Below are 72,089 nucleotides of genomic sequence, written 5' to 3'. Positions count from 1 at the left end.
GCCTTTCCCCCGCGCTTGAGAAGCGAATGGAGCTGTCTAACTGGCTCAGGTGGGATTAAGCCGCCAGCCTGACCGGGGAAGCAGCGGTGCTCAGGCGCCGGCATCTCGCCGCGGCGAAGTCCAGGCTGGGATGCCGGTCGGCGGGCTGCCCGGGGGCCCCGAGCGCCACGCAACCGCTCGCGTTTCAGGGGCTGAGAGGGAATACGCGCGCGAGGCGGCGTGTCTGGCCGTGCGCGCGCGGAAGAGCACGGCCGTCAGGAGAAAAGTTTCGGGCAGCTGCTGCGGAACGCCCTTTGCCGGCGCTTCCTCGGCTCCCGCGCGAATCGGCCGAGGTCGTTCCTCGCAGCTATACCAGCCACCGCGGCTCCTTTGAGCCCTGTAGTCACTCCCGTTAGGAGGGAAGCCGCCAGTCGAGCACCGGCTGGTCCTGTCCCCCCACCCCCGGTGCGTGGGAGAAGCGGACGATTCCAGCGGCTCGTCGGGGAGGTGTTGCAAGAGGCCAGCGGCAGCGTGCGAAGAGCCGGGCTGCTGCCGGGCGAACCCGAAGCGGAGCCACCTTCCACATCTGGCAACGAAATTAAAGTTCTCCTGGGAGCAGCTCCCCACCCAGTCGGGTCACGTGGCAGCGGGCGAGCAGCCGCGGGAGGTGGGCGCGCGAGAGACCAGGAGGCCCCGGGCGGGCGGGCGAACCGGGCGAGGTCCGAGGAAGGACGCGCTGCCGCCGGGCTGCCCGAGCAGCTGCCCGCCCTCCTCCTACCTTTTCGCCAAGTCAGCCCAGCCCAGCCGGTGCCAAGAGTTGCAGCACAACCAGGAAAAGCAGCCGCGGCGCCGCTGGCGGGCCAAGGGCGTTCGACGCTCCTCCAGCGCGCCTGTGATTGGAAAACCCCGAGGGCGAGTGCTGCGCTCATTGGACGCCTGGCGGAGAGGAGCAACTTCTCGGAGGTTGATCGCTCGAGAAGGCCCGCGTGGAAATGCGGCGGGGCGGAAGGAGGGCTTCGTTGCTCCGCTTGCAGGGAGAAGAAGTACCTGGGCACCCGGGTGCATTCAGACGAACGGGAAATTACGTTCCGCGAAAGCGGTTTATATTGAGAGTTATAGAGCAGAGCAAGGCTCAACCCCAGCGAGCCTACCCACCTAACCGCCACCGACCCTCCCTCGTTGGTCAGTGTGTATCTCTGCTTTGCCCAAGTTTCCTTTGAGGAATTATTTGGTTAAAGCTGGCGGAGAGTTGTAGAAGTTGGCTAAGCAGAGCCCAGATCCTGATGCTTCCAAATCACAGTCCTGTCATAAAACTTCCGAAAACATTTCATATGTGGGTTTCATTACCAGGGCACTTTTTTTTAATCGGTTCAATCGTGTCCCATTCTCAGACTGCCTGGACAAGTCCCTGCAGTTTTCTTGGCAAGATTTTCCAGAAGTGGTTTGCCCTTGCCTCCTTCCTAGGGCTGAGAGAGTGACTGGCCCAAGGTAGACTAGAACTCCCGGTTTCTAGCCTGGTGCCTTAACCACTACACCAAACTGACTCTCCACCAAAGCATTATCAGACTGTATTAATTATCCATTAGCATAATTTAATGCAAATGTAGTGAAATACAAACAAAGACAAACACACCAGTGTTTGCAGAGGCAACATTTCAGTCACCAGGGTTCCTTCTGCTGTTCTGTCTAGTCTGCCAGCCTGTATTGGGCAAATGCATCTGTCAGCTGGTGACTCCATGCTATTTTCTACCCTGTGAGTGTTTGTCTTCAAGTAAGATACTGGGTTCCAGCATCAGGCCTGAAACAAGTTTGGCTGTATTCCCAGGTTTTCTGGGTTCAAATGATACATTTGAACCAGGATCCAGTGGGTCTTGCGAATCCAGTCTCTGGGTTGTATTTTCTGTAAGTGAAAGAGGCTGAGACTATTGCAACTAAAAGTAAAGTACTTAAGACCTAAACAGATCTGTTGAAGAAAATCTTCAGAAGAAGCTGCACTTCCACAATCAGTCAATGTGAGAATAAATCCCAGATGACTCCATCTTCCTTGCTTTAGAGCAGACTGGAGTTCAATTGCACTATACGTTTTTCTGAACCCAGTCAAAATTACTGCCAAGTCATATATGGATATATTCTTATGGCCCACATTGTAGCCTGATGTGTTCAACTAGCCAGTTTGGTTCATTTTTACTTTGGGGTGTCCAGAGGTCCCAGAAAAATCAGGGGGCATAAACCACGCTTGGCTAAGCTTTTGCACCAACACAACCATTGTTTGGGATCCAACAGCAAAATGGCAATTTCAAGGGTAAAGACTGAGGCATTGTAACATGAAAATATCAAATTAAACATAACTTCTCCAAAATTAAGTGAGATAAGGACCTCAATCCAAAGACTGCTTTCTAAAGGCAAGAATATAATTAAGAGCTTAGATCAAGAAATTTAAAAAAGTTAAAATAGAATATCAATTTAAATAAAGCATTAAAAATGCAAACCTCAGGCTGACTATGCTGCTAATATTGCAGGCTAAATTACAGATTTTCTTTCACAGCTTCCTTTAATTATCTCCCTCTTCAAAGTGAACAAAATTAAAAGACAGATTGCTTCACACACTCTCATGTCAATACTTTCAGATCATATTTTTGTCCAATTGCTTTGCTCTGTGATCTGTGATAATGTCCATTTCTGGTTAGGCAAGAATCAAGATGGTTGTAGGCCAAATCTATGGTGAACAATGTGTGGTAAGGATGTGAAGTAACATCATGATGAAACTGACTTTTCTTGGAAGTAAATTGTTTCATAGATTTCAAAGATGCACTTTTAAGTGAGGTATTCTTTAAATCTGTTATTGACTGAGCATTCTTTTTGGTTCCAGTTTGTCAGAAGAAAATTACTTGTATCCCACATTCAGAATTTGGAGTTTGGCTCCCTTGGAAACAGTGAGAAAATAATCCGCGCGGAGAGGCTGGATGAGTACCAGCAGTTTGGTGAAAGTGAGGCTGCATACTGAATAAGTAGAAAGGCCATCTGTGGTGGCCAAAGGAGTTGAGATGTGTCTCCTTGCCTTCCCAAATGGGTGAAGCTTCCGCTTCTACTGGATGGGTCCGCTGTATTTTGACGGCTGGGTTTGACATTTTTGCGTGGCCAAAGCCAAGCCCTCTACCCTAGAGCTCAAGCAACCTTCCTGGGCTGCGCTCAGAGTGAGCTCATCAAAGAACTGGAAGAAAGGATGTACCAGAAGGGAACCACCAGTGGATGTTGTTCACCTTCAGGACATAAGAGGTTGAGCATCATGTGGCAAGACACTGCAATAGCAACCATAATGGCAACAGTGCACCTAGACAAAGTTCAGTGGAAGAGGCCAAGTACGCAGGCGCCTGGAAGGTCCCAGGCTGCTGAACAGTTTCAAAACTACCAACAACTACTGTGGGAGCTTGAAGATCTTCCGCCTAATGAGCTTTCAAGGGCCCTGTGTATTACTCTAGATGCGAAGCACACAGCTAACTTGGGAAGGAAGGAAGGATTGTTTGCTGGGGCCAGGGTATGGGTTATATTGCAGAATCATTGGCTTCTTGCCTCTCCGGTAATTGGAGGGCACTCTGGTTTGCCAGGCCTCATGCTCTGCTCCAGCCCTCAGCCCCCATTTTTTTGCCCCTGTAGTGCCCTCTCCCACGGATGGATTTTTCCTTAGGATGGGGGTGATGGCACCCAGCCATTTGCCTGGCTACTGCGGCAGGAGTGGGAGGGCAGTCAGCGCTGGCCTTGGTTGTCTGGCAAGTGGAGCAGTGAATTTGTCAGATCTCCGGTATGAGAGGCCGTTTTATGAAGAGGCCAGTGATTACCGACCTGCCTTGCCGGGTGACCCCTGACCCTGCTGCACGGAAATGCATGCTAACTCCGCCATTGATCTAGATGGGACAGAAAATCTTAGCTGCTTTCTGCCTGCGGTCCAAAGCGTCTGGCAGGTTGATCACTGGCTGCAGCCCCAGGAGGAAGAGGACAGCCAGGGACGATGATGGAGAAGTGACAAAGTGCAACCCTCTCCAGGTCTATGCAGCAGGAAGTCCTATGTTGAGCCTAATGCGCCCAGACTAAACCCTTGCGCTCTTCGGTTTTAAAGAGGAGTCGCCTGCCTAAGGCTCACTCGGTGAGAAAATAATCCGCGCGGAGAGGCTGGATGAGTACCAGCAGTTGGGCGAAAGTGAGCGAACTCAGCCCTGTGGCTAGTAAACGATTCAGTCCGCCCTAAGAACTCCAACAGTTGGGTGGAGTAAGCCGTGGCTGCGTTTCCCGAGGAAAAGAGCGTCAGCCGAGGACGAAAAGGAAACGTGGATATGACATACTTTCGGCTTCTAATTTGGATGTTGCAAACACAAGAACGCAGACTAATCGATCCGTCCATCTGAAATACCTCTCCGATTAGCACCCGCACCCAGCGGTCCCCTTACGAGTCCCACCGACTTTGCGTCCAGAGGCTTTTCTTTGCAACCCTTCCTCCCCAAAAGGCCGGGGACTGAATCCGAGGCTTTTCACGTGCAAAATAGGGCTTCCCCCTTCAAGGCATTTTGCTTGAGATAGAAAAAGGTGTGGGCGAGGGAGGGCGCCGGAAGGTCGACGCCTTTAGATAAACAGACCTGGAAAATAAGTGGAGAGGCGGCCGTGGCTTTGGTTCTCCGAAGTATTACTTCAGGTTTACTCGCTGGCTACTCGGAATCACCAAAAAGCCGTCAGCGAAGTAAGCGCTACTGATTTCAAGGAGGCTTGCACTCGGGTGAGTAGGACTAGGGCTCTAAACTGATACAGCGGATTCCGCGGAGTAGGAGTAGGATTCCTGCCTTCGTGTCTTGCGCGATAGCTGTGGATCGCTAAATGGGCACATTGCTTTTTCCTTCGGAAAAAGCTTTGCGCCTGAAGTAACGATCCAGTAAAAGCTTTTTAACTCTGGTGTTGGACCTCGAGGGGTGTTTCTCATGCTTCAGGCCGAACCTCTATGAGTAAACATCGTGGTTAACGAACTCAAGGCATACGGTTGTGGGAAAAGAGCTTCAGGTGAGAAATTCTACACAGCAACCAGGTCACCACAAGCCTGCCTTACGCCAGAGGACCAAGATGTTCCCGGGGCTGCGTGGGAGAGGAATTCTGTCTTTTAAGTCCTTCCAGTTGCGGACTGGAGAAATGTTGTCACTGTTCACCTTTGAAGTACTCATTTGGGAACTGTGGCTCTGAAATTAAGAGCCGCGGTGCCAAATGTTCCAATGAGGGCTCCTGTATCTGGATCTTCTCATGGCTCATAAAAAACTCCCTGCTGGTGCTCCCCACGCCCCCGTGCAAGGCACAGAAGCTCCAGGGAGAGCCACTTCCGTTCTCCGCACAGCGCTGCGCCCTCCGTTGAAGCGCCCTTGGAACGCGACCGAGGGGATCCAAGCTGGGGTCGCATTTGGATCTTACTCTGGAAGTGGTGGCTTATTGGTCCTCAGGAGTTGTTATCGGTGATGAGGATGAAGTCAACTCGCCTTGCAGGCGGAAGTATTGCTGGAGGCTATGGTGTGGCTTATGCTTTCAACTTGCTGCAGAGGCAGGAGAAAAAACAATAGGCATAGCTGGTGGTAACTTTCCCGCGCTTTCCCCCGAGCTTGCACAAAAGGTTATTGGCGTTTTCGTCCGTCCATTTCCTTCTCTGATCCTCCCTGGCAGGATAGGAAATACCTCCAGGCGATTCTCTTCCTTCGAATTTAGCCACTCAGTATAAAGGGTCCTGAACCTTCTTCCCTACGATAACCGCCAGTGCAAGGAACGTGAGTCTCACCCTAATAAAAACCTACTGCCACTTTTCCTGAGCACATCTGAGATACGTTCACCCGGCACTCTGATTTTATACTTATCTGTTAGGGTAATTTTTAAAGACACAAGATTCGAATGACCTACCATGTCCCTTTCTGAGTCCCACCCGTGGTGCCTGTCCTACAAGGTGGGAGCTATTGCCCCTTACCACTATTAGGCTGTTGTTCCTTTTCTGCCCACCGCTAGTGATAAAATCTCACATCCCAAAAGTTTTTGTCCAACGACAGATAAATTCACCCAGGCAGCTTCTGTGAACTTTTATTTACAACTCAGTTGCATGAATATTGCACAAATACATCATGTAGAATGCATTTGAAGATATCCTTCTTGTGATTACGTAACTCATTGTCAGGCGAAAACGTTTGGGCAGGTACAAAAGGAACCAGAACTGACTATTGTGGGAAATCTCCAAGATGCCCTTAACAAGCATGTTTGGGTTTCAAAAGGCCTGTAGGGCTATCTCAGTGATTTATTTTTTAGATTACATTTATATCCTATCTTTTGTGCAGGAGTTCAAGGTAGTGTACATGATGTTCCCTCCTCTTAGTTTTCCCCAAAGCAACAACCCTGCGAGGTAAGTTGGGCTGAGAGAGGGTGACAAGCCAAAAGGTTTCCTGGCTGATGATGTACTAGAACTTGCATCGTCCTCTCCCAGTCCAATACACCACACTGGACAGATAGATCAGTGTTTCTTTCCTATCTTAAGTCCCACCAATCATTTTATCAAAAAGTGCCGCCAATACAGAACCAAGGGCTCACATTTCCCGAGAAGGAAATGTTTGTTTGTTTGTTTGCAGGCATTTTGTTGTACATATCAGTTATGCTTGGCTTTTAAGAGAGAAAATGAAAATAATACTCTTGATGATACTGTTGTAATTGTAAATTAATGCATAAGAGCTGTTGTTGTTTATTTGTTCAGTCGCTTCCAATTCTTTGTGACTTCATGGACCAGCCCACGCCAGAGCTCCCTGTTGGTCATCACCACCCCCAGCTCCCCCAGGGACGAGTCCGTCACCTCTAGAATATCATCCATCCATCTTGCCCTTGGTCGGCCCCTCTTCCTTTTGCCTTCCACTCTCCCTAGCATCATCTTCTACAGGGTATCCTGTCTTCTCATTATGTGGCCAAAGTATTTCAGTTTTGCCTTTAATATCATTCCCTCAAGTGAGCAGTCTGGCTTTATGGCTTTATTTCCTGGGGTATGCATAATAGCTATCTGGAGTTAAATCCATGTTTACCACTTCCCCAAAGACCAAACAATCAACTCTCTGGTGTTATCTGGACTTAACTAGTGTGCAAAACATTATTTTATTGTGGCTCCTAAGCCCAAACCTCTTAGAGGCGGCTCTGGCCCCAAATTGCAGTAAATGCTCTGCTGATCTTCAATTCCTTTGCTCTGAAGACTCAGCAGACATTAGGTTGCTCTGTCTGTCTTCTCTGCTTTCCTCTCTTTCTTTCAGGGGCTCTTTCCTAATATGAGGAGGAAGTCATGTCCCATCTAAACTACTTCCATGTACCAAAAGGGCTATTGAGCAATACTGGTTTAGGCATGCTGACATAACTCTGCACTTTGGCATCTATCAAAGAACCAAATACTTTTATTTCAACAAGTCTTTATCATCTAGATGTGTTGGATTTTTATAATTTTATTTAAACTGTTTATTAATTTTATAATGGTGATTTCAGTGTCTCTCCTTAGGTATTTTTAAAAATCTTACATAATGGGTATCTCTCTGTGCATGTGTTAATTATAGGAAAGCAAGATAAAAACAAAGCAGCTTTCAATTCAGAAATACACATTCTGAACGGTAATACAAGTAACATGAAAGATGTTCAAATACTGCTTTTGATGAAACAGGAGTTCAGCGTCTATGGAAAACCCAATCCATAACCCACTTAAAACCTTGTATATAACTGAAGCTGTAAGGTTGGAGCTCCCAAACAGCACAATGAAGAATAACTTCATTAATGTACCATTTAATGGAATAATTCCAACCTGCAAATCAAGGGCTGCAATCAAGAATCTCCATAAATCCCTAGATATATTTGGAGCTCAAAGATTTACAACCCAAATGTGTAAGCCACTTTTCACTGCTGAACAGTTGCGGTAATAATGAGGTATATAGGTAAAAACTTAATTTAGATGCTAGACAGATTTAAAAAACAAACATATTTGTTTCAAAGAAATATAAGCATCCAGAAAATCAAAAAGAAATTCTACTCTTTGGAGAAAAAGGAAATGAAAGAATAATTTATGTAAGTAAATACAGAAGTATGTGCACTAGCTGTCTATGCAGTCACAAGAGAATATGTCTTAACAATGGGCTGCAGGGAAGACAAGTGTTTCTTTCCTTTTTTTTGAAGTGGGTATTGTAAAAGCGCCCAGGAGCGTTGCTCTAATTAAAGGGTCTGTCAACATTTTTATAATAAACAGATTTTTAAAGGTTTTGTTTTTTTTTACACTTCAATATTTCCGAATTGTCTGTGGAGATTTTGCTTCAGGCAGATGGCATAGAATGTAGAGAAATTTTTTTTTGGTTATCAAAGCAGAATAGAGTTTCAGCCAGACCTGCAGCCCAGTTTAACTAGTTTATTTCCATTGTGTTCATGTGTCATATTCAAGCTCTTCATCTTAAATTGTTTGGCCATTAGATTTTGTAAGAAGGAACATACCATATACTCAATAAGTTGAGAAATATTCAGTGCCTCTATAATACCGCTTCTACAGAAACCAGAAACAACACTTTGAGAGCAATTTGATTTCTTTTTAAAAATGGAATAGTTAGAAAGTTGAATTGAAGAAAGTGGTGATTTCTTGTAATTTTTCTCTGGCTAAAAAGAATAATTGTTTGTTGTTGTTTATTTGTTTAGTCGCTTCCGACTCTTCGTGAATTCATGGACCAGCCCATGCCAGAGCTTCCTGTCGGTCGTCAACACCCCCAGCTCCCCCAGGGACGAGTCCGTCACCTCTAGAATATCATCCATCCACCTTGCCCTTGGTTGGCCCCTCTTCCTTTTGCCCTCCACTCTCCCTAGCATCAGCATCTTCTCCAGGGTGTCCTGTCTTCTCATTATGTGGCCAAAGTATTTCAGTTTTGCCTTTAATACCATTCCCTCAAGTGAGCAGTCTGGCTTTATTTCCTGGAGGATGGACTGGTTTGATCTTCTTGCAGTCCAAGGCACTCTCAGAATTTTCCTCCAACACCACAGTTCAAAAGCATCGATCTTCCTTCTCTCAGCCTTCCTTATGGTCCAGCTCTCGCAGCCATATCTTACTACGGGGAACACCATTGCTTTAACTATGCGGACCTTTGTTGTCAGTGTGATGTCTCTGCTCTTAACTATTTTATCGAGATTTCTCATTGCTCTTCTCCCAAGGATTAAGCGTCTTCTGATTTCCTGACTGCAGTCAGCATCTGCAGTAATCTTCGCACCTAGGAATACAAAGTCTTTCACTGCCTCTACATTTTCTCCCTCAATTTGCCAGTTATCAATCAAGCTGGTTGCCATAATCTTGGTTTTTTTGAGGTTTGGCTGCAGGCCAGCTTTTGCACTTTCTTCTTTCACCTTCATCATAAGGCTCCTCAGTTCCTTTTCACTTTCAGCCATCAAAGTGGTATCATCTGCATATCTGAGACTGTTAATGTTTCTTCCAGCGATTTTAACTCCAGCCTTGGATTCCTCAAGCACAGCTTGTCGCATGATGTGTTCTGCATACAAGTTGAATAGGTAGGGTGAGAGTATACAACCCTGCCATACTCCTTTCCCAATCTTAAACCAATCCGTTGTTCCGTGGTCTGTTCTTACCGTTGCTATTTGGTCGTTATACAGATTCCTCAGGAGGCAGACAAGATGACTTGGTATCCCCATACCACTAAGAACTTGCCACAATTTGTTATGGTCCACACAGTCAAAGGCTTTAGAATAGTCAATAAAACAGAAATAGATGTTTTTCTGAAACTCCCTGGCTTTTCCATTATCCAGCAGATATTGGCAATTTGGTCCCTAGTTCCTCTGCCTTTTCTAAACCCAGCTTGTACATCTGGCAATTCTCACTCCATGAATTGCTGAAGTCTCCCTTGCAGGATCTTGAGCATTACCTTACTGGCATGTGAAATGAGTGCCACTGTTCGATAGTTTGAACATTCTTTAGTGTTTCCCTTTTTTGGTATGGGGATATAAGTTGATTTTTTCCAACCTGATGGCCATTCTTGTGTTTTCCAAATTTGCTGGCATATAGCATGCATTACCTTTACAGTATCATCTCGCAAGATTTTGAACAATTCAGCTGGGATACCGTCGTCTCCTGCTGCCTTGTTATTAGCAATGCTTCTTAAGGCCCATTCAACCTCACTCTTCAGGATGTCTGGCTCTAGCTCACTGACCACACCATCAAAGCTATCCCCGATATTGTTATCCTTCCTATACAGGTCTTCTGTATATTCTTGCCACCTTTTCTTGATCTCTTCTTCTTCTGTTAGGTCCTTGCCATCTTTGTTTTTGATCATACCCATTTTTGCCTGGAATTTACCTCCAATGTTTCTAATTTTCTGGAAGAGGTCTCTTGTCCTTCCAATTCTATTGTCTTCTTCCACTTCCGCGCATTGCTTGTTTAAAGATAATTCCTTATCTCTTCTGGCTAACCTCTGGAATTTTGCATTGAATTGGGCATATCTCCCCCTATCACTGTTGCCTTTTGCTTTCCTTCTTTCTTGGGCTACTTCTAGTGTCTCAGCAGACAGCCATTTTGCCTTCTTGGTTTTCTCTTTCTTTGGGATGTATTTTGTTGCCGCCTCCTGAACAATGTTGCGAACTTCTGTCCAGAGTTCTTCCAGGACCCTATCTACTAAGTCCAGTCCCTTAAATCGATTCTTCACCTCCACTGCATATTCCTTAGGAATATTAGTGAGTTCATATGTAGCTGATCTGTGGGTCTTCCCTAATCTCTTTAGTCTGATCCTAAATTGTGCAATAAGAAGTTTGTGATCTGAACTACAGTCAGCTCCAGGTCTTGTTTTTACCGACTGTATAGATGTCCGCCACCTTTGGCTGCAAAGGATGTAGTCAATCTGATTTTGGTGTTGTCCATCTGGTGAAGTCCATGTATAAAGCCGTCTCTTAGGTTGTTGGAAGAGAGTGTTTGTTATGCAGAGTGAGTTGTCTTGGCAAGATACTATCAGCCTATGTCCTGCTTCGTTTTGTTCTCCCAGGCCATGCTTACCTGTAATTCCAGGTGTCATCTGACTGCCCACCTTAGCATTCCAGTCTCCTGTGATGAAAATAACATCTCTTTTAGGCATGTTGTCCAGTAGGTGCTGCAGATCCTCATAGAACTGCTCTACTTCAGCTTCTTCAGCATCTGTGGTTGGGGCATATATTTGGATCACTGTGATGTTAGATGGCTTGCCCTGAATTCAAATTGAGATCATTCTATCATTTTTTGGATTGTATCCAAGCACTGCTTTAGCCACTTTACTATTAATTATGATGGGGAAATATTTTATTGATTAGATTTTTAGAATGTAATTTATACTAGAAACTAAACCATTACAATATTTGGGTTAAAAGGTTTTTGATTATACAGGTATTTGTTCCATATATATTTTTGGTAAAACTATTATCTCTAGAATCTAACCTTGAGAAAGAAACAGGAACATGCCACAAAAGATTATAACTTTTCAGTAGTTATGACTCCAGTGATTCCTCTGTTCAGCACAGCTTTGTTTTCGTGAATAATCAGAGCCGCATATTTAGTTTCCCTTCAAACAGCCATAGCTACAAACTTGTTCTTCAAAGAAAGAGTTTAATTTAATTTGCTCACTTTAAGTGTGGTGGACTGCAGCTGGAATTTGATAGAATAGGTTTGTACATATGCCTAGTTGGCAGGTTTGAAGTTTTAAAAACTCTGTTATAAATTGAATATTCCCTAACCCTAGAAGTAGAAGCAGCATTAATTACAATTCAGTTCTTGCTCTGTATTGTATTTAGAAACTGAACTTAGTTGATTTCCTGATATTAAAAATGAAAATAAACATTATAAATATAAATATTTTATAGCTATACTTGTTTAGGAATATTATTCTTGTGTAAACATATTAATTGTTTAAAAGCAGAATAATTTCCATCTACTTACATAATAGATCTATATATCCAATTCACTTGCATTCAGCCCAACTAAGTAGCAATTTTTAAAGAATTTTCATATTTTGATAGTGCTATGTCCAGTTTAGAGAGCCAGTTTGCCGTAGTGCTTAAGGCATCAGGCCAGAAACTGGGAGACCGTGAGTTCTAGTCCCGCCTTAGGCATGAAGCCAGCTGGGTAACCTTGGGTCAGTCTCTCTCTCTCAGCCCCAGGAAACAGGCAAGGGCAAACCACTTCTGAAAAACCTTGCTAAGAAAACTGCAGGGATTTGTCCAGGCAGTCTACAAGAATCAGACACGATTGAACAGATTTTTAAAACAAAATCCACTTTAATTCTTATAGTTAACTTTCAGTTAAATTCTTTTATTTATGCAGTTCCCATGTTGGGAAGAATGGGACTGTTTTCTATAGATGTATTAATTTTATTTTGGCATATAAGATAAACTATTTATCAGTTGATTTTTATTAGTGTTGATTGAAAATTTGGAAATGCCCATTAATGAGCATACTAGTTTCTGGCACTTTCCTCAGAAATAAATCAAAATTTTCAAAGAGTTCAAATTTTAAGTAAACACAGACAGAAAAATGACACTTTAAATTCATGTAATATGCCGGTACTGCATCGCTTTATGGTGCAGAAGTTATAATAGCAAAAGTGTTCCACGATAACACAAATGTTTCTTACTATTTAAGACCCACAGTATAGCTGTGGTTTGATGAGCCAGGCTAAAGGAACAATGCTAGTTTCCAGAAAATACACAGAGGCTGTTGGGGGAGACTCCATCCTTAATTTTCAAAGGACATGTAAGAAAAATGTAAGACGTCATAAGCAAAAACAACTCAGAATTATAAAACTTGGTGTTGTATGATTAGTGACCTATGATCTTAGTTTGGCATCCTCTAGGTATAAGCTGGGAGTTGATGGGGATCATGGGAACTATAATGTATTTAAAAGTTACTATGTTGAACAAGGCTGTATTTTTCAGAATGCTTAATCTGGATTCCAAAATAGAGCTCAGCTATAGTAGAATAATAATCTAGTTCAAGACCTACAGTATTTGTTTATTAAGTTATCTTATCTAAGATATCTTTCTATTGCTTTGTTATCTTTCAGTTACCCTTTGCTTCTGTTTTTTTCAAATTTCCGTATTACCCATTTTAGATGACTGAATACCTTGAAACCCTGCACTTTTTCTTCAGTTGCTTTCAAAATCAACATGGGTCACTGGGGATAAAAAAATCCCTCTATTTGGTGAATATTTCCTCTGTTGGGTGACTTAATACCCTAATACCTTAATCTAAAATTTGCCTAATTTCATTTTTTTGAAGACAGAAACATCTAAAGGGGTATAAATAGTTCTGCAATTCAGGCACAAGTGCTATTTTAAACAGTAGAGAGTTAAAAATATTGTTGGCTACGAACTGACTGCTGGTCAATTTGTTCAAGTTTTGAAGAAGTTAATGTTTTATGATTAGATATTCTGCCAAGATTAGACACTTCAGCTCTGCAAACATTTTTGTTGAAATCGTTTGTAAAATTTCCAAATGAATGTATTTAGTATGCGTAATTTTTTTCTGAAGCATATCTGTATAGAAGTGTATTTTATGAATTGAATTGGGCTTGCTGTGGGAGAATTTTTGCTAACTTTAGCAGAGATCCATGGCATTTTTAGTGGTTTTGTTTTGTTTGTTTGGGGATTTAATCCTTTTATCAGAAAAGCAAAGTCAATTTTTCACTAAATTTCTAGCTTTTAAGGAAATATAGTTAAAATGAATAGTCTGTAGTTGCAATGTCTTCAAACCTCTGGATTGTAGGAATCTTTGATTTCAGGATTTGGCTTTTACAGTATTTATATTTCTATCCAACACTGTTCCCTACTTCAGCTAGCTTCCTATCTGGTTAGTAGGTTTTTTATTTTTGGTGGGGAAGGGGGTAAATTGAACCAGCACATATTTTTTCAAAGTACCTGGTCAACACAGTATAAATCACTATTTAGGATTATAGGCTATAATGAATTAAATCAACACTAGAAATCTAATTACTCATAAAGTTGAAATATAGACTCTACTTTATGCCTTGTTATGCCTTGTTTCCAACTGTTACCAATTGTTCACTAATACATATTTCGGTTTTTGTACGGCTTGCTTTTTATGACGCAAGTGAGATAAACAAACCTTACTGGCATCTCACAAAGAAATTTCAGAGATTGAATTGATCTGGAACAAACTCTTTAGTTCTTAACACTTTGATTTTATATCCTCTTGTAATAATAATTCATTAAGGCTCCATCAATTCCATCTAGGATTTTCTCTATTTAGTTTTACAATTACTAGGTTATGATCTGCATGTGTAGGAGTTGCCACCTTTAAACTGATGAGATTAGTTAGTGAGTTTGAAATCCAATATACAGCTATCCTGGAGTAGGCGTTGGGAACTGAAGAACAGTAAAGATCTCTGAAGGATCTTTGTTTCTCCATGCCTTCATGAGAGGTAACAGTATCATATAATCTGAGATGTTTTGAGGGAGTATTTCTTTTGGATAAAGTCATTTTATCCATTTAGGGGGAAAAACCCATTCACACTATGCCTAGAAGTATTAAGATAGCTCCCTCTCTAATTTTAAGAAGCAAAACATCTTTTGCCCTCACCCCTTTATGAGAAGAACTTCCAGCAAATGTTTCCTTCCATGTGCCAATACCACTGAGATTTGTGGTGTTCAGCCCTTGAAATTGAAGGGAAGAAACTTGGAGCCACTTGATCTTGTCCTTAGCTAATTGTCAGATGAACACTCAGACAAAAACTAATATGGGAACCTTCTTTATAACATCAAATAACATATAATTTACCTGTTCTGAGAAGGCCAGTACTGGATTGTTAAACTACAACTCCACCCCTGCTTCTTTTTTCTTGACAGGAAGGACACTAAACAAAGATGAATCTAAAGTAATAAATAGCAGATATTTCTATTGTTAAACAGAATAATCTTCCTAGATTGTTAACGTACTAGGAACACATCTAGAAGTGCAGCATCCTTGTGTATTTTAAGTGTGAAAAAAAATTCTGTATAATAATAATCTCTATTCTCTCAACAGATCCACCTGAATGCATTGTTTATATTTGCAGCAGAAGGGGAAAAAAACATTTTAGTTCTGGGCCTGACTTTATAGAAATTGAAGAAATAATTAGGCAACTACTTATATATACTGTATGCATTATAACTATTTCCTTGCAATAAATACACCAGAGCAGTGCTAGGTTGCTGTGTCACATTTCTAACTTCATCATTTGTATTTCATTTAAGTCTTTCTAATGCCTTCAAATAATTACAGTGCATTGGGAGCTTAAAAGTTGGAGAATATGCAGCAATGGCAAAACTAATGGAGTACAGGTAGTCCTCACTTAATGACCACAATTGGGACTGGCAACTCTGTTGCTAAGTGATACGTTAAGTGCAACACCATGTGACCACAACTTGCAACTTACTGCCAGCTTCTCCATTGACTTTGCTTGTCAGAAGCTGGCTGTGAAGCTCACAAATGGTAATCATGTGACCATGGGACACTGTGACCGTAAATGTGTGCCAGTTGTGAAGTGCTCAAATTGCAATCATGAGACTGCAGGGATGCTGTGATGGTCATAAATTTGAGGACCAGTTGTAAACCTTTTTCAGCAATGTTGTAACTTCAAATGGTTGCTAAACAGGGCAGTCATTAACCAAGGACTACTTGTATTTACATAACAGAAGTTTAACCAGATTTAAGAAATAATGGTTCCCATACATACAACACATCATGCAGCATGGTAAATATAACCTCTTACAGTATTGCTTTTAAGGGGGCCTGAATGTTTACAAATATTGCAAATCAGCAAATGTATAAAAAGGGGGGAGTCAGAAATCAAGTTTGTTTTTTATTATTATTATTTCTCTTTTTCCTACTTTTCAGGTATTTTAATTTTGTTAAATTTGCTTTGCCTATCTGTTACAGGTTGTCCTTGCTTAATGACTACTTCTTCAGTGACTGTCCAAACTTATGACAATGCTGAATGAGTGGTGCCTACATCAATTGCAACATGCCCAAAGTCACGTGATCACCATTTGCTACCTTCTTTGCCAGCTTCCTATAAACAAAGTTAATGGGGAAGTGTCCATCACAGGAAGCTGGCAGGAGGTCATAAATGGCAGCCACATGATGTCCTCACTTAACGACCTGTGGTGATTTGCTTAATGACGGCAACCAGAAGAGCCAGAATTTCCATTGCTAAGCAGCGTGGTCATGTGACATCAAGCTTTATGACCATTTTGCTTAGCAATGGAAATTCTGGTCCCAATTACCATCATTAAGTGATGACTATCTGTATTTCTTTTATCAACATACACACACACACACTAAGTAATAATACAGTGGAGATCTTAATATTAAGTAATTAGTTTCAGACCAAAACTATTGTCACATAACTATTACTTTGATCCTAAAATGCTATTAATATTGATAGGATTTTTACTGTTTTCTTATTTTCATACTTTAAACTTCCTAAATAATAGAATGTTCATAATTCTTTTTGTAACTTTATTAATTTTCAGAGTATAGTTAAAATACAAAATATAGATGTAGAAAATATAGAGTACAGGACTAAAGAAAAAATTATAAAAGTGCAAAACATACAGAAAACAGAAACAGAAAGTGACTTCCAACCTTCTCCAATACAGATATGAATGCATTTACAAATATAATCTCTTATCATTAGTTAAACCTTAGTAACATTATTTCTATCAAATAAAACCATTTAATCATTAAAACCCAAAATCAAAACTTAGTTTTTTCCTGACACAAGCAAGTAGTCTATTTTTTTTCTGAATTTTATTAAGTTTCAAGACAAAGATAAAAGCTACAAAAACAAAAACAAAAAAAGAACTAAAATGATGTGAAAAACACAACAGAATTTTTTTTTCAATCTTACAGAAAGATGTGACTTCTGACTTTTAATAGCAAGGATATACAAAAATTTTCCATAATCAATCTCTTACTCTATATTAAACCAAAACCACTTTATTTCTATAAATCATTCCCCTTTAGCACATTATAAAAATCACTAAGTACAGTTACTCCCTCCCCTTATATTAAAATAAAGAAAAAAAAAGAATATATAAATCTCCTAAGCAACTTCCCCCCCAAGTTAACACTTATTTAATTATTCCCTTCCTACTACTATTCTATACATTTCTGTCTACTATAATAAAAATCAAGCTAAAAAGCACATAAATTGTCTGCCATTATACTTAATAGTAAAATAGTTTTAATAATCTTAATCAACCCAAAAAAGAAAAACAATTCAAAACAGTGACCTTAAATCAAATCCTTAAAACCATTCAAATAAACATTTTATACCCTAATGATCTTAATCCAAATCCTTAAAAACAAGTAACATCAGTCAAATCCTAAAAGCGATTAAACGTTCAACCCTTACCCCACTTCAAAATAAACCAAAGCATTTACATATCCCCATGATGTGCACAGAGCTTTTCCCTTGAAGAAAATCAAACAGCCCAACTGCCCCCTAAAAAATTCCAGCTTCTCTTCAAAAAACCTCCAATGCATAATGATCTCTTCTTTTTCATGGCATTCCACCAGAAAGTCAATTTCTCTTATTGCTTGCAGCTCTCTCTCTCCCTTAAATTTCTCCCTCTACTATCCGATCCTCATCCAGCACAGAATAGATTTCAATAGAAATCCCAATCTCACTCTTAGAAGAAACATTTCTATCACTGCTGAATTCCTCAGTTTCATCCACCACATCCCCAACCTGAAGGCACATTTTAGACCTCATATTTTCCATGATTGTGGTGGATTTCAGTGGTGCCGCTGGTTCTTGGGAAGGAGGAAACACATTCCAAGGAGGTGGAGGAGATAAGAGGAGGCACAGTCCAGGAGGCAATGGTGGGAGAACGAAGAGGTTCAGAATAGCCCCTCCGTAGAGCTCTCCTGGGTTATTTCCCTTCATGTTAGGTAGAGTAGCTTTAGTCTGGCAAGATTCTGTCTATATGGTTGAGCACATAAAGAATTGAAGTTTGAATGGACTGATTCTCTGTTGTTTTTGGGCTGGGCCTGACATCGAAGTCCTGAATATCTTGCATAAAAGCTTGATAGGAGTCAGAAAAGATCTGTTTAAAATCTTGATGGAAGTCAGAAAAAATCTGTTTAAAATCCTCCATATCTCACACAGTAGATTAAGGTGCCCCCTAGGAGCTTAACCAGAGGAAGTCGAAGATAGGGAAAAGTTCCGAAGTATGTTTACATAAAGTGAAAGTGAGATAAGCAGACAGTTCCCAAGTATTTCCTAATGAGTGTACATAAACACACACATGGATTAATATACTATTTTACATATTCTGAGAAGAAGTATGTAGGTTTTTTTGTGGGGAAAATAGACTACATGATTTGTTTTTATAACTTCTCCCTACAAAAAGGTATCATATTCACTTTGTATTATAAAGCAAAAACATACAGCCTAGAAAAATATCACACTAAGTGGAAAACAGCTCATCAAATCAAAATGCAGTGATGTAGGGAAATGTTTTTTGTGGAGAAAGGAGGTAGACCAGGGATCCTTGTATTTTCTAGCTGAACTTCAAGGTCAGAGGAAAAAGAGTAGTTTAAAATGGTTTGAGTGGTAGGGAGAGAAAAATGAATTACATAAAGAATTTACTGTTGTAATGGAAGGTATTAATCAGAAAAGCATGATAACTTGTGAATAATTATTATGACTTGCATTATTACTAAGTCATGATAAAGACTGTTGGAACTATTCTGCCACCAGTTCATTAGCTGGAGGAAAGCTGCATTGATCTAGCACAACAGCAAGGTAATAATTCTGCCAAAAACAAACTGGTCTCTGAATGACCTTAGCAGAACTTGTTCCTGAATGCAGGTCTTTTACAGTTATATAATTTGGTAAACAATAGATGGAAGGCTATCAGTGTTTTTCTGGGCAAAACCAAGTGGTTTAGAATACCAACATTAAACTAATAGAAACCCCAACCCGCCCAGACTTACTTTGATCTGCAGTCCAGCTAGGTACATGCCTCTTAAGCTGATTAATATTCTGACCTTATACATGTAACTAGGAGACAGGTCCAGTTGCAACCAGTGGGACTTGATTCTAAGTAATGTGTTTAGAAGTGCAGTTTTAAACAATTGGCTTAAATTCTAATAATTCTCTTTAACTGGATTTAAGTACCATGTGACCATTAAATGTTCCCTGCCCATTAACCCTGGCTGAAAATGCTTCAGCTGGTGGAAATAATGCAATCAAACCAGGTCTTCATTGCCTGCATTGAGCAGCATATAGAAGATAGCTCTATGTTGGGGAAGCTATAAAGCCCTGAAACCTCTATTTCTTGGACTACTGGACAGGCAGATGAAAAACTCTGAACTAAGTTACTATAAAATAAGAAATATGTTTACACCTTCAATTGCACTTGTCACTGATTCTAAGAAACTTTGTTCTGTCTTTACACCTTCAATAGCAGAGAAAGTATAGCTGGTATGGTTTTTCATATTATAGAAAAAATGTTCCTGTTCTTCTGCCTTACATCTTTTGGGTAGCCCACATGCTACCAAGGCAGGATAAGGATAATTTAATGCTGATGTTTTCCTTTCACAAATAAGAACATATTTGACATTATTCGGTTGTCATCTATGTGGGCTTTTTGCATTCTTAAATACATGACACATTTTATGGGCCAGTTCAGCTAAATTCCTTTCTTCCTACCCAGGCTCATTCATCTGATGACCCCTCTTTACTGACTAGTAAACCTCTGCAGATACATCAGTGAGAGGAAATGACTAATGGTTTTACTGGCAGTGAAAGACTTTTTCAGATGCCTCACCAGAAATGGATCTTGCTCATACAGTTAAAGGAACTCTCCATCCATCTCCCATATTGACTATGTGAACCACATCAGAATAAGACAGAGTACACCTACTTTGGAAAAAATAGGCCCTTGCCTAGTAGAGTTCGTACTCATTTTATTATTTTATCACTTCGTATTTTTAAAAAAATCTTAAAGGTTTCAGTTTCTGACCAACACACCTTAAGTTAAAAATAATTTGTAGTGGAGCTGGAAAATATCTCTGTGACCTTAGGATGCTGCTGCCATTGTGAGTAAACAGTACAGGCCCAAATGTGTGGAATAAAGTAGCTTCTTGTAAGAACACATCTGCCTTTATTATTAAACAAAACAAATAGCATGGGAAGTTTTTGATGACTGAAGGCCACAATTAACATTTTATGGGTACCTCAATATGTAATGGGCAGGATAAAGATGCAAAGAAGCTGAATTTAGACTTCTGTGTTATAAATTGTGTTAAGCTCATGTTTATATTTTTATGTTTATCCTCCCTAAAACAAAATCCTGCTATCAATTTTCTGCAGTTGTGGGCAGAAGTAGCTCCAGGAGCTGCAGAAAAGGGATTTGGGAACCACATGCATCCCTGGGGTGTTAGGTAATCCACTCCTATCTTAGATTTGTGTGTTAACCAGACCACTATAGATTATTTAACAAACAGTGATTAAAGATACTGGTTTAATATTGCTGTGTATCTCTGCTTTGGTCTTCTGAAGCTGGAATATCATGATGATAGTGATCCCTTATTGGCCAGACTGGATTGTTATAAGGCTTCTCCTAAACATTGTTTGGAAAATTTCAATTATTGCAGAATTTAGCTGGTAGGATTACAGTTGGCATATCTCGATAGAACCAAGTACAGAACTTCTGAAATAATTATTTCTTACTTGTTTCTGAACTGAATTCAAGATACTGTTGCTCATCTTACATGGATTAAGACCCAAATACTGCCTCTTTGTTAAAATCTTGATAAATCCAACCCACTGACCTTTAGAGTTCCATTACAGAGAGGTGTATTACCTGTCAACAAATGGGGGGGCTTTTTTTGTGTGTGATGCACCCATTGTAATATCCTTTCCCTGGTGCTGATATTACATTCTTGGTTGGATTTTTTTTAATTGGTTAAACAGTTTGATCTATAATTAATTACATGACAGGATTTTAAAAAATACTGATCATTTAAATTTTGATATATTATCCAGTTTTGAATAAAGGTGTGGTGTATAAGCATTTCCAAATAAATAAAATAACCAAAAGGTAATACATTTAAAATACAAGGTGCTTGAAAATTGCTTTGATTTTATCAATAAAACAATCATGTAACCCCCTGAATATGTTCTGCAAAATAGGGGACTTTCTTTTAATGTCTTATATCCAATAAACACATGCATATGCAGAAGGGAGGAGTAGAACACAATTGTAGGGCTGCATAAAAAGAAAAAAAAAACCTCATTTCTAGCTAAATGCCCATCCAATGCTTTGAAAGAACAGAACTCCAAGAAACCTGTAAAGGGTTTTTATTAAAAACTGAGATTTTAGGAAATGACATTCCTGATCTTCTGTACATTTCCAGCATCATTTCCTGTGTATTTTGAAATCAAAATCCTCTTAGCATGCAAAGTAAATAGATTATGATATACTGAAGGATTAAGGATCACTGTCTGGTGTCAGATTAATCTCTCATACAGACCATCACTTGTACTGACAGAAATATGGCTGCAATTCAGCAGAATAGCTCTGTGGCTAAGTAACATATGTCAGCATCCTTAGGGTGAACAACTGAAAGCCCCCCTGAATCTTTTGTTGGAGTCCATCTCAGAAAGTGCATTTACACATAATACCTTATGAGCCATATGTTCTTCTCAAATAAGAAAAAAAGCATACACACCATTTTATACAAAATCAAGTATGATAATAAAATTGTATATGATTTATACATTTAATAAATTATTATTGTTATTGATTCATTCATGTTTACTAATATTTCCTCCACATACCTAACATTATCTCTGAGTACTGAGAATTTTATGTATTTTACTACTTTTTGTCTGCTGAGGATACATGGATTTTCAGCATAGATTTAATGCATTCATCTGACCATTACTGATAAATATGCTTTATTTCTCTTTTCTTCCTGCTAAATCCATCATTCGCATGTTACATGTTTTTAATTTTTTAAAAAAAATTCTAGGGAGGATATGTTTAAAAGGCAGATCAGACAAAGCCTCTATTAAAAGAAAAAAATTAAAAAGTTTCCTTCTCATTATTTTTCAGGGAGTCACTATGGATATAACTTAACTTCCAGTAATTCTGATTTTAAGATCAAGATTAACTCCTCAGACTGCAAAAGAAAGATTGTATTAAACAATGCAGAAAAAATCCATTCTTAAATATACAGTATGAGGAGAAATGTAGTCATGCCAAAAGTAATGTTAGTTTTCCTTCTCAGTATATTTTTCATTAATGCCTGAAAAGTGAAAGATTAAAAATCTGAATTTCTGTAGAATTAAAGACAAAATAATGATTATTATGGGAAAATTTTTCTCAGAACATTAGATCACCCGTTAAAACTGATTGGTTGCAAAAGATACCTTGGGCGTAGATGTTATTTTTACATGATTGGTAGAATATCTTTTGCACAGCCTTAACTGGAAATTCATATAATGTAGGGAGAATGGAAAATGTTGAAAAACTTACATTTCTTTTAATCACTGGGACTATACTGTGCTACTCAGCCTTCTTGCCAATTCTCAACTTTCTGGGTACCCACAGTGACTTTGGTGTACATGGTAGGGAGATATGGCTGACATACTCCAAATCATTTAAGAAGAAATTCACTTTTCAGCTTAGTATGAAGTATACCTTTAACCTTCCTTGTTTTATTTATTAATTATACAGGTTATAGTCAAAACCCAATGACTCTGGTGGACTCCCAACGACATATAATGGTTGTCTTATATTACCAACTGATGAGGATTTTGTTAATTTATGTGTCTTCATAATCTTGTTGGCAATATTGTTCTATTGCCCATAGAATGGTTCTTGCAATTTGTGGTTAAGGACTTGGACACTGATGGGGAAGCCTCCTTAAAAGTAATTTGTGGAACAATAATACAGTTGGGCGTATAAAACTGTTCAGACAATACTATGACAATATAAGCCTTCTAGTATAACCAGCAGTGGATGCTAATCACCTTATCAGTCTGGACCTCCAGCAAGATTTACTGGACTTTTTATAATAAAGTTGCAGCCTGTTTTGTGGGTGCATATATGTTTTCCTGCATATCTGTGAAGGAAAGATTGTTTTATTTTCTTCTACATTGTGATTATGGTAAGAACCAAAGTGAAGTTCAGTCTTAAACTGTACAGTAACAAGTGATTTACTTTAGCCACAATCTGCTACCACCCCTCCACCAAACAAAAAACAAAAAACAAAAACATACAGAAATGCAAAGAAAACTATAGGATTATGTCCAATAACTATGCTGGTCTTTCATCGTAATAAAGATTTGTTTGTATGTCTAATAATATAATTAAAATCTAGTCAAAGGTCAGACATATTTATCAGCCTATAAAGTATACAAGTAAAAATATTTTATTGTCTCTTTATGTTATCAACAAGTATTGGGTAATCCTTCAGTTAATATAAAATAGATTCATGAGGCAGTTTCCACCCAGGTCAAAAAATTCTCATTTTATTCCAAATATATAAAGTTAATGGTGGTTAGTTATCGCATATGTTGATAATTGGCCCATACAAATAATACAGTAGATATAAGGCCCCAGGTTCTATGTAAATGAGTTATATGACTGAGTCATGCCTAAAAATAGTAGATTCAGGCAGAGCCAAGCACATTCAATTCCCCTTGATTTAATCACTTTCTCCCACTGAAAGTAGCTGGGATTACAAGCAGTTAATATTTACTACTGAATTATTTGAACATGATTTCAGAATCTATGTCAGTTGAAAGCCTCTTGTTTTTCACAACAAGTGATGTGTAGGACCTTAACTTTCTTATTATGCATCAATATTTCTGTCTTATACCAGACCGAAATGCACCACTTTGATAGAGCTGTTTCCTTTAATTTCCTGCTGAAAGAGAAAGAAGAAAAATGTATTATAGTATATGAATCAAATAATATAAATTGAAAGGATTTTTTTTTGCTAAAGAAAGGATTATATTAAAAAAACAAACCAAGAAACAAAAACAAAGGCTCACCATTCTGATATAAATAAACCTTTAGAGATTGCTTTCTTGAATTTGTTTTAAAAAGAGAGTACAATTCAATCTAAAATGCTACAATTTTCAAGTCAAATCTCAAACTGATGTTTTTGAGAAAAAAAATGTAAAAAGCAATTTCTGAAAATGGACCTTTGCAATTATCTCCTTACTTTGTAATATACAACAGACCTAAAATATGAATGCTGTACTAAAGAACATATTTCTTTACAATGATGAATTACTTTTTGTAATACAGATACAAATGTTCCCAGCTTCCTGATGGAAATAAACTAGGTGTGGAACTTGAAACAAAAAGCAACTTGCCATATTGCGATATTTAGCACATGTTCTAATCATTTCAGTAACAGGTTATACATTTTGGCAGGAGAAATGTGCAAGCTACAACTGCTTCAGGCTTATTTGTACGCTGGCAAGTTCAAGTAGAACTTCTAAGGATTTTTTAAAAAGTTTTCATGAGTCAGAATAAATCAATCTTGAAAAAAGACTAGCAGCTCCATCTGATAGTATATTTGTTCTAACAAAGAGGCATTCTAATACAAAGTTGTACAACATCTGCACTTCAATAGACAGCTAATATCCTTACGCCTATACCCTCTATATAGGTGCCAGCTTATTTTTTATATTAAATTGATGAAAGTAAAATACACAAAATGGACTTTTGAACAAATGAGCTGACCTTTGCTAACCCAAGAATTGTTTTACTTGCATAACAAAATGTTTTTCCATACCTCTCTATATAACAAAGCTTTCTACTGTCCTGAGTGCCGTAATCATAAAACAGGAACCAATTAATAATCCCTTGTATATTTCCAAAATGATTCTCCTCAAATATAATTTCACTATCCTGAAAGTAAGACTCTTAGACAATGTATCAACTATAGTTTTGAACATACCGACTTAAAAATGGAAAGCCATTATATTTTAACTTCCACAAGGCTTTCAATTGCTGCCTGGAAATCAAAAAATGACAGAGACTTGTCATTTTATACTAGAAAATGGGGAAAATACTTACCTGTTTCTCATGTACTTCCTGAAAATTTTCTAAAAACAAAAACAAAAATAACTGAGCAAACTATTAGTAAATCATGTAAAATGGTTATAATGTAAGTAACTCTTGATTTTAAATGTTACATATTATCTTCTACATGTACTGTATGTGTACATATACCTATGCATACATGCACACACCTAATACTAATTGTATATGATTGCTGGAGATAGTGTGTATACATAGAGTAGTCCATCATCCCTGTTCCCTAGTTATCCTGTATGCTTCCTACATGTATCTACTCTTCCAAACCACCACCACCACCCTCCCCCCTCATGTGGAAAAGTAACATATAGATAGTAGGGGCAACATGCTTTAAGCAGTGCATTGGTAACAGGATATCTAATTATCTACAAGATAATATCTAATTATCTTATCTCATTCATCTGTATAACAGTGGGGCATCTTCAGTTTACTACTCAACTAATAATTCTGTTAGTAGAAAAGGTAACAGTCAAGATGCAGAATTTTCTTTTCTTCCCGTAGGCTGAACTAGCAGCTCTTTTTATCTTCTTCACATCTTTCTTTTCTTGGGAGGTGTAGTAGCAAGTATCAGGTGAATAATATTCTCTGCCATGTGCTGGGTGTGTACTACAGTTTATTACTGGTATTCATGGAAATCTGGGTGGGGTCCCGAAAGCTTGCTCTTGTGCCAAATCAAGCTTTAAGCAAAGAAGCTCAGTTAATTATTTGGAATGGTAAATCTTCAGCCTGCAAGGTGATTTTCAGCTTGGAGCTACCCAGTACAACCCTATCCATGTCTACTCAGCAACAATCCCCCCAAGTCCAGTGGGGCTTGCTGTTAGAAAGTGGGTTGCCGTTTAGTATTCTAGCCTAAAGCTCTTGGCTTCCTTCTTGCTGCAGAAAAATCACACTCAGCTGCAGAGGTTTGGTCCCCAGTTTTTTTTTTAAATCCATATGACCGTATCAATATCCTATGTCAATTTGCAGTCCAACATCATGTTTTGGTAGATTATTACATGTCTTTATTGTCTACTAGCCTTATTCATTACTCTCAGTTTCTCATTTTATCAAATATGCTTTAATAACAGCACAGGGCATCCTTGACTACCTTTGCTGGAATAGCCTCATCTCAGTTACTAACTTATTCCTATTACCATCTTTTTTTCTTCAGTATTTTCAGAATAGCTTACCTCTGTCCCAATAATAGCCATTCATTATTTTCTATTTTTGTCTGTTTTCATTCTGTCAGTTACAGTATTATCTGCACATGTGATTTGTGTTTTACACGATTAATTACATTTTTCTTCCTATTAATTTCTATCTATGTTTCCTGTTTTGGGGACATTTATGACTTGGAGCCATCTGTGATCTTTGACTTTATAAAAGAGTTAGGTTAAATAAGAGTCAGAGCTTTTGTATGACTTTTTAGTGGAGTTCACTGATTCAGAGCAACAATGTGGATTCATCAAGTGAGGAATATATTTCTGATAGCTTTGCTCTGAGCCTTCTTACCTGTGACCCACAGAGCAAGGTATAGGCTGAAGCAGAGGCACACAACTTGAAGTTCCAAGGACTACATTGGCCCCCCAAAGTCTTAAGTCTCCAAAGTATACTTTATTTATTTATTTATTTATTGGTCCTGAGCTATCCACTTTGAGGAATATGGTCCTTCATCAGATGAAGTAGCATACTTCTGGCTGAAAAATTACTAGACTTCCACAAAAACAACAGAACTGTATGGTATCTTTAACTAATTTATTAAAGCTTAAGCTAGAAGTAGGCAATGTGTTGTTCCTGGGCACCTTCCTTGGCCACCAGTAGGCTCCTTCCTTGTCCCAACCTCTTTTTAGAATGCTTGAATTAAAAAGAATAAGTTACATAATAAAGTGCCAAGCTCCAATATCCTCTTTATTTTTTTTAAACAACTTTATTGAAGTTTCAACATAAAGAAAAAAAGCAAAAAGTTAGAAAAAGATTGAAGAAAGACTAAAAGAAAAAAGCCCAACTAAAAAAGTGCAGAAAGAAATAGAAATACAAAAGGAGTGACTTCCAAACTTCTCCAGCACAGATACTTGTATCTGTGCCATATCCTCTTTATTTTCAAAAATACCTCTAGAGTTAATACAGGCACCATAGGCACCCTTAAAAATTAGTTGGTGTTTGACTGAGGCCCAATTCTTTGTTTGGAAGAACTTGCCCAGAAAAAAAAAAATCTGGTGGAAGTATCTGGGAGCTATGGGAAGCAACTTTTGGTAAAGGGGTATTCTGTAATTGGCCATGCCTATCATGGCAGGTTAGGAAGAAGGCAATGGCAAACAATTTCTGAAAGCCTTGCCAAGAAAACTGCAGTGATTTAAATTGGACATGATTGAGTAGATTAAAAAAAAAATCATGGCAGGCTTATTATGAGAGCTCCCCACAAGCAGGAATTAATACACTATCAATCTATTATTCTTGCACTCCAATCTTCCTTGTCAAGATTGTCCTCAGACTGTCCCAGCTTCCCTCATATGAGATCTAAACCTTGGTTTGATACTGACTTTATCCAAGCAAAAAAGGCTCTCCTCACAGTAAATGCTTTCCAATGTAACAGCATTTTCAGTGTATTTCAATTGCTTTTAGAGTAAAAACGATCTATAAAGCCTTACTAAAATCAAAGAAAAGGCAAGCTATGAGAGAGGAATGGGAGAGTTAATTGCAGCTGCCAAGCTTAAGAACCCATCTTGATTCTGGCACCTAGTTAACAGCTCTTTTAATGATAGAGGCTTTGGTTCAACCTGCCAAATAACTGCAGAAGCATGGGAGAATAATTTCCAGAGTATCTTCACAATGGAATAATTAAATAATCTAGTTGTGATTTACTCTTAAAATGCTGTTGCTGACTGGCCGCCTACATCTACACCTGAGCTTAAGGGCCTTATTACTCTATGCAATTAAGACCTGGAAAAGCCCTTGGAAGGGATTTTATCTCCCCAGAATTATTAAAGGAGGACAAGGACTGGTGGCTTCCAGTGATGACTGCTTTATTTACGAATATTAACAGTTCAGCATGTTTTCTGTTGGACTGGAACCATGTCATTGTTATCCCTTTCTATAAAAATAAAGAAAATAGGCTTGATCCTGCCAACTATAAAGCCATTAGCCTGTTTAATACAATAAGCAAGTTTAATACAATAAGCAAGCAAGAAGCCAAATACCTCTATCTAAAATAATGGGATTGGGTAAAAAATAAACATATTTTTGTTGAGGAACAGGCTGGTTTTAGAGGGGGCTGATCCACTCTAGACCATTGTCCTTTACCATTTAGTTGAAAAATATTCCTCCTGTCTGAGGGATTTATTTTTTTGCAGCCTTCATTGATTTAAAATCAGCTTTTGATTTGATCCAAAGGGAGAGTCTATCAGAAAAATGAAGGGGTTCCTCAATAGATCAAAGACTGCTCTTTGTCAGTCTCTCTATTCTAACATCTCTTTGAGAGTTAGATATTCCAGATCTTTCTGGAGCTGTTCCTATACAAAGAGGGGTGAGGCAGAGGTCATGCCCCTTTGCTTTATAATTTGTATTTTAATTCACTAATTCAGGCCCTCTCTGTTCCTAAGCATCTCCCTACTGTATTAGCAAATAGAGTGGTCCGAGCTGTTTTGTATGCAAGATGGTTATAATTGTGACTATTTCCCAGGTTGGAATAAGAAGGGCACTGAGGACATTGGTCTCTTTTTGGCCTGAAGAGAAACTTGTTATAAACCATTACAGAAGTAAAATTCTAGTATTTGCATGAAACTACTACAAAATTGATAATTGCTAAATTGATGGGAATTCTGTTAAGCAAGTTGGTGCCTATAAGTACCTTGAAGGTCTGTTCCAGGCCTCACTGTCCTGGAGAGAACACTCTTCTTACATGGTTGGTGTTGGTTAGCATAGTTTTTCAACTATCCTGAGACTTTTCCATTTCCGTCATCCTTGTAGTTTGTAAGGTCTTTGTAGCCAAAGTTATCTCTCAGCTTCTCTATGGTGTCCAAGTCTGCATTTTTACAAAGCTTGACATCCTTGTAGTACAGCCTAATTTTCTTAGAGCTATTCTAGCTGTCCCAAGATGTATTAAGAATGCTTTTCTACATTTACAGATGGACTTGGTCTCTGGTAATGCTAGAGTTTGGTATTATCTTTTTGATTTTTGCTTAAAGCTAATTTTCTTTCCAGTGGGTTTGGCTCCATTGGCTCATTGAGACCATTTTAAGTCAGGCTAGTTAGGACTCTTGTTGGAGACCTGTTAACCATTAGGTTTTGAAAATGCCAGAAATATTCTAAGGCAGCATATCTGGGACATTGGTTTTCGAATCATATGTGTTTGTATGCACTGTATTGTTTTATTGTTTTTGATTTCTGGTCTATGGCCATAATAATAAAGATTTGATCTGACTTTGTGAGAACACCCACAACATGCTCTCAAAATGTCAAAACTGCATTCTAATTCAAAACAGCTGCTTATCCATGGCACAAAGCCATAAATCATTCTCAGGATGATTTTTTTAGTCAGGCTAACCACTGTCTTCTGAAAATTTGGGATTGATTATCCAGTCATCTAAGTTTGCCCAGTCTGTTTTTTGTAATTTTCATAAAGTAGAAGTGATCTTGGAGAAGTCAGTATAGAAATATGAGAGAAATGTTAAACTCTGAGCAGAGAAAGTTAATAATGTATGCTTTGCCAATCAGGAAGTACAAGGTCCTGTATCTATTTTAACATATTCTGTTGTCTTACTATCAGAGAGACTTGACTTTTTTGTACAGACACAATATTAGTAGGAATCATTTGGAGCTGAACTTCAATAAGTGCACAGAATCATGGCTCTGGTATGTTCATGGACATGATTTTACATAATTTTTTCTTTCCCTTATTTTTATGATGATGATTAACTTAAGTTATATTGTTTAATATTGTTGCCCATATTTATATGTTCTTTTTAAAATTAGTGCAGTCCAATAACATTTTAAAAATTATTTCACAGTCAGTACACTCTGATTATTTCATGAGCACAAGGAATTAAGTTATAAAATATAAGCTTTGCCCTAGGATGCAGTTTCTTTTATATCTTGCTGTTTCTTTTTATTAGTGGGCCCTCCTGTTTCACTGTTACAGACATAGACTCTGCAAATTGCCTCTGAGTCCCCACAATGTTTGAAGTTTCTGATTGCAAAACTCTACTGATCTGTCAGCTCACCAATTTCTACCATACTTTTCATTTATTCACATTTTATAGCACCCTTACCTGTTTGACATGAAGATGCAGGTTTGTCCATCTCCTGCTTAGTACAAAAGTCTGTTAAAAACTCACATTCCCTTTTGTCTACTTCACTAGAAAAAATGGAGCAGAAATAAAAAGTATTATGCAAAGGTCACGTGATATATTGTTAAATACACTGGTACATTTTAATTATTATTATTATTTTTGCCTTCAAGTCAGTTTTTAACTCCTGGTGACTGCCTGGACAATTCCTGCAGTTTTTTTGGCAAGGTTTTTCAGGAGTGGTTTGCCATTACCTGCTTCCTAGGGCTGAGAGAGAGTGACTGGCCCAGGGTCACCCAGCTGGCTTCGTGCCTAAGGCAGGGCTAGAATTCAGTCTCCTGGTTTCTAGTCTGGTGCCTTAACCATACACCAAACTGGCTGTGATACATTTTAATACAGTCATAATTATGTATATAAAATACTTATAAACTATGCTTAATGATTAAAAAATGGTAAAAATGGCAAGAAATGTAGCAATTAATAAGAAAAATTAGAATCAAATGTCCAGCCTAACCAAAAACAGACAGACTCCCCCAAACAATACTAAAATTGAATGAGACTTAGGCATTCCATATATGGACTGCAAACTATCAGAAGACTATTAGATGGCAGCAAAGAGCTAAAACACACTACTTTTTGTTGTCATTTGGATTTTTCCAGCCCAGATATGGTATAGTAAAGGTAAAGGTTTCCCTTGACATGAAGTCCAGTCATGTCCAACTCTAGGGGGCGGTGCTCATCTCCGTTTCAAAGCCAAAGAGCCGGCGTTTGTCCGTAGACACTTCCGTGGTCATGTGGCCAGCATGACTAAATGGAATGCTGTTACCTGCCCGCTGAAGCGGTACCTATTAATCTACTCACATTGGCATGTTTTCGAACTGCTAGGTTGGCAGGAGCTGGGACTAGCAACGGGAGCTCACCCTGTCACGCGGATTCGAACCGCCGACCTTCTGATTGGCAAGCTCGGCAGCTCAGCGGTTTAACCTGCAGCGCCACCGCATCCCCATATGGTATGCCTAATAATAATTAGAGCATAGCATTTTCTAAGTACTCCTGTAAAACTAACTTGCGGGACAACTGTAATGACAACCAAAGAAATCTGTCTTTAGAAAAAGCTTACCAAACCTAGGCTTGGCCGATCCAAATAAAGCAATACAAAATCTCTAAATTTCTTAAGATATCACATGAATTTTGAAGCATTTCATTTATGTATGGGAGTTTTTGGAGATGGAAAAAGTGGCTTATCCTGACATAGAATATGGACAGTATAATTTCAAAAGTATTATTTAAGCGACTTGGTTTCCAAAGGCTTCAAAGCAGGAAGATTTTAATTCTATTTGTTGAAACAAGACCTCACTGAACAGAATCCTCCACATCTGCTTGGTATATCTTTTAATATATTTCTGTTGTGATGTCTTCTGGTTGAGCAAGCAAATACAGTTGTAATTTTAATCAAAATTAAGGAAAACAGCCTTTTAGGGCAATTTGGCTATTCTAATTTTCTCATCTAAGAAAATATTAAACCCTCTGCAGCTATACATCCTGAACAAAAAAAAAAGGAAAATAGAATTAAAAATGTTTTAAAAATTCAAACAGTAAAAAACCTTGTTTTCTCCCCATTGCGAAGAATGGGGAGATAACATTTAAATCACGTCAGGAACTGTTCTAAGTTATTCTCCAGTTTGGGATCATGATGAAAGATAGCAGGGCTTTGAACACCTCAGATCTTCAGTCTCTCCATGCCCCTTTTTCATTTATTTATTGTCGTTTTGGAAGAGCCAACTATGGAAGTGACTGGATACTACAGAATGGAATCTGACATCACATTTTCCCTTCACAAAGTGAAATCACATGTCTAAACTTGGAGAAGAAAAACTGATCAAGCCCAAGAATCTAGGACACTAGAGATCACAAGATTTTACCTTTAATTAATATTTTTTTCAGTCAAGTCACGTTGTAAACTTAGAAATGTAACTAAAATTTCCAGCTGATGTAGTATCAAATTGCATGAACCTTTGAAAATGCAGTTGATACAGTTTAAGTGAAAATACTTATTTTTGTTACAGGACAGTAAAGTCAAATCCATCAGTGATTGGTTTGGATTTATTATTGGTTGTTTATTCTGTTTCGTTTTAGAAGCTGATATAAACTGAATTTTACCCAAGCTGCTGTGAATCTATAGGAATTTTATAACTCTCCCTGAGCCATGCTAAAGCTACAGTAAGGCCTCATCCCAGTAAACTTTATTGGCTCAGGCAAAGAAACTAACGAACTTCATTGGAGACCAGATTAAAAGAGGTTTTCTTTTGCATTCTAGCTTCATTATCTTTCCATAGTCTCTTGGTAAGCTTTTCTGCACACAGTTGTGGATTCCTTGAACTGTAAATTGCTTTTTTGGCTGCCAGATTGCTGTAACCCTTCAATTTGTATGTTCTTAACAGAGCTTAAAACGATTGTTCTTTTCTGGACATCTCTTTAATATTAGCCAGAACTTTGGGTTATATATCCCAATGGCTTAAAAGAAGATACAGTATTACTTGCTTCTAGTTTGTGTTAAAAGTCAACAAACATGAAAAACCCAGAAAAGGGATAAAAGCAACTTAGCCACTTTTATCTAATGCATATAAATCTACCTAAGAGCTCTGTGCAAAGTAGTACTCAAAGAAATACGTGTATTTCTATCTAAGATGCATAAATAAGTCTGGTGTACTTATTTCACATGCTCTTGACACAGTGCCAAGTTTAATTTGAATCGAAAGGCTGTGTGATGAGTAAATAGGTTCAGTCTAGGCTGGCCCAGTTTATATTAATGCACAAATAATAGGCTTTTCAGAGTAACAGTTCACTTTGGTGTAAGACACTTGGAATAGTATAGTGGAAAATGATTTATAGACCATTTGCCAGATACTTTTTTATTCTCTTTCTAAAAGGGAAGGTTGAAAACCTCTTACTCTTATAGATATGGTTAGTGTCAAAAGCTACTTGTTCAGGAAGAGAGTTAGTTTATAGCTAATATACAAGCTGCTGTACAGGTCATGTCCCAGTAATGAATTAAATTAGGTCCTTCGTCTTAACCATGCGATTCCATCATTAATCTGGTGCAAGAGCAGGCAACATTTTTGTTGAGCAATCCAGGGCTAATTTTGTTTTACTTATTTTCAGTTTTCAAGTAGCACAGGGAGTGATACTGTGATGTCAAAACAGGCTTGGAGAATTATGATCCTTTTCTGAGCAAAGGTTGTATGATATTTAGTAACAAATGTAATCAGCCCCCAAACAACCTACTGCAGGATGAAGGGCTCTTTATTGAAAGTTGTTTGTTTGTTTGTTTGTTTTATCAAGTTTATCACCGCCCATCTCCTCCCGCCAGAGGGACTCTCTGGGCCGTAATCTACCATGCTGTTCAGCATGGGCTGGTAGATAAATGTCTAGGGCTGAAACTGGCCCGAAGTCATCCCAGTGGTTCCCATGTCCAAGGGAAGACAAGAACCTGGGTCTCTCCACTTCTAGTCCAGCACTTTAACTATTATACCACACTAGCTGTCATCTATCTACACATTTATAGATGTGAAGCCAGCTGAAGGACTCCTGTGTCTATTTGTGCACATTTTTTTAAAGTGAAAAATTGTGTTGCCATAAATTCACAATTTATCGCTGAATTTTGATGGCAAATCTTGAAAGAAATCAAGAGCTACACGTTGGCCAAGCACTAACCATCCCAAATCTACCCTATAGGATATCTGATGGGAAAAAAACATAGAAAAAGAACAAAAGAACTTAGGATTCCCAGTCAGATGCAATATTTGGTATGAGGCTGATGAAAGTTTATTTTTCTTGTGCATTTTTCCATTTGGAATCCTGTTAAGGCATCAGGTAACAACATAAAACAAATGGCTTTGAGGTGCATTTCCTAGTCACAATTTTCAGAAACTGCTTCCATCGTTCATTTACCAATTTCTGTCAAAACTGAAGTCTCCTAAGTTGGACTTATTTTTAATACAGAAAACTGATCCATTCTAAGACTATAAGCAGGTGAAAATGGACAGATATTATCCAGATAAACCAGTTTGTTCAACCTACTATGAATTAAGATAAATTGATTTTAAATGTTTGGCATGCATTGTTCTTGTAGTGCAGTCTTTCTGACACACCTTAAATGTTATTTACACATTGGCATGGCTTTCTAGCTGAAAAAAATTAGAAGGAAAAAAACCTTGGGGCGCAGCAGTTCAAGAAAAAAGAAATTTGACAGAAACATTATAGTTTTAATTTTATCCCAAAATTATCATTCTATCAGTATACTGCATAAACAAATATTCAAATATTTTTACACACATTACAAATGTGAAGAATCTTGTTCTTACAAGTGAAAAGCTGAGGGAGTTTTAGTAATCTAATGTCTAAGAAGACAGGGGAAAAAAGTCCAAATGGAAGGTACTAAATATGGTCCTGAAGGGATAAAAAAAAATATTGGTTTTCTATGGTTAGAAGGGATCTCTGGAAAGTAGGTTAGACCTGCAAGGAAACAAAATACACTAAAAATTTGCAAGCAGATAGAATCCTGACAGCTTCTCAAAGTTCAACTTTCTCTCCAACTACGTAGCCTACCTTCCAATACTTTCTAATCAACTCTTTGACAGGTGAGGATTTTGACTAGGCAATCATGTTTCCTTACACATACACCTGAGTTAAAATACGTCACAGACTCTGTTACTTTAATAATTCTTGAGTAGGAACAACTAGGCAGGAAAATCAGGATTATAATGTGTAGATTTATGTGTGTAGATTGTTACTGAGCATTACTAAATAAACTGAAGTAACTATTATAAGCAGTTGTATCTTGCTGGTGTGAGTGATACCAGAGAGAAAGCAGGAGAAGGGGTTGAAATCCATAATCTCCATAAGGGTTTATGGGATGGAGATATATGTAAACTCCACAGATTGGCATTTCAGCAGATTGGACAGCATAAATGGCTGAGGAAGGGCAATTTTGTATCAAAGGATTTACAGTACTGCAGTTCTCTCAGGTATCACTGGTGGTTTGCCTGCCCTGGCTATCTAGTGTAATTAAATAGGAGCAGGGTTGTTTGGCAGCCCATAACTCCACTGCCGAATTATGTTCACCAAGCACCATGAGACAGTGTTCTCCATGGGGTGGGGGGTATCAAAACGTAAAAATGGCAGTTGCAGCAATGCATATACAGAAGGAGTGGGCTCTGATCATGCTGCCACAATTGTAATCTTCACTTTTTTGGCCCCTGCGGAGGGTGGGAGGGTGGGCATGAATAGATGAATATTGATGGGTAATGTTAAATAATTCTATTTGCCATTCTGAGTTGATCTCTTCAGCCCTAACCTACACTTATCTGAGCATGCAGCCCCCTTAGAACAGAAGAATAAGAAGATGTGTCCCAATAGTCTAACGAGGACACACATTTCCCTATTTATTGTACTTGTGGATATCTGGGCAGCTGTATTGCAACTTGGTAACATTACCTATGTAATTGATTTCTAAGACTGGTGTACTTACTGCAGATCAAGATCCTAACATGGATTCAAAAGTAGTCCACGTTTTAATCACTATAAGACAGGCTCACTATTTCAGCCACATTACGGATATAGGAATGTAGAGAAAATTAAAGACTTTTATTAATGACAATTTAGAAAGGGGCTGGAACTTGACAATGTGCAAATATATGCAAAGTGTTCCCTAAAAATTCACACATTATGATAATGTGCAGTATTTTGTAACAATGCATATGCAATCTCTCAGCTTTATGGCTTTTAGCAGCAGACAATTATTCTCCGTGCCAATATAAATTTATTACAGGGAGTTCCCTTTAAACTTGCATTTAGTTTGGCACCTGAGTGTTGCACTTCTAAAGTACTTGTAGTAATGACTGGATGCTTTTTTTATATAGTTCAAAAAGTAGGGGGGGAAAAAGAGATTGCGGATCTGTATTATTTTAGGGTTGGCAGCACAAATTTAGATTTTTATAGTTGAGCTGTTGGAGGGTTGGAGACTCTTTATGTTCTCTACCTCAGCAAACAATCCCAGTCTTAGAGGAAAAAGCATTTTGATTAGTTTCCAGTTTAGATGGAAGGATTTACCACTTACGATGACCCTTTTAGCTGACCGGTTACAGTATTCAACACAGTGATGAAAGAAGTAAGGCTAAATGGTGAAGAACTTTGGGACTGCCTAGAGCAGAAAACTCATACTGTATTAACAATGGACAGTAATGTGCTTTTCTTTAGAAATCTGAAATTAAAATGTTCTGAAACTAATGCATAATCCTCTGAAACTAATTTTCATTTCATTTGAGGGAATCTTCTTCCAAAAAGGTATGCTAAGATCACAACCTTCACTGATGCTAAAAATCTAGTTAGATTTTTTTTCTAAAAATGGGGAGCAGTTCTAAACACATTAATTTGAAAGTATATTTATTTATTTATTTATTTTCCAAATTTCTATTACCACCCATCTCCCCCCAAAGAGGGAGATTTCAGTGAAATTAACTAGGATTGATTCCAAATAATAAGTTTAGGTCAGTTGTGTCCTACTGACCTTACTAATAGAATAATCTATACTCAGTAATGATGAGAATAAATATAATGAGAATAATCAATGTATATCTCCTTATGAATGCAAGCTAGGCTTCTTAAATGACTAATCACTAAACTGGAAAATGCGTAAGGTTCCCTCCAAAGTACAGTAAGAAACTAATATCCAGATAGCAGTTTTGAATACTGTATCAGAATTCTTTGGAACCATTGCATCTTTTAAAATAGCTACAGGAATCTGCCTATAATATATACCTATTTCAGTATATACATTTTGTAGCTATGTATTGTCAACTACCAAGTACAAAAGTCAGTTAAGCTATCTGAGGGACCATCTGTCTGCTTGCCTGTCCTGTTTGATAAACAGAGTTGGCATGTTTTGAGTTCCACTGATTAGTCTCATCTTACGGGACTAAGGAAGTGGGCCTTCTCTGTTCTCTGGAACAGAGCATCCTCCTCCTACTATCCTTCCCCTGGCTTCATTTCAATTAAAACTTGGCTCTTCCTCCAGGCCTTGGGCTAGATTGGGTGGCAGTTTCCTTGTTGGAAAGTTGCATGCCATAGAAGGTATTTCTTTCTGGATGGTCATTTTTTTCTTTGCTGTGTGTTGTTCAATCGGTTTTTAATACTGCATACCACTTAGAGTTGTCAAAGTCAGGTGGCCATGCAAATTTGATTAAATAAATAAATAAATAAATACACTGTGGTTATATATGCCTATTCTTCCCATTATACTGTGCATTATAGATTTATAGCCATATTTTAACTTTGCCTTTCCTGTTCTTCTTCTTCAGATGCTTTTGACTGGTTGCCTGCTTTGAACATTTTACCTTGCAGAGCTGTTGCATGTCATATTCTTGAAGAATTCATCATTTGTACTGCATGGCGGGAGACTGCCTTGAAATTTCTGCTCTTGTGGTGCCATAAGCAGGTCCATGACAGGTTCTCTTAAATTATCTTCTTTGTCTTTATGTCTTGGAATCTCTAGGGATTTAATAAATGAAACTGAATGATATATTCTATTGCCAGAAACTATAAGACTGAAAAGGAAATAGTAATTGTCTTCAATAGCAATTGGAGTAGCATCTATTCAAATGGTTTCTATTACAGTCCATAGGAACATACAGTATGAAATTACTAGACATAATTCTTACTTCATGAATTGTTTTGTGTAGTAGTAAAAGGGCTTGCTCATCCAATGATGCTCTATAATCTAGATCACAGGAAGTGTTCACTTCTAGAAGGACTAAATACAAACTACTAGTATTCTGTCAAGAAAACCAAAATGGTATTCATAACTAGGACAATATGAACATGATACTGGCAGATGAAGTAGAAGTAGCACTGGTGTTTATCATGTTGCAAGATTAAAGCCAAAACTATCCACTTGCTGATGTGCCCAGAGCAGAGGCAAAGGGAAAAATTTGATGCTGTAAAGATATGTATGCCATTGGTATGCAGAATGTCAGAACTATGAAACAAGATAGTTTCGTAGTTCTTGGAGCAGAAATATCAAGACTAAACACTGACATTCTGGAAATCACTGAAATGTATTAGCGGAACATCAAATATTCTATAGACAAGAAAATCAGAAGACATGGAAATAATCATTACTAACAAAAGATGTCAAAGTCAGTGCCCCAAAATGATAGAATAATCTCAATTTGTGTCCAAAATAAGACAATATGTGATGATCCAAGTCAGTGCTCCAATTGCAAATGAAGTGGAACAGTTCTATAGCTGTTTGCAACTATGTCGGATTCAGGGGAAAACACTGTCAAAAGGTCAAGAGCATTTTCAAATGATTCCTCTCTGGAACACATGGGGCTCAGGTGAAGCACCAGAATGCCAGCTCTTGGAAAAGCCCTCTTCAAGAGATAGCTATCCCAAAGGAAAAGAAAGTCCCACATCGATATGATTGCTGGTGAGGGCTGGTGCTTTAGGTCTGTAGCTTGCATGGAGAGGCTTCAGGTCAAAGGTTCCCAGTCATGGAGTGACTTGGATTTCACCCCACGTTCCTGTGTGGACATTTTAACACTCTGTATCCATCATATACTGAGGGATGCGGTGGCGCTGCGGGTTAAACTGCTGAGCTGTTGATCGGAAGGTCGGCGGTTCGAAACCGCGCAGCGGGGTGAGCTCCCGTTGTTAATCCCAGCTCCTGCTCACCTAGCAGTTCGAAAACATGCAAATGTGAGTAGATCAATAGGTACCGCTTCGGCGGGAAGGTAACAGCGTTCCGAGTCGTCATGCTGGCCACATGACCTGGAAGTGTCTATGACAACGCCGGCTCCAAGGCTTAGAAACGGAGATGAGCACCGCCCCCTAGAGTCGCATTCGACTGGACTTTACGTCAAGGGAAACCTTTACCTTTTTATCCATCATATAAGCAATATAGACATTTAGTTTTTAAAAAAAAATGTATATGTATATATTTACTTTGTACATTTGTATGTATTTATTCATAGGTATGGGCTTCTTTGTTTCTTGTCAGAACCAAGCCTGCCTCTGACTCAGAAACTGAAACTATTTCCGAGTCAGAGGAGGAATTGGAAACTTACCAGGCAGGAATTGGAGAAACGAAACTCCAGCATGACTCAGCAGAGCGGGAGGAATCCACAACGCTGATTGGGTGAGATTCGGAGGAGGAGTTGAATATGCCAATCAGCACGCGCCAGAGACGGGCTGAAAAGTGCGCAAAGGAGAAGGCAGCCCAATTGGCTACAGGAGACTCCAAGTGCGCCAAAGATCAGGATAAAAGGCAGCTGCGCCAAGAACGGGCTGCCGGAGACAACCGATCCTCTAAGCCTGCAGCTTCTGAAGAATCCTTACTGACATTGGAAGGATTCCAACCTTACTGTGGTCCCCCTTCTGCTGTCGAAGAGGGACCACAGCCCAAGTGCCATTCGGAAGAATAGGATTTTACGTCTGCTGCAATTGAGGAACCAGCATCAACGAAGTCCAGTAGCCTGCATTTTGCGAAAACCCAAGTTCTCCTCAACAGCGCAGTCAAGTTGAGAGATTTTCATGCTGCCGCTTGTCCGCAGTTTTATGCAATCGTGCTTTGCAGACTCCAGTGTGTTTCGAAGTTTCACACCTATCTTGTTCAGGATCTAGATTTGTGGCCACTGCGGTCCAACCAGCTGAGTCCAGCCTAATTCCAAGTTCCAAGCCTTGCTCCAAGTCTCCAGTCCAGAGAATCCAGCCTAGTTTGGGGCTTCCAGCCAAGTCCAGCCTTGCTCCAGTTCCAAGCCTTGTCTTCAAGTCTTCAATTCCAAGTACCCAGTCTAATCCAGAACCCCCAGCCGAGTCTAGTCTTGCTTCGAGTTCGAGTCCTGCTTAAATCTCCAGATCATCCCTGTATGCTGCTTGTAATCCTGCTTTTAGATCCAGTGAGTCAGTGATTCAGTTCCAGTGCTGTTCCAGTATTGTTCCAGTTCCAGAACTGCTGCCTCCAATCTTAGTGCCGCTGCATCTAGTCTAACCCCAGTGGAAGTTTGCTTCCTGCCTGTTGTGGCAGTTGAACTTGTTTGACCAGGTTTTGCATATTGAGACTGAATCATTGTATGTAGTTCTTTAATAGAGAATATTCATTGAGAACCTGTCTGGTGCATGGTCTGAACAGGACATTTCTTGTCTATTTATACAGAAGTTAATGAATGAACCTTTATAGGATAATTTATTTCAAAATTCTCCTTTGACCTAAGCCTTCTGTTATTCAAAACCACGTTTGCTTTTTCAAAATAAATGCTATCAAGGAATTAAAAAAGAAATGCACACTTATGGAGCAGAACAACATGCCAATCCAGATTTTTTTTTCAATGCAGGAGTTTCTGGGATTAAAAAACAATGCTGCCTTGAAAATATGTGAAAATATCTCATTAGCTGTGAGAACTGCTAAACCAAAAACGGGAGGCAACACTTCAGATATATGTATAGCTAGCTTTCTTGTGTTGTACATCCTCCTTTGGCAATTAGCAGCTATAATGTACCATCCATCAAACTCTTTGAATGAACTGTGTGTGAAATGCATTCCTTAAATTCCTAGAACAAATGACTGCTTGTGATGCCACTGTTTATAGATGATTTCAGGATACAAAGGCAACAACTACTGAGGTTCTATGATATCAAATGGTGATGAGTAGGGAAATAATGACCAAGATCTGAGGCTTGCTAGAAACATTCTTTACAGACTTTGATGCCAGCATATATGATGGGAACTTTTAAACTCTCAGGAGACTCCTGCCTACAAGTTGTGACTCTAATTGATTCCTGCTTCCATTACTGTCCCCTGCCAATGGTTAAAAAATTCCTGGTTTATGAAGCCATGAAAAATTATACTTGTCCATATTTTAATGTGATCCTGAAGACCGTTTTTAAAAACATAGCATTACTTCATTGGTTTTGATAACATGAAACATAGCTGCTAAAGCAATGGAGTGCTTGAAGAGATGAATTCCTGAAGAATTGTATATATTAATCCAATTTACACACAATGCTAATTTTTGGATGTGTGTGTGTCCCTCAAGTCAATCTTGACTCCTGATTTATTATTATTATTACTATATTTATTTTCTATTCTGCCTTTATTATTTTTATAAATAACTCAAGGCGGCAAACATACCTAATACTCTTTCCTCCTCCTATTTTCCCCAACAACCACCACCACCCTGTGAGGTGAGTCAGGCTGAGAGAGAGTGACTGGCCCAAGGTCACCCAGCCGGCTTTCAGGCCTGAGGCGGGACTAGAATTCACAGTCTCCTGGTTTCTAGCCCGATGCCTCAACCACTAAACCATACTGGCTGATGACTGCCTGGACTAGTGCCTGAAGTTTTCTGTACTATATGTAAACTATCTATTCATAGCTTTCCAGCTAAAATTCTCAGATCGATTTACAAGCTAAAATAATAAAATAATATGCAATAAAGCAAATCAGAGTACAGAGTAAATGACAGTCATGAAGACAAGCTTTCACAAATAAATAAGAAAAACACTGGCACTGCCCTAAAAACACTGATTTCTTGTTTTCTCAACAAAAGGTATAGGAACAAAACGACAGCTAAAGAAGTGATGCCACTGCAGTTCTGGAATTATGCCAGATTTTTAGTAGATGCTGAATCTGGTAGCACCTTCAAGACTAGCCAACATTATTAGGGCATAAGCTACTGTGAGCAGGAGATGCTTAGAGTGGGTTTGCTGTTACAGAACTTCAAATTTAGGGAGTGGAAGGGGAATGGGGAAAAACAAGGTGGGAGGTCAATGGGCTTACGTGACAGTGGCAACTGAGAGGAAGAGGAAGAGGCTGAGTGCCACTTTATCAGTTAGCAAATGAAATAGGCTAAGATCTCATTGTTTCTGTTCAAACCTTCTGTAATGGGTTGTAATTTTTTAATGGATTGTAATTCAGTTGTCAAAAGTTTTCTGTTCCACCACTGCTCTTTTGTGGCCAATGACGGGGTGTTCTATGGGGCTAAAATGTTGTGCCGTTGTCTTGTTTCTGTTTTGAGCTCTGATGTTCAATCAGTGTTCATTTATTCTCTTATGCAGAATCTGGCTTGTTTGTCCTACGTAGAATTCAGAGGAGCAGATTATGACATATCACTTTAGAGGATGAACTCATGAAGGCACTCCTAACATTGTGGGCGATGTTAGCTTACTGATTATGTGTTTGAACAACTTAACAACTAGTGACAACCAATTATATTCTGTGGTTGTGCCTCAAGGTAGCTTTGGTGGAACAGGGACTCTTCTTCACCATAAACAATACCCATTCTTGCTTTAGGTGAATTTATATTTGGACCAACTCTAGGAAATGGAAGAGTCTTTAATCTACGGAAAACATCTGAAACGTAATAACGATTCCCAAAATGTAAATGATCTGTTATTTTCTTATGGAGATTTTTTTAAAAATTAGAATTTAAGATTGTAGAAACCCACTGCCTTATTTTCCATCAAAATAAAGTAAGTACATGTAATATATTCTGAGAAGTGAGGCATGGAACATTTCTCCTTTAATTGGTTGATGAACATTAGCCTATCTGTAAAAACTGGTCACCTATTCCCACAAAAAGCTTACCACAGCAATTTGATCAACAGGGAATTCTAACAAGTCTTTGAATTTCAATGTTTAGTTTAGCACACGGTAATGCAGATTCATTTCTTTGTGTTGGCACTGTGCCCAGAAATGGGGAACAATTTGTTTTCTCAAGTTTCCATAGTACTTTCTAAAGTGAAATTGATTTCAAAGGTATATTATGACACAGAAGAATCAAAGTGGCATCTTAATATTGCATCATTGCCCATTCTGCTTAACAAGAACCATTAAATATGTACGAAGTAACAGCTGGTCTTGTATAAAACCTTTTTTGGCATGAAAATATACTTGATAAGTGAAAATAAACCATTTTTTAAAAAACGTATTTTTGTACTCTGCATGATGGATGTAGTCAGTTCTGTATGATCTAATGTTTACAGAATCATAATGCAAAACCTCCTTGGGCAAGAATAAATCTTAAAATGCTGAAGCAAACATTTAATCAGAATTCTTCATGCTGATCCTGAAAAATTCAATATATTCAACAAATGTAACTTCTAAAGATAAACTATGGTGGTTTTTACATTTATTTTGCAGATATATCCCAAATGAGCTTGTAAGCCAGATTTTGTTTGTCACTTGTTCAAAAGGGCCCTTGCTGTGACTTTCTGTGCTTAAAGACTCAGGAGGGGCAGTTTGAGCACAAGGCATCACTTCCCATGGGGTGTGCACAGTTACTATCTGGGAGCCACAGTTACTATCTGGGAGGAAAAGTCATGCAGCCCTCCTCCTAGCCAGACTAGCTGAACAGAAAGCTGCTTGTGTATCTAGGGAAAGATTGTCTTTGGAAATAGGAAAGGCTGCTGTCCCCCTACAGAATGAGATGAGAATCTGTATGTTTCTCAGTGACTTGATACCAAAGTTCATTATTCCCCTGAGCCATCTGGAAATTGTGAATTTATTTATTTATTTATTTAATTTTTATCTCACCTTTATTATTTTTATAAATAACTCAAGGAGGTGAACATACCTAGTACTCCTTTCTCCTCCTATTTTCCCCACAACAGCAATCCTGTGAGGTGAGTTGGGCTGAGAGAGAGTGACTGGCTCAAGGTCACCCAGCCGTCTGTCATGCCTAAGGCTGAACTAGAATTCACAGACTCCTGGTTTCTAGCCCAGAACCTTAACCACTAGACCAAACTGGCTCTCTTTATTTTGAAATAAAACAAATAAGGAAGATACAGTCCTTAATTTAGCTTCTCTATCCAATGCAAACACAAATAATTGCACAACTAATGCCAACACCATGCCTTAGAGTCCACTGCTTTAGACAGAAAGACAGAAGGGAAATTTTTTGAGTTTGGTTGAAAACAAAATTAACTTTGGGTAGAAGGGAAGAATGAAAAAGTGAACATCTGCAGGCAGAGCCCCAAGCTAAAAACACAGCCTTCAGAAACAAGTGCCAAAAGGCTCAAAAAAGGCCATCCATATGATGTATCAAAACCCTCGGGAAACAATATATAAATGCAAGCTTTAAAAGTTTTGCACATCTTAATAATGGGGTGAGAAGACATAGAATTGTCCATGCTACCCAACATTCTAAAAGAAGTGATTGCCTCTTAATTATGCTGTAGCTGACAGCTTTATTTATTCCTTCCTAAAGGAAAGCTGAGTGACTTCATGAACTATGAAGAAGATTCATAGTAATTTTGAATTCACCAAACCAAGTGAACTTTGGTGAATTCAACTTTCCCATGAAGTGGAACCAATTTTGTTATTGGATATGATCTGGATGGAGGATAGCAACATCTCAGACACTACACTGACAAAAGATACTGACTCTTTGCTTCTAGATTATCAAAAGAAAGGTGGCAGGATATAGAACTGGCACAACAACATCAACAACTCCTTCCTGAAAAAAAGGGAAGTGAAGGAAATGAAGCCTGTACTAATGTAGATTCTGATATGCTAATGTAGATCCTATATGTACAATATCTAATATGGAAAACCTGGGGGTCTTACCAGTGAGAAACTCTAAAAATTATGTTTGCTGATTAAAAAAAAACTATTCAATTGTGTCTGATTCTTGGAGACTGCCTGGACAAGACCCTGCAGTTTTCTTGGCAAGATTTTTCAGAAGTGGTTTGCCCTTGCCTCCTTCCTAGGGCTGAGAGAAAGTGACTGGCCCAAGGTCACCCAGCTGGCTTTGTGCCTAAGGTGGGACTAGAATGCACGGTCTCCCGGTTTCTAGCCTGGTGCCTTCACCACTACACCAAACTGGCTCTATGTTTGCTGATAATGTCTACCAAATGTTACTTGATCTTCCAAATAACTTTGGTAGAAGAGCAATAGGATGGAATAAATGTTTGGCTAATTTGTTTCCAGAACAACTTTGCTCGCTGCTATGGGGAAAAAGAACCTTGTGAATTTACCAGAGTTTATCCATTTGCCGAAGTGGAAAACAGGCCAAGATAAGGCATCCCAAAAATCTAATTCAAATACCTCAGCACTGAATGTCCGTTATCTGGGAACAGTTTGATCCTATTGGGCCGGAGGAAGTGGACAGGATCCTCCGGTCTGTAAATGCCACCACTTGCCAATTAGATCCATGTCCTTCCTGGCTAGTGAAGGCAGCCCAGGAGGTGACACGTGGCTGGGTCCAGACGATGGTAAATACATCTTTGAGAGAGGGGGTGTTTCCGGCGGCCTTTAAGGAGGCACTGGTGCACCCCCCTCAAGAAACCATTGCTGGACCCTACTGTTCTGGACAATTTTCGTCCAGTTTCCCACCTCCCCCTCTTGGGGAAGGTGGTTGAAAAAGTGGTGGCGTTGCAGCTCCAGAGGATTCTGGATGAAATGGATTATCTAGACCCCTTTCAGTCAGGTTTCAGGCCTGGATATGGGATGGAAACGGCATTGGTCATACTTATGGATGATCTTTGGTGGGTGCAGGATGGGGGCAGTGCATCCATCCTGGTTCTTCTTGACCTCTCAGCGGCTTTCTATACCATTGACCATGGTATCCTTTTGGGTCGGCTCAGGGAGTTGGGGGTGGGCAGCGAAGTTCTGCGCTGGTTCACCTCCTTCCTCCAGGGCGTCCCAATCGGTGTTGATAGGGAGTGAGAGATCCAGCCTGTGGCCCCTTTTTTGTGGGGTGCTGCAGGGTTTGGTAGTTCCCCCGCTCTTTAACATCTACATGAAACTGCTGGGCGAGTTCATCCATCACCATGGGATGAGGTATCATCAGCATACTATTGTATATCTCCATCCTGGATGAAGTAAGTGATGCTGTGACCACCCTCTCCAAGTGCCTGGGGGCCTGGATGGGGAACAACAGGCTTTGGCTGAACCCTGGTAAGATGGAGTGGCAGTGGATTAATGGCTCCTCAGCATCTGGGAAATTGTCAACTTTGGTCCTGGATGGGGTTGCACTGCCTCAGACAGACCCGGTGCGTAATTTGGGGGTCCTCCTGGACTCACGACTCCTGCTTGATGAGCAGGTGGCAGTCGTGGCCAGGAGAGCCTTTGCTCAACTTTGTGTTATGCGCAAATTACACCCTTTCCTGGACTGAGTGGCCCTTTGAACTCATGCCCTGGTCATCTCTCATATAGACTACTGTAATGCACTCTACATGGGGCTACCCTTGAAGAATATCCAGAAGCTTCAACTGGTCCAGAACGCAGCCACGTGAGCAATTTTAGGTGCCCCAAGGGTGGCACATATAACACCTTTGCTACATGAACTGCCCTGGCTCCCAGTTTGCTTCCGGGTCCAATTCAAGGTGTTAGTTATCACCTTTAAAGCCTTACATGGCATGGGGCCAGGTTACCTGAAGGACCATCTTATCCCCATCATGTTGACCCATCCCACCTAGTCATGCAGAGAAGTCATGTTACGGACTGTAAAAGCATTCCAGCTGGTGGGATCCAGGAAGTGACCCTTCTCTGCAGTAGCTCCTGCTCTCTGGAACATTCTTCCCCCAGAGATGAGACAAGCCCCCTCGCTCCTGGACTTCCGCAAAAAATTAAAAACCTGGTTGTGTCAGCATGTCTGGAGCGGGGAGAGGAATAGTCAATCATGGGGATGACTAGCACCTTAGAATGGCTCTTGATACTCACTGATTGAGGTACAATCTTAGCCATCTAGATTCTACCATATTTTATATCTTTTATCTATTTACATTTATAGATATATTTACTGTATTTATGGTGGTATTTTAAATTTTGTTTTTGTAAACCACCCAGAGGTGGTTGGGGTGGGGGGGAGATGGGCAGTGATAAAATTCGATAAATAAATAAACCTATAAAATAGAATGTACAAAGTAAAATAAGACACAAAAGGTAAAAAAATTTACAATCATACTTGCACTATTTTGCTATTTAAAAAAGGTTTTATAAACTGTGAAAACAAACTTTGCAATGGCAAGAATTACCTTGGGTAATTCCTTATTTGCCAGTAAAAACTGAATATAAAATTAGAAGAATTATAAAAATTATAAAAATTATAAAAATTAGAAGAAGTATTAGTTGCTCTTTATGTATGCTTTGATAGAAATTATAATTCAACAGAAAATGTGTTCATGTTGCAATGTTACCATCTTTACAAGGGCAGAGCCTTCTGGATATGGAATTTTACAAAATTTTCCCTCCAGCTCTGCTGACAGTATAATATTGAACTGTAATCATGCAAAAACTCACCAAAATTTATTATCTGTAAATTGATCTAGATACAACGATCCTTTGAAATGTGTATTGCTATGGCCCAACAGTATCCTAGATGAGATTTTACTATATTCAGATTGTAATTCTATATCAAGGATCCTTTGTTTAAGCACCGCCATTGCCTGATCTTGACCCAAGGGCATGAGCATCTCTCTTGAAAAAAAAATAGTTCATATAATTTTTTGCCAATTTGGAATTTCCAGGAAGAATCATATTTATTTTATTTATTAATATTAGAGGTGTCAGACGTGGCGACTGGAAATGAAACTTTAGCCAGTATTTAAACACGCACAGCCATGTCCTCGTTTCGACTTTTGTAAGTTCTGCCTTCACCCACAGGGCAACATTAGGCATGCATTTCACCACTTGGAATAGCTTTCTTAGGAATTTTGACTGTACTCTTTCCAAGTTCTGATAATTAATACCTGGGTTTAATTGGGCTCCATATAAGAGCTGGGATAATGTCTTGGCTTCAAAAAGCTTGAAGGGAACTGGTATGACTGGGCATTTCTGTAGAAGAAGGAAGAAAAAACTGCTGCTGAACACTTCTGTGCATCTGAAGAACCTGAGCAGTGTGCATAGGATGCTTTCCAGAGTCGGGTAGCGCAAAGCCCAAGTATTTGAATCTGGGAACCTGCTTCATTTTATGACTTTCAAGGGTCCAATACAGTTTTTCAGAACCCCACACAACTTTTATTTTTTCATAATTGATCTTTGATGAAAGTTCTTTACAGAAATGGGCCAGAGCTCCCATGACCTGCTGATGTTGGTTATAATAAAACTGTATGGTCCGCATAAAGCAGTACAGGTACAGGTTTGTTGTCCAGTTTGGGGAGATGAAAATCTCCCTTGTTAAGGGTACTGGCTGTTGTACTGCTGTAATAGTTAAAGAGCAATGGGGCCAGAAAATACTCTTATATAACCCCTTGCTGGTGATCAGTGTCTGAGAGATGCCCGGCTGTGGTACATCTCACCCTCAAACTGTTTTTTTTTTATATAGTGCATGTATTAGGGTGAGTAACCATCTATTGATGGTAGAAGCTTTCAATTTCTTTCAGAGAGGTTCACCTTACTTATTAGATAAGTTTGAGTCTTAAGAAGACAAATCAGCCTTGATCTGGCTCACTGTAGCTTATGTTTCCAAGCAATAACTGCTCTATGGAAGTATGTTACTTATGAGGCTACCATGAAGATTACAACTTTATAGAAATTAGAGATAGTGCAAAACATTACTGCCAGAGTTCTGACTTGAATGGGCCTACAGAATCCTTGCTTCCAATTCATTTCCAGGTAAAATGCAAGTGTAGGTTTCGATTTTAAAGCTTTATGTTGCTTAGGAAAAATATTGGAAGAAGTATCTGCTTCTACTATATGTTATGAGTCTGCATGATTTTTAAAGTCTTTGTCCAAGGACTTGCTCTGTATTATAACCTCAGCTAACCTGAGGTGGTCCTTCAGCAAAGGATCGTTACCTGGTCGTGGTGCTGGAGCTTGAGCACCTCAATGATGCCATGAGCTAAACCGTGAAGGGCCACCCAAGACGGGAAGGTCATGACAGAGAGGTCAGACTAAATGCGATCCCTGGGGAAGGTAATGGCAACCCACCCCAGTATTCTTGCCGTGAAAACTAAATGGATCAGTACAACCAGAGATGTGTCGGTATACCATCGGAAGATGAGACCCCCAGGTCGGAAGATGGTCAAAATGCTACTGGGGAGGAACAGAGGATGAGCTCAACTAGCCCCAGACGTGATGACGCAGCTAGCTCAAAGCCGAAAGGACGGCTAGTGGCTGACGGTGCTGGTGGTGAACAGCGAATCCGATGTTCTAAGGATCAACACACCATTGGAACCTGGAATGTAAGATCTATGAGCCAGGACAAATTGGATGTGGTTATTGGGGAGATGTCAAGATTAAAGATAGACATTTTGGGTGTCAGTGAACTGAAATGGACTGAAATAGGCCACTTCACATCAAATGACCACCAGATCTACTACTGTGGACAAGAGGACCACAGAAGAAATGGAGTAGCCTTCGTAATTAATAGTAAAGTGGCTAAAGCAGTGCTTGGATACAATCCAAAAAATGATAGAATGATCTCAATTCGAATTCAGGGTAAGCCATCTAACATCATAGTGATCCAAATATACGCCCCAACCACAGATGCTGAAGAAGCTGAAGTAGAGCAGTTCTATGAGGATCTGCAGCACCTACTGGACAACACACCTAAAAGAGATGTTATTTTCATCACGGGAGACTGGAATGCTAAGGTGGGCAGTCAAATGACACCTGGAATTACAGGTAAGCATGGCCTGGGAGAACAAAACGAAGCAGGACATAGGCTGATAGAATTTTGCCAAGACAACTCACTCTGCATAACGAACACTCTCTTCCAACAACCTAAGAGACGGCTTTATACATGGACTTCACCAGATGGACAACACTGAAATCAGATTGACTACATCCTTTGCAGCCAAAGGTGGCGGACATCTATACAGTCGGTAAAAACAAGACCTGGAGCTGACTGTAGTTCAGATCACAAACTTCTTATTGCACAATTTAGGATCAGACTAAAGAGATTAGGGAAGACCCACAGATCAGCTACATATGAACTCACTAATATTCCCAAGGAATATGCAGTGGAGGTGAAGAATCGATTTAAGGGACTGGACTTAGTAAATAGGGTCCCGGAAGAACTATGGACAGAAGTTCGCAACATTGTTCAGGAGGCGGCAACAAAATACATCCCAAAGAAAGAGAAAACCAAGAAGGCAAAATGGCTGTCTGCTGAGACACTAGAAGTAGCCCAAGAAAGAAGGAAAGCAAAAGGCAACAGTGATAGGGGGAGATATGCCCAATTCAATGCAAAATTCCAGAGGTTAGCCAGAAGAGATAAGGAATTATTTTTAAACAAGCAATGTGCAGAAGTGGAAGAAGACAATAGAATAGGAAGGACAAGAGACTCTTCCAGAAAATTAGAAACATCGGAGGTAAATTCCAGGCCAAAATGGTTATGATCAAAAAGAAAGATGGCAAGGACCTAACAGAAGAAGAAGAGATCAAGAAAAGATGGCAAGAATATACGGAAGACCTATATAGGAAGGATAACAGTGTCGGGGATAGCTTTGACAATGTGGTCAGTGAGCTAGAGCCAGACATCCTGAAGAGTGAGGTTGAATGGGCCTTAAGAAGCATTGCTAATAACAAGGCAGCAGGAGACGACGGTATCCCAGCGGAACTGTTCAAAATCTTGCAAGATGATGCTGTCAAGGTAATGCATGCATCTCAGATATGCAGATGATACCACTTTGATAGCTGAAAGTGAAGAGGAACTGAGGAGCCTTATGATGAAGGTGAAAGAAGAAAGTGCAAAAGCTGGCTTGCAGCTAAACCTCAAAAAAACCGAGATTATGGCAACCAGCTTGATTGATAACTGGCAAATAGAGGGAGAAAATGTAGAAGCAGTGAAAGACTTTGTATTTCTAGGTGCGAAGATTACTGCAGATGCTGACTGCAGTCAGGAAATCAGAAGATGCTTAATCCTTGGGAGAAGAGCAATGACAAAACTCGATAAAATAGTTAAGAGCAGAGACATCACACTGACAACAAAGGTCCACATAGTTAAAGCAATGGTGTTCCCCGTAGTAACATATGGCTGCGAGAGGGTAACATAAGGAAGGCTGAGAGAAGATAGATGCTTTTGAACGGTGGTGTTGGAGGAAAATTCTGAGAGTGCCTTGGACTGCAAGAAGATCAAACCAGTCCATCCTCCAGGAAATAAAGCCAGACTGCTCACTTGAGGGAATCGTATTAAAGGTAAAACTGAAATACTTTGGCCACATAATGAGAAGACAGGACACCCTGGAGAAGATGCTAATGCTAGGGAGAGTGGAAGGCAAAAGGAAGAGGGCAAGATGGATGGATGATATTCTAGAGGTGACGGACTCGTTCCTGGGGGAGCTGGGGGTGTTGTCCGACAGGAAGCTCTGGCGTGGGCTGGTCCATGAAGTCACGAAGAGTCAGAAGCGACTGAACGAATAAACAACAACCTGAGGTGGTCAGCAACCAGTGATGTGGTTTATTGATGCTGGAACTTCAGTTGTCGTGTGCCTCTTAGGAACATACAGCTGATTACTATTCTAACCTTTATCCACCATATAAAAACAGTATTGTACTTCCATTGGAGTTGCATTTATTTCTATTTTACTTTCTCTTTTTAATATTCCTTTATATGATTATTCTATATTTATCCAGTTTATGGCTTTTTTTAATTAGAGGGCATATTTACTGGATATGTATTAACAATTTTATTTGTTGATCACTTTATACACAGAATATAGAGGAGGAGATAATATAAAAATTAATGTGCCGTAGTATGTTTAGGATCATGCCTGTAGTCACATTAAGTAATTGATGGAATCTATTTTCCAACTAGGTTTTTCTTTCTCATATGTAATTAACATAACATGTTGGGTCCATAATCAAGCTAAGAGTAAAGTAAATTAATGGAGTTTATCCTTATATTTGCATCCAACATAACGTTAAGACAATATGGCAGCATCAGGAGAACATGTCTGGAGTAGAAATTCTATAATTTGAACATTATCATCTAGAAGTTCTTCTCTGTAGAGATACATGGGTAATCTCCCAGGGAATAGTCTCTGAATAAATACCTTATTTGATGAATCTCATCACTTGGGATCTTGATTCCTTATATAACATGCTAAAAACCACAATAGTTTCCATAGCTATTCCTTTCCCTAATGTAAAAAGCCCCGTCTTACTTTATTTATCTTCAGAAAACTCCTAGGAATCCTGTAATTCCTACTTGATGTAGGCCAAGACATGCCCCAAGAATTTAGAAAGTTAGACTTCAATTTGGATTTAAGCAAGATTTCCAAGGCTTGTATCAGTCTTTATGATGGAACAAGAGGACACTTTTCAACATTTTTCATTATAAGAAGTGGTTAACTTACTGTACTTGAAAGGTTTTTTTTTTTCTATTGTACTCAAGACAGTCTGAGCAATATTGTTAGTAGCCTCTACATGAACATCATGAAAACAAATCCTAATTATTTATGCTACATAAAGGTAGCTGGAACAAAGACATTTAGTATTATTAGGCACTTTTTACAACTACAGAGACAAGTTATTATCTTTTTTTAGTTTTAAACTTCTATATTTGATTTTCTAAAATGAAAGTCTTAATAGGCAATAAACGTAACTGATACTTGAAAGGTTTTCTTGACTTGTGTTGACCTCTGAAATATATAAACTTCACAGCACTTTTTTTTTTTCAAGTTATAGCTATTTTCTGAAAGCAGAATGAAAGACTTAACTGTCAAGATATGCCTGGCCAAATTTTTAATGGCCCAGTGCACACATTTAACTGACAAGTAACTGAAATCTGACCCAGATGCTCAGCCTTTCTTGTTACTTCCAAACTATTTTGGACTTAAAACATCTAACACCTACAGGTATTCACAATCTCCAGCTTGTCAATAATGCAGGCCTTGCCAGGTATACTATCAGGATGTGGGCAGACATCAAGCCCTCAAAGGTGACTCCAGTTAAACCACCTTGACCACCTGTGCCCCTCAAGGCTTTTCCTTGGTTTTGTCCTTCACGAGGTCACTTTGGAAGAGTAGTTAGTAAATTACCAAATGGCTAAAGCAATTATAGCGAAGCCATGCAGCGAGGGAGTTAAGCAGGGCAAGGGAATTTAATTTGATAATTCATAGTCATAAGACTGAAACTTAACATTTAACCTTGGAGCAAATTACAGTGGCTTTTTGATCCAGTAAAAATTCTGTGACCATTGAAACCTGAGAATATAAAACATATTCTTATGAAAATATACTGTTATCTCATTAGAAACATTTCCTTCTTCCATTAACTCTTTAGCAAAAAAGACAGGAGTGCATTTGAATATGTAACATACAGTGAGTAGTTTAAATTTAGACATAGAATAAGCAACTCAAACTGAAATTTATACTTTTTGCCTAGTATTATATATTTGTCAATTAAAATATAATGTCAGAGAATGCAATAAATTCAATTTCTATAAAGCTAAAAACAATAAATCTGAAAGCAAGAGAAAGTTAGTGGTAAAAGGTATATAAATAGCAGACTCCTTAAAATACCTGTTTTTCAGGCTGATGATGTTGAAGTAAATGTGATGATACCAAGTTTCATAGTGAGAAACTTTTTTTCTTTTAATTACAACAAATCTTACAGAATATGAAAGAAATAGAAGTATTTGAAGCATAGTTTGACTACAAAGTGAATTCCAACATACAATAACATTGGCTCATTTATACACTGTACTGACTATGGATTATGGACAATAATTTTTGTAAATTAATTAATCTTTCAGTTTCATCAATACCTAAATGACTGTTCTAAAAATGAGCTCGTTTGAGGAGGTATCCAAAGAGATTGTGACAGATCCCATGTTTTTTTAAACCTGCTGTAATGAGGCTGAGAAAGAGACAGGCAGAGTGGAACCCAGTTGATCCAGTATTGTCAGATATGGTATACTTCAGTCTTTTTCAGAGTCTGGTGGGACATAAAATAAATAAATAGCCTGGATTGATTATCTCAGTTGGAAGTTGGAGACAAAGCACTGTTTTGTAGTGACCCTGTTCTTACAGTACTTGATGGATCTGAGATTGTATTGGGGTTTTATTTCACTAGGCCCAATCTTATTCTCCATGCTATGTAATATCTGCAGGAAGTTCCTGTAACATCTGAGGAGGTGGGCAGAGTTATAATAAATTCTTATTATAGTCACAAACCACTTTTCTGTTTATGTAAATACTCCAGGCACACTGTAAAATGAATTAAAATTAAACATTAAAATCAATGAAAATATTTACTGGGCATGATACCTAGCTTTAACTTCTTTTCATCTGACTCAGAGCTGAGATAGTGAATGTCTTAAATCAATTGCCTGAATATAGTTATGGATTGGATAAGTCAGTATCTGTTACATATGCTCTGCTAATGTTATGTTTGGATTATTGCAACGGACCTATCTTTGAAGATGGCCCTGAAACTTCAATTGATACTGCAGTATCATGAACTGGGATTAGATGTTATGATGATGTGACCTCAGTGTTCCTTCAAAAGGACTGGCTAACACTCCATATTTGGATCCAATTCAAAAGTATTGCTCCTGATAATATTTCAAAACATATTGGAACTGAAATAATTAGTGCTTCTTCTGATATGTGCTTGTGTTGACCCTCAGGTCATCCTCAGTGGCTCTGTTCAAGGTGTCTTTGTTGAACGTAATCAGATGGATGGTTACTTTTCAGTGGTGGGGTCCTCTTTTTATTTAGCCCATGTAAGGTAGCAGATATCCTAAACTGGTTGCTTAGCTTCGTAATGGACCTTTATTTTTTTAACCAGGTTTTAAAATTGTGGTAAAAATTCCACAGCCAACAGGTTGTTCCTATTTGTTCCTATTTCCCCCCAACATTTAAGGAAGTATTTTTAAAGAACAATTTAAATGTCCCAATTTATACAGTTAAAAGGACAATGTGACATCTATAATTATCATCAAAAGAACTGTGCAGTCCTTCACTATAGAACAAATGAGAAACAGAAAAGTTGATACATTTTGCTGAAAATTGCATTTTACAAATCTTGATTGAAATATTTAATTCAGGTGGCAAAGAATTCACTGCCAGCTGATTTTAAGTGCAATGCCAGCATTCTCAAACTAAAAAGGACCTCACTGCTGAATGTACCAGAGCAAAAGGCCAGTAGAGTTTCTTCACCAAAACTGGGCCCTTCCTTCTAGTATTGCCATTCGATACGAACAAAAAAAGAAAATTCCATTAGTTCAGTGGTGTACCAGTGGACATATATAAAAATATTAATTAAAAAGTTTCTGCTGGGTTTCAAATTAGCAGTCCTCTAATTTCAGGCACATTATAACCACTGCACCACTTGAACACCATTAGTAAAAGTAGCTGCAGCAGAAGTATTAGCTGCAGGGACATGGCCACTAAACCAGGTGTGGAGGTATTCCTACCACTGTGCACAGTAGCCAATCAACCTGCAGAGGTTTGCCTAGAAGAAAGTTAAGCACAGGCAAATTAGACAGCAAGACTTGACCCTGTACAAACTAGAAAACACTACTTTCATCCCATAACAGGAAAACACAGGCAGAGGTTGCGGTAGGTTGGGAGTAAGGAGGGACAACACCATGTTCCTGCCCTCCAGAAACAGTTGGTGATCCATGCTTGCGAGGGGACAAACTGGAAGTGCAGATATACCTGATGTTATTATTTACTCATGAGGAAAATTTCCCTGATGCCTTTTTTGTGATTTGCACGCCGTAGTTTTATAAAACACAGCATTATATTTATTGCAGAAGAATAAATTGATAAAGTTTTTGAAAGTGGAAAACGCGATTTAGCACAAATAATGTACATGTTTTGTATCACTCAGATAGTATCTTCTAACCATTACTGGATCATGTGTATGCCTAAAAAGCCTGGACTTGCCTTTACTGCTAGCTGAAAATATGCTTCATCAGGGAAGACAATACAAATATCTTAAATGCGCTTTTAAGGCCTTAGACATGAAAGTGGTTTGGATATCAGAACCCAACTTGCTTTAAACATCTCTTTATAACCATGACTGACGGTTTATAATTTACAAGAAGGGTGTGGCTACCAAATTTACTAAAGCAGATACAAGCACTGGCTTTTCAGATCTGCACTTACGCCTATCTCTTGTCTAAGAGCTTTGCTGAATAGAAAGGTCACAGCTAACATCCCTTTCTATAGGTCTAGTGCTCAAAGGCTTTTAAACAAGAATATGAAATCATATATACTGTAAATTAAAGCCTTTAAATTTGGGATAAGAATTTTCTTTTGCTTTGAGAAAATCCTACATCCAGGCTGGAAAATAATTTTTTTCATAGCATCTATAATTTTGTATCATTTTTTAAAGAGATGAGAAGTTCTATTTTTGTTAAAAGGGAATCTATCTAAAACTTTAAAATATTAAATGCAATATAACTTTCTTGTTCCTATAATTTAGGTGAAATAATTTCTGTGATACAAGTAGAATACTGTCTAAGGTAGATTTTATAACACAATAAATTTACTTCTATTCCAAAGGAAGGCCACTGAGTTTAGTGGGTGTTACAGCTGATAAATGTGCTTGGGATTGGAGCCTTAGAAATTATAGGAGATAACAAAGTAGTGTCACTCAACTCAGGACTAAAACATAATCAATTGTAATTGATTCTAGGGGTGGCCATTTAAGAGAAATATTTGAGGAGTTTCAGGGTAAAGCTGTCAAATGCATGTTATATGAGGAAAAACTGAATAAATCACTTATTGTATGATTAAATAAAAACTAAGGTGGGAAAATATGCTATAATATTTGAAAAAGCACAACCAAGATTATTCAAGGTGCTCCAAATTAATAATCTATTAAATTTACATTGATTTATAGCATTATTTGAATTATCTTCCCTCCCTAGCAGACTGCTACTTTCAGGCCATCTGAGATTGTAGTGCTAAGCTACCAAAGCCAACAAAAAAAAAACCATACAGCAAGTATAAAATTGTGTGCTGTTTTCAGTGGTAAGAACAGTTGTTTTTTTTAAATGATGCTGTATGCCATACCTGTTTGTGGACAGTGAAGCAATTAGATAATTTTACATGCTGGATTTAGTGGTCTTATGGGGGCCTTCTTTTGATGATGATGAGTATTTCCTCACTTACTCCAAGATGTGGTAATCTAGCTGTTGCATTTGTGGCCATTCTGTGCATGCTGACAGTCAATGGCTCTGATATATACACAGCTGGGATAGACAGTAGCTCTATCCGTTGTGACCTCATTAAAAATATTTCCATGTCTTTCATATTGTTATTCAAGAATTGAGCTATATGTATGACTGGCTTCTAAAATTAGGTAATAATTTAATGCTAATGCCTTGATTTTAGTTGCAGTGTAGGCGTTATCAACCTTAATTTCTAAAATAATTAGGAAATTTAAAAATAAATACAATTCAATAATGATATTCTATAGACAAACCAATCTGAAGGCTGGTAAGGTAAAAACATCAAACAGAAACAAATGTTGCAACTGTAAAGGCTCTGCCTTCATATTTTTAAATGATGCATCTTCCCTGTTGAGTGTCTGTTTTAGATAAGTGTTAAAAAATTACTATAAATCTGCTGAATGACTTTGTATCATGTAGATACACTGTTTGCAGAATGATCTATAAGACTTCAAAGAAATGTTAACCTTTATTCTGACTAAACTAGACACGTACCTCTGTATCACAGGACAATCCCACAGATTTTTGGGATTTATATTTAAAATGTGGTATCTTGGAACAATTTTGCAACTTCTTCACATTAAAATACTCAAAGGTATTCAATACTTAAAGGCAAAATAGTGAGTAAAATACTAAAAATCATTCAACTTTACTGCTGTGACTGTCATAATAAATTAATTTGTTCAATAACTTCAGTTAACTACATTTTAATCAGTTAAATGTGTTTTCTATTAACCAAGCAAAGACATAATTGTTTAAAAAATAGAAACATTTGTCAAAATCTTCACACAATAACTTCTCTCATTCTTAGAATCGAATCACTGAAATTCTAAGGATGTTCTTATGGGATATAAATTAGTAAGAACTGTATAATTAAAATAATCAGGGAATAGATAATTCTACAGACAATCATTTTAATATAAATGAGAGTTGAAAGCATACATTATTATTTCCTCCTCTGTGCTGAATGATCCATAAGCAAGAGTCTGAATACAGTCAGTCATGATAGGAATATAGTTCTAAAACCACTGGTATTGTAATGGGATTGCCGAGGTTGCCCCAAAGTGCTATAAATATATCAGTGCTCTAACTCTACCTAATGCAATAATCTAACAAATCAGTCCAATTAATCAATCTGTTAACTGGATTACCTAGCAAATATATAATACCCAGTTACCTAATTAAAAATATCGTGAGTCTTATCAGGACTCAGTCTTGGAACAATTTTGGGCCACAAAAAGTTGAGATTACCTCTTCAAAGATAGGATGAGAAAAATTATGCCTTTTTCAAGGTCTTATCCTAGCTAAAGAGCCATGGTTCTGGGAAATTGAGGTTCTGGGACTTCTCTGAGAAAGAGTATTGAACAGAGTTGGCCAATCATTTTCCAGGACAAAAATCCAACGACGTTTTTTTCTCCTGCAGAGTTATTTCCTTAAAGATTTTGACCCATGTTTCTTGCCTGAATGGATGGAGTTGGAATAAGAGTTCTTTACTTCCTCTTCTGTCTTTCTGTGGGCACTGTTGCTTCTATCTAGTTTCTACAAGTTTAGCATTCTTCAAATTCACCTGTTCTTGTGGGATTAGCTCTTGATCGGCCTCTGGAATTTGTAAGGCAAATCTTTTTCCTTGTAAATTAGGTAGAAGAAAACTAGTGTCAACTATTAGAGGTGCTCAAAGGGCACGTTTTCCTGTTCAAATCCACCTATCCTCTTTAGCAAAGACTCTGCTCCAGGTTGATAATATTCGCTGGCTTTAGGCAGAAGGACTTGTATTCAGAAATTCCTGTGCACTGCATGGATAGTCCAGCATCTTCACTTTATATCACACTTTAAAATACTTTCAGTCAGCCTACTCGATTTACAAAACAAATTGGCTATTTCTAGAAAGTCCAGATACAAGAGAATTTGAATGCGTAGATTATATATATTGACAATTGATCATTACTGTATTTGAAAATTTTGCTGGAGATAAAAATCTTCCCTGTATCTATCAATTTTCTGGAAACACCATTTGGTTAAAACACCTATTTTCAAGCTTAGAAAAACTATTCCTCTTGAAATTCCTTAGTTGACACATCACATCTGTGATGTGTTACACCCTGTCACATCACATTACATCTTGCAGAGTAAACAGAAGAAAGGTTATAAACTCAGTGTGCATACCAACTGCTAACAAGAATGTGTTTTTGCCAACTTCTATCTAAATGAATGCACTCAGGAGTGACAATACTGAGGATCAGATAACTTCTGGTTGAAATTCCTTACACATCTGCTGGTGGAGAAGTCCCATTTCTATCATAACAGTAAACCACATTTATACACTAGCTTAACTGACCAGGAATTTTTATCTTTCTTACTTTCTGGATGTGTGTGGGTGTGTGTGTGGGTGTAAGAAAATTACTACAAAAGTTAGGATCAACAAGGAAATAAAGCATTTTTTGCTATAATGAGTTGATTTGTTTTGGTTTTGATCCAGGATTTTCCATAAATACACAGAAAAACCACTCTGCAAGTAATTCCTTATGAGGAGCCATGAACGTGCTAAAGGTTGCTTAAGGAGAAGCACTTTGTTTACTTATTCGTTGTAGCCAGCAGTGGTAATGATATACCACCACAAAGATGATTCATGTTCCTGATAGCATTACTTTGTAGCTGATGCCTGTGGCTAATCAGAATACAGTTTTTATACTTTTTTTTTTGTTCTGCCCTATTAGAGCTTGTGTCTTCATGGTTCATCTTCTGTATTTAGATAAAGAAACTATAAGGATGGTTGCAGACACAAACAATGCTAAAATATTAATGGCTACTACCATAATACCTTTTCCTTAAAATACAGTGCATCTCCTTCCCTGTTTCTCTTTTTTACTGACTATAGCAAGCCTAGTCAGTATGACTGGATGACATTTGTTTCAGCGCTCTTATTCCAGTATGCAGAGAGCAAATACACAGACTGAAGGTGATAAACAATGAACCTTTTCAACCAATACAAATTCATGGTATAAAACTAATGAGGCTTTCATATATTTAATTCTGGTTAGAGAAGTTATGGTACAGAAGGAAAAAATAATGTTTATTATTTAAATTCCAGGAAGGACAGGCTAAGAAAACCAGTTGCCTTTGATGTACATATATTTATTAGAGGTGTCAATCATCTTGCAATGGAATATATAGATCAAAATAGATAACATGGCATTGGAAAAGCAAACAGAAGTAGTCACAGTTATTGTGGCTATGTCCTGTAGTCAGACCAAGAAACCCCCCCCCCCACAAGGCCAGCTTTCATATAGAGCAGACACTGCAGTTCACTGTTTTAAAATGACAAAGTACTGTATATTTTTATAAAGGTTTAAACTACAGAGTATTATATATTTTCATAAAGGTTTAAGGGAAAAGCTGGTTAAAAAGAGTAAATTTCAAAGAGACTTTATAAAATGTATTTTATAAACAGAAATGGCACTATGATGTGGCAAATCCATGTAACATGGTTACATTTTTATGAACATTTCAACATTGCTCTATTAAAAAAAAATCTTCAGATGTTGCCACACTATTACGCCCTGAGTTTTGAAACACTTGAATGTTTATAAGTCTTTGAATTGAGTAAGGATGGAAGTATTGTTAGGTATTTCTCTACATCAGTGGGAATACAATTTCCACACCTTTATACAGAATTGGTCTAAATCACCATTTTATATAGGAAATAGCATATATACATGTGTGTGTGTGTGTGTGTGTGTGTGTGAAGATAATGATAATAAAGCACTGTCTTCAGATTAATCCATGCTTGGCCTCCAATCCAGAGAGAAATAGTTAATGTGCATCTCTTTTCCATTTCTTGTGTCCATAGTTTTAAACAATGATATGGATTGGTATCTCTCTCTCTCTCTCTCTCTCTATGTATGTGTGTGTGTGTGTACACAAACAAATAATCTATATGTCATATAGAAGATAATTGGTGCAGCTGTGCTGAAAACTAAAATCACAGAAGACAGTATGGCAGTACTGTATCAATAGAATTATCTGAGGTTAATGTAATGGTATTCAAAATGTAAGATGGTAGTATCAGAGTTGCTTACACACTAGTCCTCTACTGTAATTCTATGTCATTCTAAAGAACATTTAGTTTTGCCAATAATGAAATAATTTTATTTTGATTAAACATAAATTTATTTTATTAGATTAAAATGTGATTAAAATGTGATTTCATTTCATATCACAAATGTAAGATGATGTAGTTTTAGATTTCTAGCTTATATAGGATACTTTATAGTCCTATACATATTACCATAAATTAAATAGTTAACTTTAATTTGAAATCTGTTTCTTCAGTGTAATACATTTCTTTAAAAAAAGATCAAAAGTTCATGTTAAGTAATAGACCACTGAGTAAATCCCGGTAGCATTTTAACAATAATGAAGTCATATCATTTTTAATAGAAAACTTTTCTTATATATGTTACCAAAATGTGAAACAGCCAACAATTAAAGGCAACGTTTCTTTATAAAAGGAGAGGGCTCTGGAATTTCTCTTTGAACTATGCATCATTTATTGGGAATCTTGTCACAACATGAATCCCTTTGGGGTGAAAGCAATTGATTTGAAGGTTAAAATAAATTAATCTTGCTGCGACCTAATGCAATTTATTGGAAGCTGGCCTTGGGAAACATGCTGACATTTACTACATTGGCTTTTCACTGAGTTTTCAAAATGCAGTAATGTATTTATGAGTAAGTTGTTCATCTTCACAAGCCTTTATTAATTATGGTATTTTAAATGACCTAGTTAAATTTGTATTAGTTTCACAAAGAGTTTGATTTTATTATCTCTCCATGGTAATAGCTACAAGTTTCATCATTTTTACATTAACAACATTGAGATGTTTGCTAAGCCAGAATTCCATCCTGTCCCCTTGTCCACTGCCCCATCTCTCTTCTCCTCTATGCTGATGATGCGGCCATACTGTCTGTAACCCAAGTAGACCTCTGAAAATGCCTTAAAGCTCTATCACTATACTGTGCTACAGAGCACCTCAGAATAAATTACTCTGAAATAAAAGTATTGGTATTCTTTAGGAAATGCTTTAAGACCCCAGTTAGATGGAAGATCAATGGCATATTCATTGACCAAATACAATCCTTTAAATATCTAGGTGTCTATTTTCAATTTTCTGCTTGCTGGTCTACTCAAACAAAAGAGCTTCTAGTAAAAGCCGCAAAAGTATCCCTTGCATTGTTAAATTTGCAGGCCAATTTGGTAATAATTATGTCCCAGTTGCTATTAACTATTTAAAGCCAAAGTTCTGGGTTTGATGCTGTATGGTGCTGAATTTATAAGGAATCCAGTTTAGAAGCAATTCCATCAAAATTCTTGAAAATCTCACTGCGAGTTTCTTATTCAACGTCTGATGCTCTAACACAACTGGAATTAGGTTGCATTTCCCTTGAGGTCCAATTAAGACTTTGCCATCTTAGATTCTGGCTGAAGCAAGTCTACTGGGGAACTTCCTTAGTCCATTTCACCTTGCTAGATAGGTTCTCGTCCACCCTAGGATGACAAATTAATGATGATTTGGTATACAGTACTGCATCTCACGTCAGCACTACCTGCTTTGGGACTTGATAAAACCCTGGCTAAATTGAAGCAGAGGATTTGGGATCTAGATATCCAAAATGGCAGAGCCAAAATCTCCCATCCCTTTTATAGCACAATTGTTGTGCTATAAAATGGCACGAGCAATGGCACGAGGAAAAAAACTGTTTCGATGTCTAGATGTTTTGACATACTGTACTCTGTAGCGCCGTCCTGATGATAGAAGTTGAAACAGTTTATGTCAAAGATATCTGCAGACCCTTCGCATCCTGGACATAAACTGTTTCAACTGCTACCATCAGGACGGCGCTACAGAGTACCGTATGTCAAAACATCTAGACATCGAAACAATTTTTTTCCTTGTGCCATTGCTCTGTTGAACTCCTAATTAATGTAGCATGATATAATGATTGACAATGTATGGTAAGACATGACTGCTAAGATGTGACCGGTAATGCTCTGTTAAATGTGAACATATGTTAGACAACAGATGCAGTATACTGTCCCTTAATTCTCCCTTTAAATATGAGTGTGTGTTAGTTAATAGCTGTAGTATTATTTCCTTCAATTTTTCTTTCTTTCTTGATTGTATAGTTTTAGTAAATAACATTATTATTTTACTATTGTTTATTTTTGATGTTATGTAAATATATTGAGAGCTCTTCCACCAAAGTCAAATTCCTTGTATGTCTAATCATACTTGGCCAATAAAGTATTCTATTTTCTATTCTATTCTATTCTATTCTATTCTATTCTATTCTATTCTATTCTATTCTATTCTTCTTGTTAATAGCTATAGCAATTAGGAGACATCTGGTTCCTCCCTCATGGTATTAACTGTTAGTTGTTAACTGTTTTAGGATTGTCTCACAATTTTTAGAATTCCTGGTATAGTTATAGTATTGTATTGTCGGTCTTTTCTTGTATTTGGTCTTTGAGCGTAAACATTTTTTGATCAATTGGGATTGTATGTACAAAGCAAAAGATGTGTGCAATTTAACTGTTCTGATATTTAATAAACTTTGGAAAAAAGAGATACAGAATTTATCTTGTCCAGTGTTATATCTATAACAGAGATAAACTTTTGAATGACAGAAAGGCATAGAACATCTGTTGTTTATTGTTTATTCAGAAAGCGTGTGTGATATAGTGATTAGAATGTCAGGTTTGGTTTGGAGAAAATTCAGTTCAAATCTAGCTTGGATATGAATTGGGGGTTATCCTCTCTGCCCCATCAATAGTGACTAGTGGTCTAGGTTGGGGTTATTCTTATTCTTAATTAGCCGATTTCTACGTACTGCACCCAATGAGTGTGTTCAATGGCTCTGGAAGCATGGAGTACCACAGACTCTGTTCTAGTTCCTGTGCTGTTCACTGTATTTGTAAATTACTTGGTTGAGGAGTTAGAAAATATAATTAGCAAATCTGAGGATGACACAGAATAGAATCTGGTGAATAGAGAACATACAGATTTTCATAAATAAAAAAAGAGATAGTGAACACCTCACAGGGTCTTCACAACCTAGACCACTGGGCAAAAATCAGAGAGATGAATTTCAACAAAAAGAAAGAATATTGCAGTCTAAAACCACAGGATCTACTGTATATCCTGATCAATAATTTTGTCTGCATCTGCTTTATTTATTTATTCATCCCTCAAATCCTTAGATATTCCCACTGCAGATAAAAATATGTCTTATTGCCATTATACTATCAATATCTCTCAATATCTATTGTTTTTGGGAGCATTAGTGAAATGCTATTGCACTTATCATCTGCTTATGAACATTTGTTTCCCTAGAACAGTTAGGCTTGGGTGTGATCCAGCATGGCTCTATGTTTTTCAGCTACACTTGAATGTTTCTTCACACTGCTCTATTGCCCAGCTCAGGTGGATGAGAATCTGCTCTCTTAAAAATCTAATCAAATAATTTGGAAAAACTCTTTAAGGGGACATTATGTTTCCAATTTCCACTTACCCTTCTAAAAATCTGGGAAATTTAAATTTAATGTAAGCATCTTAATATTATGTGCTAAGTGAAATGTAAATATTTTGTTCAATCTCATATGCCATAATGGCTTCACAGGTTAGGATCCAAACATCCAAAATTTCCCTTAATCTTTCTGGTCAGCTCTGAGTAAGGAGGGGATACTTCCAGATAAACACTCAGCAGGTGCAGCTTTCCAAATCATTTGATAGACAAAAGTATGCCCAATGTATTTGTACAAGGCATTCTGCTTTTCATAAATTCCTCCAATTCTTCTAATCGATTAGGCAGAAATTAAATGGATCCATGAATCTAATACTGTAGTGACATACATTAGTTTCAATGGTGAGCACAGTGTATCACAAGAGATGTAGTTTTAGTACAGCATGATTCAATTGGAATTGGAATTGCATTATTAGATAATTGCAACCATAATTTCTCTTGAGGTCAGATTGTCAAAGTTTTCATGGATGTATTCTGAACATGGCAAATACATTTATCTATCTATCTATCTATCTATCTATCTATCTATCTATCTATCTATCTATCTATTTCCCGCTTTTATTATTTTTATAAATAACTTATGCTCATTCCCACTAAAATGGACTTTTCTGCTTTAATTGCCCTTACTCTGTTTGGTCCTTTAAGCATCTGTGTATGTTAATCAGGAAAATGTCTTGTAATTACCTTGAACTAAAAGAAAAATAATTGATCATGAAACAAAGTAAAAGTATTTATTCTAGGAAAAATAAATGGTGTCCACTATGTAAAACATGTCCAGGTTTTTAAACTGCCATACCCTGGCCAAGTCTCTAGCAATCTGCACCACCATTGGTTTGCTTGTCACCTGTCATGTATGTATGTCAGGTGAGTGTCTGACAGAGAAAAAGAGAGAAAATCTGCAAGGTGGCAGGAGCAGCATTTTGTACGGTATGTGCATGCAATATTACTACATGTATAAGAAGAGCAGGCCTTCAATCCGACTCTGCTCCCACCATCTTGCAAATTTGACTCTCCCATGGACACCACTGTAGATATACCAAAATTTTAAACTAGCATTTTAAGGAGCAATAAAAATTTAAAGTTGATGTTATGACCATCATTTAAATGTTAATGTTATAAGCAATAAAAATATCAGAAAACTAATGGCAGACAGCTATCTATGTCCAAGTCTGTAATGTATTGGGTTGGTAGTAGGTCGATCTTTTTGCTAAGATCAAATTAGGGTTTGCTAAGATCAAATTAGGGTTTATTGGGTTATTGGGTTAGCTTTTTGAAGATCAGTGAGAATTCTGAACACACCTGGTTGTATGGAAATAGGGCAGCTATTAACTGGAGGATACAGTTATGCTAAAAAGCAATATCTGTAGTGTCAGAGACCTGGAAATAAATTCATTTTTTCAACAAAGTCATGAGAAAGTAGCCCCAGTTCTGCCTATATGAAATAGAAGTCACATTCTCCTTTCCCAGATTATTGTGGGGGTGAAAGTTATCAGTTGTATTATCTACGAAGTCCATGTAAAATTCTATAGTTCTATTCCATAGTTGCCTGTCTCCACTTCGAATGGAACTTGGGTGACAAGGAGCATATTCCTTGAACTAAAAGTGCTATTTTGATCTTATAATGCCATAAATACATTCACATGGGATTTCAGACATAAAAAACCCTTTGAGACCTTGGCCTCTTAAAAAGCTTTTATCTAATTAAACTCAACAATATTTATTTGTCCCCAGGCAACAGGCAAAAGATAGCTGATTTTTTCCCTTCAACAAATCTCAAATGAAACAAGCAAATGTTCTGTTGCCTGAAATCAAGAGAATAAGAGTTGCCAAATCCTCTCTTAATTTTCACTGGGCAGGAAATAGTTGCTCATTTACTTATATATTATATTTGGCAAACAAGTAAGTAGGTCAAATTATAAAGTCAGAGTTTAATGTTTTTTGCAACGTTACAACTAACATTTCAGTGTCTTACTGTAGTCTGTTCAAACTACATATACCATTCTGAAGTATTTCTAAGTTTCAAGAGAGGTAAATTGCTTTTTAAAGAATGGGGTACAGAGCAAGGACCACTTGGCTATGGAAGAGTAGCACAGAGAAAACATTAAGAACGAGAGGCAGTTGTTATGATGCATTATTTCAGTATATGGCACTGAAACAAATAAAAACTGAGCAATGATCATTCTTGGATGTCATAATCAAATGGTCACACTTCTAACATTTTTCCCAAACAAATTTGCTGTGATTAAAATAACATATTTATGCTGCAAATGGAATGTTTGCCCCAAATACATTTGTCTTCTTCAGTTTTATATAGTAAGGTATATAATATATGGTATTTTCATTGTGTTGCATTTAACCAATATAGTATTGACACATATTTTCAAAAACTGAAGACTGAAAAGAAAAGCAAAATGTGTATTCCCGAAGCCAAGTCTTTCTGTATATTTTTATCTTGATATAACTGTATATACACAAACTATACATCTGTTTACATATTTGTCTGTAATAAATTTCAAGAAATGAGAATATTTTGTATTTATCAATCTGTACCAAAACGTAAGATTAAGATAACCAATCGTAAAATTGTAGATAGGTACAATCCTGCCAGCTATGAACTTGCCAGCTGATGGTGCATGGAGTGACACATATATTTAGAACAAAATAATCTGCAAATAAGCTGGTAGTAAATTTAATAAATTAAAGGAAATGTGATGTCTGTGAAAAACAGTTGAGGAGGATATCCCTTTAAATATAATGTATAACTGTCAATATGAATTTCAAGATCTAGATTTTATTTTTTAATATGCAAACAATATAATTTGTTCTCTTTGCTTTATTTTGTCAAGAATTCTTGTGTATTTGGGGACTTCTAAAATGCTGCCATTGTCACTTGTATATCTAAAGGTTGTTTCTGTATGCTTTCCTTTCTTCATAAAGATGCCAACATTGTCCTCCCAACCAAAAACAATTCCAATTAGCCAATATCCCTACTACAAGCATAACATGACAGCGATACAAGAACAAGTATTGATCAAAACAAAAAGCCATTTTTAAAAACAGTGTTCATTCTTACCAACTCCTGCAGTTATTGATTCTGTGTCAATGTTGTTAGCTTTTTTCTTTGCCACTTCAGCTAGTGCCAATTCACCCTTATCTAGTGCAAAGTAATGGATGTCCTTTAGAAATAAAGCAAAATAAAAGATTAATCTAAAATGAATCTTGGGCAGGTAACAAAGGAGAATTTGAAAAGAACAAGCTTCTTTATTCCTTAGATCAGATACAGAGATGGAAATGATGAGACTATATTTATAATTTTCTCCATGTTACTCTTGAAATTCAGGTTTATAATCCAGCTTGTATCTCTTTACCGGTACTTAGTAATGAATGAAGCATTAACCATTAACAGAAAGAATAGAGCCACTCAATCCTGTGGTACAACTTTTAATAAACAACTTAGACTTTCTTGTTGTAAAAGCCAAAGCTTTTGCAAATATCCTAGTACAAGAGGAAACATTAAGGTATATAATGAAGGTATATTTTTTCCTAAAACTTCCTAACGATTTGTGATATCCCATTGAACATTTTATAACTTCCTTTTGCTTTTTCATTCCTGAGTGCCTTCAATATGGATTTTTATTTTTGTTCATTCTAGTCTGAAAATGAGAGGCAACGGTAGCTTGGAAAATTTCATTTTATTTTCTAAATCAAAGATGCATGTTCTGAGGGGCCAGGGCTACATGTGACCCTGAACTCAAACTGAAAACTGACATAATTCTATATGATCTTTTTTTTTGGGGGGGGGGGTGGAGAGTAGGAAGTACAATAGTTAACAAGCCTGTTCTTCAGATCTGTACACCCTGGTGATAAATTACATTTTTTTGTATAATCAAATATTCTGCTGAATTACGCAAAATAATTCAACATCTTTATACAGTTTTGGTCTTGCAGTTAAAGTCCTGTTATGCAGTGTCAGTGTCAACAGTTAGCATTACTGAGTCTGACTGCAATAATGGTGAACTTGGATTGAATGAAGGTGGATAAACTTATTAACTTACGTTATTAACTTACGTTCTGTTCAATACAAACACCACCAAAAAATGACTATGGAACAACCAAGTAAAATAACATTTCAACAATATTCTTTCAACACATTCTTACAATATTTTCCAGGTAATTTTCCTTGTACCACTCAGCAGTTCTCTTATACAATTTTTAAAAATATTTATTTAACCTATAATCCTGTACACAATTATCTGGAATTAAAAAGATTTATATTAATATGCAGCTTAAAACCACAGCAGAAAAACATCAGAAAGAGGAATCACAAGGAAGGGTAAAAGTGAAGCTCAAGATAAATAAAGTCTGATTAACGATCCCAAAATAAAAAGGCATCAGAACTTGGAGAGAGCATTTCATAGAGTGCCACTCCCGCATCTCTGATGGTGGGGCTATTTGAAGAGAAACCTCTGCTGAAGTTTTTAATGGACAAGCAGTTACATGTACTCAAATGGTCCTTGAAAGTACCTGATCCCAGGTTGTAAAGAATTTTGAATGCCAAAATCAGTACTATGAATTGATATAGTTAGTATACAGTATATAGGTGAACATGTATCTTACAAGGACTGGTAACTCACTTCCCCCCCTCTTCTTTTCCATAACAGAGGACTCTTCTCCATAAATAAATCTTGGGTACTGTTGGGGTGCGAGGGGAACTGTATGTCAGAACAGGCAAGATGGTAAAAGTGAACGTTTCAATGCAAGCCCCATCTCATTTGTACATCCTTTGACGTTGCATGCAAGTATGAAAGGGGCAGGCCTTGCATCATACCACTTCTGCCATCTTTTTGACCCTCCACCCTCCGCACATTGATGTCACTGTTCACAAGGTCAACTTGCTAATGAGAAGCAAGGGTTGTTTTACTTATTAGCTTGGGCCTGATAGGCATGTCCAACAATAGATTACTTAAAATTTTCATACCTACCTAGGGTGGGAAACCAACAGCAAATGGCGTAATTTTTTCCTATCCCCACATTGATGATCCGCTAGGTATGGCTGTTTTACCATTGGCTCATCTTTTCCTACAACACTGTGCTATGTATTTGTGACCATAAGGAAACATAAAAAGGGATATGGCAAAACATGGGCTAAATAGTAGACAATGCAATTGGAACTAGGTACATTACCATATATTTGCTTGGAACAGTACTGCCTCTCCTGATTGATTTAGCTATCATAGACATATTTGCTATATTCTTATATTTGCATCTATAATTTAATAACTGATAGAAGATCCAACAAACCTATTTCCTCTAAGTTACCTGAAGGGGGCAATACAAACAATTCAAGAACAGTGTGTAATTATTGTTGCCCTCTTAGGACCTAAATCAGTTCTTCAAAAACAAGTGTTACTAATGCTTCTTGTGCAGCGGCTCCTACTTTTTTACTCAACTTGGGACATAAAAACAGAGAAAAAACAGTCATAGTTTACTTTCTGCTGAGTATGCAGTGAAAATAACAGATGTTAATGCTAAGAGCATGAAGTGAAAGCTTATTAAAGTATTTTTTCATGAATATGAATGCAACCACAAGATGATTGCTGCTAAGAGATTTTGGAACAAAGGAGAATACTTCTGGTTTTCTGAAGGGCTCAGGTCTCAATAATGAGTCTTTACTCAGAATGAAGACCCTGTGGTCCTCCAGTTGTTGCTGACTTGTTGCTTCTAGTCATTTCTCACCATTGGTGATACTGCCTGGTGCTGCTGAAAACTGTAGTTTAAAACCGACCAGAGGGCTGACTCCTCAATCCTGTTTCTAAGCTTTTAACTGCTACATTCCTAGGCTTTCCCTATGTGTAATCTGAAAACAAAGGCAGGAAGAAGACACAGAGAGAAGAATCCAATTTGGTTCCACTAAATCAAGTTACTTGAATTAAGTTTTATGCTTATTTGATCATATTTTTAAAAAATATTCCTTCCAGTGTGTTATCTGTAAAGCCTCCATCGGTGGGTTTATTTCAGGTGGCAAGTGGTCTGGTTAATTCATACGATCTTTACTTGGTTGCCAGTGCAAATCCTGCCTGAGAACAAAAACTGGTTTCTTTGCAGATAAATTCAGTAGGATTTTGGATTTGTTCCTAGGCCAAAGAAATCAGTATCTCGATAAAAATGTTATGAATTCATCTCTCTGAATGTGGGTCAGTAATGTGGGCTGTGTTGCAGAGTGTGCTTTGGATCTCTATACTGCCAGGTTTACAGTTACTGGGAGTACAAGATGGAGTTTATCTCTACATGTTTCTATTCCAAAAAAAAAAGAGGGACTTATCTTCAGATATGCTTTGTTATGATGCATAGAGGCTGAACTCTTTCTTGGTCTGTTAAAACTACCAAACTACTACTCATAATATCATTGGGTTAGATGAAGCAAAAGCTTCTTGAACATTTTCATCCCATAATCCAGCAGGGCTTTGCATTAGCCTACCTTTGAAATTGGTTTAGAAGCTGCAGTTAGTGATTCAGAATGCCATGACTAAGTTGCTGAAAGGGGCAACCTGTGATAAACATATCACACCTGTTCTGAACAGTTGCACTGGCTGCCATTTTGCTACTGAATCAAATTCCAGGACCTTGTGTTCATATACAACTTAAAATTGGAATACCAGATAGCTTTTCACATAGGGATTTCTTATGTGGCAACGTGAAGAGGACTTTCTTAATAAAAGTGTCCTGATTGTGGAATTATTTCTTGTTTGGTTATGACTGGAGTCAGCTGAAAAGGATTTGTTCAGCTAGGCTTTTTATTCCAACTCAATTTACGCTGCCCTTTTCAAATAGCCCACTTTTTTTTCAAACTAGTGAAGGAGTTCATTCCACCCAGGCCTGTCCAAATTTGGTCCTACAAATTTATTTTACACCACAATATCTGTCATTCACAATCACTGAGCATTATGGTTGGAGATCACAAGAGTTACGGTTCAAC

General features: G+C 37.9%; 1 long non-coding RNA gene across 1 annotated transcript; it reads right to left on the bottom strand.

Annotated features, from left to right (window-relative positions):
* Window positions 1–30,386: 30,386 nt before the first annotated feature.
* LOC134506639 (uncharacterized) lies at window positions 30,387–68,284 on the bottom strand. The gene is made up of 3 exons (XR_010068822.1): window positions 68,187–68,284; window positions 37,799–37,952; window positions 30,387–30,472 (listed from the first exon to the last, which is right to left on the bottom strand). It is a non-coding gene; the product is annotated as an uncharacterized LOC134506639 (long non-coding RNA).
* Window positions 68,285–72,089: the final 3,805 nt, after the last annotated feature.

Source organism: Candoia aspera, chromosome 1 (genome assembly GCF_035149785.1).
Source record: "Candoia aspera isolate rCanAsp1 chromosome 1, rCanAsp1.hap2, whole genome shotgun sequence".
NCBI classification, from domain to species: domain Eukaryota; kingdom Metazoa; phylum Chordata; class Lepidosauria; order Squamata; family Boidae; genus Candoia; species Candoia aspera.
Note: the sequence above shows the minus strand (reverse complement) of the source record. Positions and strands in the feature narration are given on the sequence as shown.